This window comes from Pan troglodytes, chromosome 18 (assembly GCF_028858775.2).
Source record: "Pan troglodytes isolate AG18354 chromosome 18, NHGRI_mPanTro3-v2.0_pri, whole genome shotgun sequence".
Lineage (NCBI taxonomy): Eukaryota > Metazoa > Chordata > Mammalia > Primates > Hominidae > Pan > Pan troglodytes.
Window position 1 is genome coordinate 84,648,210 of NC_072416.2, and position 51,003 is coordinate 84,699,212.

At 53.2% G+C, this 51,003-nt stretch overlaps 2 protein-coding genes across 22 annotated transcripts; one reads left to right on the plus strand and one right to left on the minus strand.

Moving 5' to 3' along the window:
- Positions 1-1,301: 1,301 nt before the first annotated feature.
- LOC101059267 (uncharacterized) lies at positions 1,302-35,823 on the minus strand. Of its 20 annotated transcripts, none has more exons than XR_010152660.1 (9): positions 35,429-35,655; positions 17,527-17,763; positions 17,026-17,441; positions 6,158-6,223; positions 5,497-5,548; positions 4,952-5,010; positions 4,664-4,829; positions 3,434-3,977; positions 1,302-2,802 (listed from the first exon to the last, which is right to left on the minus strand). XR_010152660.1 is itself a non-coding variant. In XM_063797907.1 (9 exons), exons 1-2 carry the CDS (start codon positions 35,703-35,705, stop codon positions 17,747-17,749), a joined length of 294 nt encoding a protein of 97 aa, XP_063653977.1. In that variant the 5' UTR covers positions 35,706-35,817; the 3' UTR covers positions 1,302-2,802; positions 3,434-3,977; positions 4,664-4,829; positions 4,952-5,010; positions 5,497-5,548; positions 6,158-6,223; positions 17,026-17,275; positions 17,613-17,746. The 20 variants fall into 20 exon arrangements, 3 of the variants coding, with proteins under 3 accessions (XP_063653977.1, XP_063653976.1, XP_063653978.1); XR_010152661.1 differs by having other exon boundaries at positions 17,613-17,763; positions 35,429-35,654; XR_010152667.1 differs by having other exon boundaries at positions 17,026-17,275; positions 17,613-17,817; positions 35,429-35,653.
- Positions 35,824-36,386: 563 nt separating this feature from the next.
- Positions 36,387-41,245, plus strand: FOXF1 (forkhead box F1). 2 transcript variants are annotated; one of them, XR_675098.5, is made up of 3 exons: positions 36,387-38,330; positions 39,708-39,951; positions 40,345-41,245. XR_675098.5 is itself a non-coding variant. In XM_523449.8 (2 exons), exons 1-2 carry the CDS (start codon positions 37,190-37,192, stop codon positions 39,866-39,868), a joined length of 1,302 nt encoding a protein of 433 aa, XP_523449.6. In that variant the 5' UTR covers positions 36,387-37,189; the 3' UTR covers positions 39,869-41,245. The 2 variants fall into 2 exon arrangements, 1 of the variants encoding a protein (XP_523449.6); XM_523449.8 differs by having other exon boundaries at positions 39,708-41,245.
- The last annotated feature ends 9,758 nt before the right edge of the window (positions 41,246-51,003 follow it).

Consider the following 51,003-nt stretch of genomic DNA (forward strand, 5'->3'; position numbering starts at 1 on the left):
CTGCCCAGTAGCTGGGATTGCAGGCACCTGCCACCACACCTGGCTAATTTTTGTATTTTTAGTAGAAATGGGGTTTCACCATGTTGGCCAGGCTGGTCTCGAACTCCCGACCTCAAGTATCCACCAGCCTCGGCCTCCCAAAGTGCTGGGATTATAGACGTGAGCCACCATGCCTGGCCTAGACTTCTGACTTTAAAGACTAGTAAAAACCTGATTCTATGCTCTTTGAAAATCTGCACCTGCAGAAATTCATCACTGTCATTTTGGCCTTGGAGAGACGCTTCTCAGCTGGGTTCAGGGCTGGATGACTTGTCCTGTCTTCCTGCCCTGGTGGTTGACATCCTCAGCCAGATGTTAAGCCCCCTCCTCTCCTTAGGTTCAGACTCTCCCCTTTCAGAATGCCAGCAAGTCCCGAAAGAACAGATGAAGGCGAGGGGCCAGGACAAGACCATCCCATGGCGGGCTGGGTGTTGGGCTGGACGGCTGCCCCCATCCAGTGACATAGGGCAAGGAAGTCCTGGCCAGATGCCAAAGGAGCACCAGCAACTCCAAATTCTTATCCTGTGCGTGGCTCTGGGGAATCATTTTATCAGATCAGCCTTCATACAAATAAATGAATCCATTGCCTCAGAGGGTCCCATTGTTGTCAAACGGAATCAACATGCCTCTGTATTTATTTCTGTGTAAATAACATCTGCTTCCAGAATTACTAGAATTTGTAGTAATAAGTGCACACATAAAGAGCTTAAATTTCTACATTGTTATTCTTCATTCATTTCTTCATTCGTTTGTTCTGTGAGATTGTCTGCCTTTTGATTTCTCTCTCTCTCTATTTTTCTGAGGCAAATTCCCTAAGAGAAGCCTAAATTATTGGAAGTGGATCTAGGTCCCGAGAGGGGCACAGGGCACTGTTAGTGTCAGTTTCTTGGCCTGGGTGCTGGATACAGAAATGTATCCAGTGGGTGATTGTTGAAAAAGCTGTTCATTTGTATCTATGAAATTTTCTGCTTGTGTGTTATTCTTCAATAAGATGTTTATTAGATTAAAACAATGAGCTACCTCTACACACCTATGAAATGGCTAAAATCCAAAACAATGACAACACCAAATGCTGGTGAGGATGTGGAGCAACCGGAACTCTCATTCATTGACGGTGGGAATGCAAAATGGTGCAGCCACTTTGGAAGACAGTTTGGCAGTTTCTCATAAAACTAAACACACACATATCATATGATCCAGCAATAGTGCTCTATAGTCCAAATGAGTTAAAAACTGACATCTAGAAAAAAAAAACCTGCACACAATGTTTATAGCAGTTTTATTTATAATTGCCCAAACTTGGAAGCAACCAAGATGTCCTTTAGTAGGTGAATGGATAAACAAAATGTGGTACTTTCAGACAATGGAATATTATTTAGCAATAAAAAGGAATGAGCTATCAACCCTTGAAAAGACATAGAGGCACCTTCAATGCACATTGCTCAGTGAAAGAAGCCCATCTGCAAAGGCTACATAGCGTATGATTCCAACAATATGACATTCTGGGAAAGGCAAAACCATGGAGATGGTAAAAAGATCAGTGGTTGCTGGGGTTGAAGAGAGGGATGAATAGGAAGAGCACAGGGTATTTTAGGGCAGTGGAAGCACTCTGTATGATACTGTGATGGGGACACATGTCTTCTTTTTTTTTGTTGAGACAGAATCTCACTCTGTTGCCCAGGCTGGAGTGCAGTGGCGCGATCTTGGCTCACTGCAACCTCCGCCTCCCAGGTTGAAGTAACTCTCCTGCCTCAGCCTCTGGACTCTGCAGTAGGCTGTATCATATGGTAATTCTATGACTAAAGCTTCTAGCATTTTTAAAACTGCTTACATGATGGTAAAGTCAGCATGAAACAGAGCCATAGGTCACTGAGCGCGTGCAGCCTATGCAGGGAGCAGGCTAAGGGTTTCATGATCAGAATTCTGTTTAACGATCCCACCAACACCATGAGGTAGGTGATACTCTTGTCTCCATTTTACAGATGGAAAAACAGTCCCACAGCTGCTTTCAGAGGTGGAATCTAGCCCACTCTGAGGCCAAAACCTCTACTTGGACCTGTGGTGTTAGAATTCTATGAAGCTCTGTGGATGTAAAACTGAGAATGATCATGGCAGTAGATATTGGACACTGATCCTTGCAACCAATGAGGATGTGTGGCTGTGGATTCTCCACCAGGGACACTTGCTTGTCTACAAAGTGCATCATGGGACATGGGGTTGGATAATGCAGAGAGGATAATGCTCTCTGACTCAAATCATGCCTCTCCACATGGGATAGGAAGGAGAGTGGATTTTGCTATTCTTGCCACCAGGATATAATCAAACACGAGAATAGACCAGATATAGAAAGGACCCAACAGATATTCGCAGTCCGGGCAGGTGGTTAGTGCCCAGCATTAGGGCGCCAATGCCTCCTGCCAGCTTTATCTGCTCACTGCATGAGTTTTGCCACTCACAGAATAAGAACAACCTTGCATTTAGAACTTCACTCGTATATTCTATTGTCCCATCATGTGCTCTGATTATTAGCAGGTAATAAAGCTCCGTACTTGTAAGACCATTATAAGACAGTCAATCGCTTGCCTGAAGATGCTTAAATACTCATAGGAGTCTGGTCAGTGTGGTGTGACAGGAGCTGTCTGCAGGATGCCCTCTGGCCACAGTTGATCACATGACGAGTCTCTCTAGTCAAGGCAGGATTCAGTGCTGTCGATAAGCAAAAACTCCTGGCTGTGTTCAGTCCACCTCAAATGCATTTTCCATCTGTGGATTATTAAATTACATGCATATTTAACTGAAAATGATTATCTCCTCACTGGTTTCAGTGGACCTAATTAGGGGAGGTATTTCAGTTCTGTCGTCGTTTTAAAATTAAAAATCAAAACATCAATTTCCATGTGCATGTTGATTCTTCCTCAGAAATACACACCGGGGTGTGTTACAATCATTTCTCAACCATTTGAGCTTTCGATGTACTTGTAGGTATGTTTATTTGGCCTCTGGCTGCGTTTTTCACTTAAAAATCAGGATCACATGTCTAATCTCAAAGGGTAGGATAATCCCGGCTCGCATGTGCGTTTGGCAAACGTTCGCATTGGTTTAGCATCAAGAAATGGCTTCCACGGGAGGATCTGCAATTTTATACTTTGCAAAAGACAGCTTTCTGTTGCATCCCCCATATTGTTATGAACAAACTCTTTTCTTATTTGAAGAAAAGAACCTGCCCTTTTATGGGAAAACTAGTTCAGCTCTGTGTATATTATGCCACATGAAAGCAGTTTTGCCTTCATTTGTGGCTGCCTGATTACAAAGACAAGATCTTTAATTAAAATTGGTTTGGTTATGTGTATTTCTTTCAAAGAAAACCATCGAAATAGCATTTGTGACTCATTACCTTCTTAACAGTGATGTTCTCCTTCTTGCCTCAGCATTGGGTCCATTTTGATGGAGATGCTGACCTTGAATGATCAGGGGACTGTGCCAACAAGGAGCTTTGTCTTCATCCTCAGGTTGGCTTTCTGGTGCTGTGACTTTGACCTGGGCAGTGAGTTTTTGTCTGAACAATTGTTTTGAGGGCATGGAAACCTCAGTCTTACCTGAGTCCAGGAGGGCACGGTTGAGGCCTCTGCAGGCCAGCTAGCATCCTCTGGGTGGGCCCCGGGCTGAAGCACCAGGGGATGCCCCCATTCACTTGGCTGGAAGGCCAGGGAAGGCCGGAGCTGATTTTCTCATTATCCCCATATGTCCAGGGTGGATTTGGAATCACATGGCTGGCAGGAACTCTTTCCAGCTGAGGAACAAGATTGCCTAGATCCGAAGGCTGTCTAACATGTTAGCAAAATTAGTGCTTAGCAATATTTTTGAGGATCTGTGGTTGGGCATTTTGTGTTTTTTCTTCTGCCAAAACAAGCTTGCTAACTTCTTTGCTTCTCTGTTTCCTGCAAAGAAAAGCAAGGGAGGGGGGACGCCAAATCATTTGCACATTTCACGTTGACGGAGCCCTGTGCTAGCACGATCGGAGGTCAGACGGGAAGCCAGGCTTCTCGGGCGGGGCTTGTAATAACAGGGTGACCCGGGCTCACTCACCCCACCCAGCACTTCCCACCTGATCCCAGCAGGAGCTGCTCTTAGCTGCTCTCCCTCCTCCTCTTCCATGAATCCAGAGCTTTCAAAAATTTGGCAGAGTAATTTGGAATCTTAGACTTTTCTAAGTGTGGGTTGTATTTTTCAGTTGTCCTTCCTCCCCACCTAGGCAAGACCAGCCATATCCCAATTCCTTAGGCAAGTCATGATGACAAGAGCTAAGCTTTAATGAGCACCTGCTGTGTACTGGGTCCAAGTGCTTTCTGCTCACTGATACCTTTAACCCTCATAATAACCTAGATCTGGATTGCTAAGATTGAGTCTTAGTTCTGCTGAGCAGTGTGACCTTGCACAAGTTACTTAACCTCTCTGTGACTCAGAAAGACACAGTGGAGAAAGTATGTGACTGACCTCAAAATGTTGTTTTAAGCAAATAAGGCTAAATAGGCAACGCTCTTAAGAGTAGTTCTGGGTACATGATAAGCACCTCCCTCCCAGTGTTAGCTGTTACTGTCCCATTGTCCTGAAGCCAGGCGATTACCTAAGAGCACACAGTGCACTGCTGGCAGAGCTGGGCTTCGGGCTTTTGACGAGTAGGCTGCAGTGCCTTGGACAGAAGCAGCAGCTGCAAGATACCATCACTGTGTCGGGGTATGTGCAGAGAAGAGCTCCTTATGCGAGCATTCTTCAGTGGCTGCAGGCCATAGCTGCATGCAGGCAAACGCAATGCCAAGGCATGTGTGTGTGAAAGAAGGAAAATGTCAAGTGAGGACTGTTCACCACCATCCTCTTGCCCCACCTTCTAAAAGAGAAAGGGTACTCCCTTTACCTGGCTGGTTCCTGGGCTGGAGTGTGGTGTGGGGACAAGGGAAGCAGGGTGGAGGCGATCTAGAAGATGGGACAGAGAGAGGCCACATGATGTAACAGCCAGTGTGTGTGACCAGCCAAATGTCCAACAATGGAGCTTGGTTAAATAAATGGTAGTAGACTAAATATCACACAGCTGCCACCAAGATGGAGGAAGCTCTTTGGGGGCTGACAGGGAAGGAGCACCAAGGTATATTGTTAGGGGGAGAGCCAAACTGCAAAATGGTGTGTATGACGCACTAACTTTTGTGTAGGAGGAATAATATATACACACTCATTCCTTGCTATACTCGGAGACTTGGTTCCAGGACCCCTCAATATATCAAATCTGTGCATATTCTAGTCCTGCAGCCAGCCCTGTGGAACCCACGATACCAACAGTCAGCCCTCTGTGTGTGCAGGTTTCACATCCACGAACATGGTATTTCCATCCTTGTTTGGTTGAAAAAAATTCACATATAAATGGATACGTGGACTCAAACCCGTGTTGAACCAGTTGATACCCACGTTGTTCAGGGTCCACTGTAGTTGCGTTTTCTTTTATGTGCATGAAGTAATCCTAGAAGAATAAAACTGGTTATCCAGGAAGGGTGCAGAGAGGAGGAGATGCTAAAAACTGAGCAAATGGGGCACAGAGAGGGGAGCAAGCTCTCTCTACATGTGTGTCTGTGTACTGTATGTACATATATTATATATTGTATATATATGGTGTATACATAATTTCATCCACATATACATTATTAATTAATATTAATTAATAAAACATTAATATTTATTAATGTCATAATTAATATATTATTATATATTTCTATTTATATTATATACTTGTATAATTATATATTATAATGTTATAATTAATACATTAAAATTACACATTAATTAATAAAACATTAATATTTGTTAATGTTATAATTAATAAATACATGTGTATGTATATTAACCCATGTGAATAGTTAAATGTGTATATACTTAATAACAGAGCTTGAAAATATCATAAAGCAAAATTTTATAGTAAAAAAGCAGAAACCAAGAAATCAACCATCATAATTGGAGATGTTAAAATCCTCTCAGTAGTTGACCGAAGTAGGCAAAAGAAATCAGTAAAAATATAAAAGATTGGAACAACACTAGCGACCACTTGACCTAATAGAACATATAGAATACTCACTCAGCAAGTGTAGAAAAGTCACTCTTTGTGATTGTATGTGAAACGTTCGTCAAGACAGACCATATGCTGGAACATAAAACAAGTTGTAATACATTGCAAAAGACTAAATGTCCAGAATATGTTCCCCGACCACAATAGAATTAAGTTAGAAATCAACAAGAAAATATCTGGAAAAAATCCCGAGAGACTTGGAAATTATGGAACACTCTTCCAAATAACCCATGGGTCACAGAAGAAACCGCAGAGGAGCGGTGGATCAAAGAGCAGGGACACTCACGCCTCCAGCAATAAAAGACTGGCTCAGCTGAGCATGTGTGTCCTTGGATGACGCAGAACACAGTGGCCCCATCAGTCCAGAGAACCCGGAGCTGCCATGCTGTCTCTGGCCGAGGCGGTGGCAGAGGTTCCTGGAGTTTTGAACTCCCCTCCCAGCACCCACTAGAAGCCCAGCCTTCTGGGATTGCCAGCTGGAGGGAGCCGCATGCTGAGGTGGGCAGGGAAGGTGATCCTTCATCCTGGTCTGGGAATCATTTTGTATGGTGAAAATAGAAGCAGCACTTTTATCCAAGGAGAGAGGCATAATCACCAAATGCACATGAAATTGCTTAAACTCTGGGAGCCGACAGCCCCCTTGGTTTAATTACACAGCGGGGCCGTATTCTGCTGAAACCATTACATTTTAGATCTTCTCTCTCACACACATCCAGGCACACACACACACACACACCCTGCCCAGCCTCCGGGGGCAGCCAGCAGGACTTCCCATCCCCACCCGCCCTCCCTCTCTGAGATGGGAGTATATATTTAGCCTTTTGCAAGGTGAGGATATTTTTGAATTAGATATTTGTTCACATAGTCCAATATGCCTAAGTCCACAGGGACAGAGTATAAGTTTCTTCCCCTCCTGTCCCTTCTGCATACTACCCAGCTACCCAGATACAACCAGCGCCATCAATCTCTTGCAAATCCTTCTGAAAATCATTCCCACCACAAGCCCATCTATCCCTCCACAGCCCTTATTCCGGAAGGGATATGTGAATTTTTGTATCATCTGTTTGCAGTAAGTCGCCAACCACTTCTCTTCCCAGCAAACAAGCTGGCCTCCTTCAGGATAGCTCCCTGTTAGAAGTCAAATAAAGGGTTTGTCTCCAAGGAGGGCCCGTTCCAGGTAGCGGTAGCTCGAGCCACAGCCACTGTGCCCAGAGCTGGTTAACAAGCCGGCCTTGAGGTCCCCACCCTCCCCAGTTGCAGCCGTGAAAGGCCCCCTTTGTGACAGGGGAGGGCTCCAATGGGACACAATGCTCTCTTGTCGGAAAGGCCTCCTGGAGCTGTCCAGGAGCAGCTGAGAAGGAAGGGAGCAATTTTTTAGCCGTTCCCGCAGGCTGGTGGAATCTGTGGAGACTCATGTTTCCAGGCTCGAGCTGGCACGTGGGCTCCTTCCCCAGGCAGACCTGACCTCTGCCTCGAGAAGGCCAGGGTGCAGGGTACAGAGCCTCAATGTCACCCTTCTCCAAGACAGGCTAGCCCTGGGGTGGGGGCCATAGGGGAGCGGCACCGGGCTTCGGCCACCCCTCTTGGCCACCAGAGGAGCAAGGCTCCTGGGAGGGTACGATGGCCAGAATGAAACTCAAATCTGTAGTTCCAGGTGATTCCATTCTTCCTGTTATTCTAAAACTAAGTGCTTCACACGTTTGGGAAGTATTATTAAATACGGGTCTGTCTGATGGTCTGTAGTCAGAGCTAATTTCTTCCAGTTTGCAGAGTCTAGTTACCAGACCCCTCCAGAGGAGCTGTCAGAATTGTTTTGACTGCAAATGCCACTTGCAAAGTTTCTGCTGGCTCTGAGGCCTGGGCCCTGTGGAAGAGACCTGTGCCTTCGCAGCATTTCTTTAGAATTCTCTCCAAGATCGCAGTTCCCTCCTGGTTGGAATTTGAATGTAAAATCCAAGGCAATTGCGTGATCGCTGAAAACCTAACGGAGTAATTATTTTCCTTCACTCCAGTGGGATGAAAGTTTGAGATTTTATGTTGTCTTAGGGTTACCCCAAAGGCAAACCTATAATTGATTTTTTTGAAAAAAGGATCTGGCATTTTAAACATTCTTTTCACATTTTTCCAAAGCATTTGACAGACACAAATTCTCCCAACATTCCAGAGAAAAGAGATGGGGATTATGTTCTGCTCTGGATTAGAAGATGCATCGGCAAGAGTGGAATGAGGTTTCCATTTGCCAAAAGAGGAATTCAGAGTTGAGGCTGACTCCTGGGTGTGCGTCCTGCTCCCAGCTGTCAGCCCCAAGGTTGACGTAGGGACAGACAGTGACATCTGATCAAGAGAACAGAGTGTAGATAGAGCCAGAGGGCCTGTGTTCAAATCCTGACCCTCCTTGTTCTAGCCATGAAAACCTGAGCAAGTTGCCTGACCTTTGGAGGCCTTAGTTTCCTCATCTGTAAAATGGGTGTAACAATATAATAGTATCTAACTGTATAATTAAAGAAGTTAATACTCAGAAGAGGGTTATAGGCCCTTGGTGCACAAAAAATGCTCATTGTTGCTGTTCTCATCTTCTCTTCCTGCCCTTCCTTCACCCATGGCAAGGTGGCACTCTCTGGAGGGGGCTGTCCAACTGTGGGCTTGCCAGGTGGCTGAAAGGCCAGCAAAGGGCCGAGGCTCTGACTTTTTGTCCCATTGATAAGCTCAGAAGTGGAGAATGACAAAAACCTTAAAGTGTCAGTCAGCACCTCAGTATAATCCTAAGTGGTGGTGCTACAAGGCTGGGCCCAACGTGAGACACAGGCAGAGCCTGGGCCTGCAGGGAAGAGGGACCCAGTCAGGGACAGTGTGATCTGACCTTGGCCCCTGCCACGGGCAGGTTTATGCATCAGTGTGGCCAGGCTGTAGTGCCCAGAGATTCAAACACTCATCTAAATGTTGCTGCAAAGGTATGTGGTGGATGTGTTTAACCTCTACCATCAGCCGGCTTTAAGAGAAGCAGATTACCCGTGACAGCGAGGGTGGGCCTCATCCAATCAGGTGAAGGCCTTATGAACCAAATCCGAGGTTTTCCTGGGATGGAGGAATTCTGCTTGAAGAACACAGCATCAGCTCCTGCCTGGGTTTCCAGCCTGCTGGCCTGCCCTGTGGATTTCAGACTTACCAGCCTCCACAGCCATGTAAACCTCTCTGTGTGTGTGTGTGTGTGTGTGTGTGTGTGTGTGTGTCTGTGCGTGCGTGGTGGGGGGTGTTCTGTTGTGTGTGTATGCGTGTGCGTGTGTGTGTGTGTTCTTTTTCTCTGGAAACCCTGATTGCTAATACCACTCCTATGACTAAGCTGGTTGGGAGGTGTGAGGGGAGGGATGTCTTCTCATCACTGCTGGAATGATAAGGTTCTATGCCACTTCTTGAGTGCTAGCTGGTTGCTGGGCAGAGTGCTGAGGGGTTCCACTGTCTCACTTAAGCCAACCTGTCACCTCCTTTCATTTCTCAAAACTTTCAAATAAGACACTGCTGTATCACAGGATTCATGCATTTAAAATTATAAGGTTATTTCTAAATTACTTAACCAAAGAGTTCAGCTGCTGATACTCCCACCAATAATAGATTTAATCCAGTGGGTGAAAAATGTTACTTTATTTTGTTTCTCCATTCATCTATCAGTGGATACTTGGGTTGCCACCACCTCTTGGCTGTTGTGAACAGTGCTGCTGTGAATATAAGTGTGCAAATATCTCTTTGAGATCCAGTTGCTGGTTTTTTTTTTTTTTTTGCTTCTTGTTTTTTTAAGCGATGGGTTAGCTCTATCGCCCAGGCTGGAATGAAGTGGTGTGATCATAGCTCACTACAGCAATGAACTCCTGGGCTCAAAAGATCCTCACTCCTCCACCTCCTGAGTGGGTGAGACTACAGGTGCGAGCCACCAAGCTCAGCCCCATTTTCAGTTCCTTTAGATATATACCCAGAAGTAGGTATCTAGGGGATTAGTATTCACATTTCCTGAACAGTTCTAGTGAGACTGGACCTATTTCCATATCCTTATTGGCCAATTCACATTACTTTAGCATAACAGTTTAGCATGATATCATCGTGTCTGTGTCTGTCTATCCATAAAATCACACACTGCTTAGCTGCAGAGATGATGCCTGGTGCTTTTAGCACATGGTCTGGCCCTTAGAATGTACTCTTATTTGCTGAATAAATGAATGACTGCTGAAAAAGTAAATGAATGAGTAGGTTAGAGCAGGTCCACTTTCTATTGCCATTGAGCCACAAAGAGAACAGGACAGGGGGCGTGCTTGGTTTGGGATCTGGCAGGAGGCTTTGAAACACACAATGCAAGTAGGATATTGCCAAGGAAAGGCGGTGGTTTTGCCTTCCTATGGCTGGTAACCTCACACAGCCTGCTGGGCAACATAGCACCCCAGAGCCAACTCATGCTGGGGGCTGCCCCCAGGTCCCCAAAGGCCTTGAGCAGGCTACTCTGGGGGATTGTTTACATCCTATTTTGCAGAGGGCAGTTTGCCAGAGAGTTCCTGCAGCTTCTCAAACAGCAATAATTCATGGAGAAATGCTTGCTACAGTACCTAGCACCAAAGTGTATAATCAATGCATTTCTCTTCACCTATACGGGCAGAGAGTGGGCTATCATCTCAAAGGACAGAAAGCTGAACCCTTGTCATGCTGGGGCAGTGGGCATCAGCTGGTGTAAAAACAAGCAGTGAAGCCAGCAATGTCCCATAACTGCTATCCTCAAGGAACCAGGCCACCATAAGATCTAGGGCTTTTCCAGGTAAAGACCCATCAGCCTTTCTCCAGCAATCTCCCAGTCAGTGGAAGAGCCAGGAGATGCTGAGCCTGGCCCCAGAAAGCCAGACCCCTCCTTTGCAGAGAATGTTAGCTATCACCCAGTTATCCATTTCCCCAATATCCATTATTAGAATTTTCTGCCAGGCAAAAGGCCATCTCCAAAAAAGAATACATTTCCCAGACTCCCTTGCAGCTAGCTGTGGTCACAGGACCAAATACTGGCCAATAGGGTGTGAGTGGAAGAGGAAAAGACGGGTATAACTTCTGGGTCATGCCTTCAAGGGGAGGGATATACCAGGGGTGGCAGCCCAAACATTGAACAACCAATAGAGTACAGGCAGTTAGGATACACAGCACCAGGAGGAGGCTCTCAGCCATGACAACGTGCACCAACCTCACCATTAGTCGTGGACAGCCCTCCCCTTGGCCAGAAAGAGGACTTGGAGGTGAGCCATGCAGATGGGTACAGCAGCCTATGGTTGGCAGAGGAACCAGCAAGAGATTCCGGATCTCTGGCACAGGGGACTACCACTCAGCCCCGCACACTACACACCTGGAGTGCAGTGAATGAGCAAGACTTAATTTCCCTCTCATTCAGACCTGTGCTATTCTGGATCTGCACTGCAGCAGCCAAGCCCATACTCCAGACACATCTCCTACTCTCTCCTCCCCTCTTCCTGCATTAGTTTTGCTTTCCAGGAAAAGAAAATGGAAGAATTTCCTACAACAACTTCTGTCATCTCAGTGCAGCTGCAGGGCATGGAATGGCTACTGCTGGGTGTAGTGGGCTGAATGGTAGCCCTCACTACTCTTCACCAAGAAGAGATGGTCACATCCTAACCCCTGAGCCTGTGAATGAGGTCTTCTTTGCAAAAGGGGTCTTTGTAGATATTATCAGTTAGGCATCTCAACATGAGATCATCCTGTTTGGAGAGGTTCCTGAGTCCTATGACAGTGCCCTTATAAGAGATAGAAGAGGAAGACACAGAGACAGAGATTGGAGTGAAGTTGCCCAAGCCCAGGAGTGCCTGGAGCCACCAGGAGCTGGCAGAGGCAGGAAGGAGCTGCCCCTGGAGCCTCCGGGGAAAACAGAGCCCTGCTGACAGCTTGATTTCAGGCTCTGGCCCCCAGGATTATGAGAAAATAACTTTCCGTTGTTTTAAGTCACCAAGTTTGTGGTGGTAATTTTCTTTGGCAGCCTCAGGGCACTCCCACACCAGGGTGACTATTTTTCTCTGCCATCTCGGAAATTTTTGTCTCCTTCCTGCAGAAGAGAGTGTGGCTCTATCTGAAAATCATGGACGAGTAGTCCAGGGTAGTTGCTTGGAGGTCCCACAGTCCTCAGACCTCCTGGGTTCTGATTGCATCTACCCCATGAGGTTTAACCCTGAGAACACCAGCCTCACCCCACCCAGCCACACCCACCCAGCCTCGCCTCGCTCCTCTCAGCCTTCCCTTCTGAAGGATTCCCATTGCAGATGCAGGCAGGGGTTCCTCTACTTGTGGGTTCTGTGAAACTCCACAACCTGTTTCAGAGATCTTGACTCCTGCTATAGAAAGGGCAGGTGGTCATAATGCAGGACTTTCTCGTCAAGACATCAGGGCTACTGGGATGACACAGACTCAAATAGCCTGTTTTGGAAATCAAAAGCTTTCTCTCTGCATTCCAACCATAACATCATAATCCTTCCTGGGGTGAACTCCTGCCTCTCAAGGAAATGCAAAAGGAGCCAGACATTCAAGCGTATGTTAGTTACCAAGCACGTACAGCTGCTGTAGGAGAGACTTGACCACAGTGGCTTAAAAAAATAGGGCCCTAGTGTCCCATGCACACATGCTCACCAGAGGCCCTAGAGAGATGGCTCAGGGATGCTGTGGAAGCTCCGTAGAGCCCTTGAATGGGGCTCTTCATTCCTCTGCCCTGCTGCTGTCCTGTTCTTGCAGGCTGAGGCAGGGGCAGAACCCACTTCCCTCTCATGGGGTGTCCTGCTTGGATGGCCTTGCCTTTGTGGGGTGATTTCATGCCTGTCGCCTCATTTCTGGAGCCTCTGTCTAAACCTCCAGATGGCGAGACCCTGGGCATCCAGCATCCTGGTCTCATGGCTATTGACTCCTAACAAAAAGAGTAACTGTTCCCTTGGAATTTCCTTAAGTCTTCCCAGCCCTCAGACCAGGCTGCAGCCTGGGACTCAGGAGTCAGGGGTGCCTGGCTCTCAATTCACCTGTTGCTGCGTGACCTGGGCCAGGTGACTTGGCCTCTTCTTACATCAAAATGGGGCAACTGTCTTGTTCCCATCGAGGGTTAAACATGATGTGCCGGGCACTCCACACGTGGATATAAATGTCAGAGGCTGAGGTCAGGGCCCCAGCCCCCCGTGTCTCCATCAGCACTGTGTGCTCGGTCCACGAGGATGCAGACCCAGGAGTTGGGAGCCAGCACTCCGCTAAGTGCTGGGGAGGCAACGACCTCCAGGAACAAGAGAGAATATTCCCTGCCCGCGGGACCCTGACAAAAGCAGGATAACTTCAGACAGTGACAAGTAAGGTACCACGAAGAGAGCAAACTGGGGAGGACTGAGTTGGGGGAGGGTGCCTTGGTGTGGGGATGGCCCCTCTGAGGAGGTGGCCCTTGAACTGAGACCCAGGAAGATAGAAAGGGGAAACGGAGCCAGCCAAGGACAGGTGAAGGTGAAGCCAAGGGTGAGTTCCGTGGGGCGCCCCCTTTCCATGCAGCTAAGCCCCCTTCCTCCTTCAGCTGGATGGTGGAGCTCTGGGGTTCTAGTCCTGTTGTCCTACAGTGGGAAAGTGACTTTAACCTCTCTGTGCCTCAGTTTCCCCTGTAGAATGAGGATGATGATAATAGTCTGGCATCCAAGTAGATGAGCACAGAGAGTACTGAGAACAATGTTCCCAAATGCTGCAGGTGTGCTGGGAACACTGGGGAATTTCAAAGGCATGAGTGCTGTTTGCTTGACACAGAAGGGTTGCAGTTTCTGGTTGGTGTGTCCTGAGACTCAGGGACAGATGGGATCTCAGGAGTGGAATCCTTTTCCGAAGGGTCGAGGCTCCTGCCTGTAACAAAGCTGCCCCCAAACCCAGATTGCACCATGAGCCAGTAAGCAGGGAGCCAGCACTGTGGCCCAGGAACTCGCTCCTGGGTGTGCATTTCTCGGAAAGGCTTCTATTCCCATCCCTCAAAGTAAGCAAAACCCCAAACCCCACAGATGCACACCACACACATCACTGTCTGCAAGCCCAGCCCTGTTTCCACGCTGGTGGGGATGGTTGATCATTTAAGTGCATTGAACCCTTTCTGTTTGTTTCATGAAAAAATAATTTCTGTTTGCTTTAGCCACATTGTTTGTTGTTTAAAAGAATAAAATAATTAAAATAAGAGGAACCCTATGTAGTCTTGGATTTTTCTCTTTGCCAGCACATAAAAATGTGTGGGTGATATCTATCGTTTTTTTTAACCAACACAATTTAATGAGTTGTAACGTTGTCCATCGAGTTATCATGCTTTATCTTTTATTTAACAAATACACATGCACATCTATATATGCAAATTAGATGTCTAAATCTATATTCGTTTTCTGTGGCAACCATAACAAATGACCACCAGCTGGATGGCCTCCAACAGCAGAAACATTTTCTTGCCCAGTTCTGGAGGCCAGAAATCCGAAAGGTGATGAAGGGCCAGTTCCTTCTGGAGACTCTGAGGGAGGGCGTGTTCCAGGTTCTTCCCACTCCCAGGGTTGCCAGCATCCTTTGCATTCGCCGGCTTGCAAAGGCATTTCTCCAATGTCTACCTCCACCATCACTTGGCCTTCTGTTTGTGCCTCCCTCAGTGCCCTTTCTCTGTGCCCATCTCTACCATTTTCTAAATTATTTTCTTTGCCCTTCTTTGTCTAAGCTGGATAAAAAGCCAGTACAACAGGCATCTTTTCTTTCCTAGAATGTGTGGTCACCCTAGCTCTGCTGTCCCCCTGGGTTTCAGTTATTTATCACTAGCCAGCAGCTCTGGCGTATTCACGGCAGCTGGTACTCGGCCTTCTAATTGGACCCTTCCCTCTTCCACCTGTTTTTGGGGACTACACTTTGCAAAGGAGAGTGGCAACCATCCATGTGGCAAGCCCCAAGCCCCCTTTCCTGACTACTTAACTTTGAGGATGTAAACACAGAGGTCAGGTGACTCGGGGGAGTCGTGGTCACTTGGCGAGGGGGCTTGGATTTGAACCTGGGCATTTACCTTCAGAATCTGAGTTTGTATCTATGGTGCTCTAGTGCCTCTACCCTAGTTCTAAATGCCCTGTGTTTAGAATGTGTTCAGGCTGCTCTGATCAGATTAAGAGCGCTGCTGAACACACTTTTCCTTCAATGCTTTTCACTGCTGTAGGGCTCTTACCTACTCCCCTGGAGAGGACCACCTAGGTTGTCTCCAGTGCTAGGCTTCCCAAACCCCATGCTGACGAGTATCCTCATACACAGGACCTCCAGGGAAACACCCCAGGTGCACAGGCTCAGAGCAGCAGGTTGCAGGATATTCCTATGATTAACTTCTCCAACCACAAAGTGTGTTCCTTCTGTGAATTCCTGAAGCCGTGCAGGCTCCTACTTCTAAGCTACACAACTGCAAACCAAAAGGTGCTTCGAGGAGCTGTCATCGTGATGTGACCGGCTGACGGGACTGTGTACTGGAAAGGAATCTGCAAACGGTTTCATGCTGGACAAATGTGTGGGCCACTCACATTGTTGCTGAACAGCAGGATCTGTCTTTAGGGTGAAGTGTGGGCAATTTCCATTGAGGGGATGTACTTGCCACCGTCTGGTTTGTGGAGGAGAGAGTGCCCCTGGAATCCAACCCACAGGCAGCAGCCTAGGACCAAAATCAAGCAAGCTCTTGTGGCCTGTTAGAATGCAGGTCGAGGGAGGGGCCTTGATTCACAATGGCTCAGTGCTCTCACCACCGGGCCCTAATGCACAGGCTGAGGCAAGGGCAGCAGGGCTCGGATTCTTAAATCCTTGTGGACTCTGTGCACACAATCCACTCTCCACAAGCAAGCATAGTGGACTTCCTCAGGTAGAAAGCAGCCCAGCAATTTACTCCTTGGCACACAGCTCCAAAGATGATCCCCAACAATGCTACCCCTACCCCCAGCATATGCCACCCATTCCTGCCCAAGATGGAAAAATTACTGGGCAGGCCTGTAAATGCTCCGGTCAATACAGTGACAGTCTGGGACATCTGAATCCTGGTCTTAAGAAGGCTGAACACTTCTAATTCCCGCCTCTTGGAATCCAGCCTCTGTATTGTTAGAAGCCTGAGCCACAGGGCAAGGATACAAAGAGGTGAGCTGAGGAGCTCTGGACAGAAGTCCAGTGGAGCTCCCAACACCAGCCAGCACCACTGATGGCCACGTGAGCAAGAAACCTTGCACGTTCAGCCCAGTTGAGCCTCTGAATGACTGCAGCCCCAGTACCATCACATGGAACAGAAGAACTGCCCAACTGAGCCCATCCCATGCACCAAATCCTGAGGAAGAAGAAAATGGTAATTGTTTCAAGGACTCAATTTGAGGGTGGTCTGTTATACGTTAAGAGATACCTGAAACAACCTCCAACAGAAATGCATGCAGAAGGTAGCCAAGAGACATATACCAGTCTCCAGCTGGAAATAACTATGTGTCCCTCAACAGTAGAAGGAGTAAATAGCCTGTGTCCCATCAACAGTAGAATACTCTATGGTGGTGAAAATGAACAAACGATGGCTTCCATGCAGCAATCTGGGTGATGCTCATAAACACAGCCCAGAGTGAAAGAAGCCAAGCCCATTCTGTATGATTCCATTTGTACCACGTTCAGAATTAGGCAGGACTATGTCTGTGGCTGCAAGTCAGGAGACGGGTGACCTGTGAGTGGCGGTAACAGGAGGGGGCTTCTGGAGGATGGAGTTGATGTGTCTGGATGTGCACACTGCTCAGAGAATGTGTTTCCTTTGAGAAAGCTCATCGAGCCAATTTGTGGACGTCTCTGTGTGTATGTGATGTTTCAATAAAAAAGTTTACCTTAAAATGTAAATCCGATGTTTTCTGGTTATCTATGACTGCATAACAAATCATGCCAAAATGCAGTGGCTTTAAACAGCAGTCTTTCATTACTTCTTGCACTTCCTGTAGGTCAGAAATTCGAGAGGAGCAGGGCTGGGTGGCTGTGGCTCAGGATCTCTCATGTGCTCAGTCCTCATGGAGGGCTAGGTTGGGGTCAGTTGTGCCAAACTGGGTAAACCACTCACCCTCTCTGGTCTTCAGTTTCTCACTGTCAGTTGAGAGAAGGAGACAAGACCATATCAAGTTTCTTTGTGGCTTTAAATGCCCAGGATTCCCTTCTCTTCTCGGTGTTCGTGGAGTTCTTTTGTAATTAATCCTTTTGACCAAGGAACTCTGCAGAGCTTCCTGCCTCATGCCACAACCCACATTGGCCCCTGTGAGGTCACGACAGGTGATTTTAATTTGTTTTATTACAGAAAAAATAAAATATATGAAAGCAAAGACAATAGGATAACCAACCCCTATCTGCCCAGTACTCAGCAACAACCATTTATCAGCTCCTGTCCAGTCCTATTCCACCTCCGTCCCTTCCCATGGCCTCTTGCCTTGGTTTTTCAGATGTAAATCCCATCTACACATATTTCACTTGGTATCTTCGGAAGACACGGGCAGAGCTGGTTTTGACAGTGATGCAATTGCTGGCAAATCCGTTTGCATCCAACATTGTCTGAAATTTGGGTCACCTCTTCACAAATCCTGTTTGGAAAAGTGCTCTTATGAGGAACAGATGCTCCAGATGAGTCACAAGCCCTAAAACACACATACAAACAGACACGCCCGTCCTTTCTTTTGTTTGGAAAGCAATTGTTAGAACTTCAAGAGTGATTCTAGGGTGCTTTGCAGTCAACTGCTTACCACAAATGGGATGTGTATAAATTTAATGATTTCATTTAACACTGCCCAGTCCAGGCCTCAATCCCCTGCACTACTGTCGATGCTCCTTCATCCTGCACACGTGCCCTGCATCTCATGTTCAACGTCAGTGGTGGCAATGAGCACATGCCAGGTGTCCTGCAACCTTGGGCTCTGGAACCAAATGCCTGTGTGAGACCTGGCTCCACCACTCACTAATGTGTGCCCTCAGGTGAGTCAGAACCTCTCCTTCCCTCCATGTCCACATCTGAAGCATCCTTCATTATACTGCTTCGGGGATTGAGTGAGATCATAGACTCAGCACTCTGCGTGGTGCCTGGCACGCAGGGAGTGCCTCATAAACATCGGGCACTGCCTTGCAAACTGAGCAAGGGTTCCCCGTGGCCAGCTGCTGGCTGGCGGTGCGCAGTGTCTGTCTCTCTATAGGTCAGCTATAAGCGTCTGTGTTAAATCCAAAGAACAAGCCAAAGTATGATCCCCAAAGGGAAAAGATTGCCTGAGCGAGCCTAATCCTCCTGCATCTTCCCTCACTGCCTCCACTGCTTGATTAAGCCTGACACAAGGAAAGCATTCAATCTCACTTTTGGAGGCGAAGAAGCACAGAGAAAACCTTTCTCACAGCAAGAACCGAGTTTGTGTAAGAACTGCAATTTTGAGGTCCTGCAGGACACAATCGGGGTATTGTACTTGTGGCTTCTCGTCAGAGCAGCCAGCTCGCCGGACAGTAAACAAGCTTCCAATGAAATAAAGGCTTTGCATGGCAGATTCTCTTGCTGTGACTAATAGATCATGTACTTCCAAGAGTATATGTCACATTTGTCATCTCAGATGGGGGACCCTCCCAGCCACAAAACAACCTGAACAGTAGCAAGGAAGCCAGTGCCAGGCAGTGATGCCTGTTTCGGACATGGCCCCCTCTTGGTCTGAGCTGGAGCTTTTAGACGTACCTGCGGGTAAGGAAGATGAGTGGAGCCACCCAGCAGTCTGTCCAGCCCTTGGCTGCCTGCAGCCTATCTTCCCTCCTTGGAGTTCCCGGGGAATAAAGGATGCAACCCAAAGAAACGTTACATCTTGCAGCATTGTTTAATAGAAACTCTAAGTTAAACGGTGGATCTACATAATTAAACTTGTTGCATTTCCCCTGAACCCCTGCCCTAGCCATGGGTGCCAGGGTCACTAGAACAAATCCCACACAGATCCCTGATCACCTATCAATGAGCACAAATGATGCAGAGAGGTAACACGTGTGGCATCCCTCACTAGCTGTGTGTCCCTGGGTAGTTACTCAACCTCTCTGAACCTCAATTCCCTCACTTGGAAAATGGGGATAATACCCCCTGCCTTGGAGAGGTGTGATGATTAAATGCTTGTGAAGCAACTGGTGTGTGCTTCATGAAGGTGACAGTGGTGGTGATGAAGGTGACACTGCAGAGACAAAATGATTAAACTAAAAAGGATGGCACGATCAAATGCTACAGGCAGAAGACCTGGTCTCCAGAGGGTTAACAGAGAATCCCCATTTCCCAGAAGAAGAAACAGAGGGCCAGAGATGGAGCAGGACGTGGCCACGGTCACACAGCACTGCCACCCAGTGCCTCCCTCTCAGAGTGGCAGGAAACTCCAGGAAGAGCCATGGGCATCCCTCTCCTTGCCAGGACTGAAATTCAGAAAGCTGCCCAGGACTTGCTGCTGACTCTGTATTCCGATGGATATGAGGAGGCTGCCCTAAGAAGATAGTGTCAGGGGACTTGTTGGGTGTGTGTGTCTGTGTGTGTCCACAGGATGTGTCTGCAGACTCTGTTCTTGTCCCAGCACAGCCTGCAACTATCTGGCAGGAGCTCCCAGAATCTCTAAGCAGGACATACATAGGGAAGGGATGGAAGGTCTGGTGTCTTGCTCATCTTGGAAGCCAAGAAAGTTGGGCCTTGGCCAGTGGGGGTGGGCGACATGGCCACTTTCCTCTAGGACACAACTGCCCTGCCTGGGGGGCCCATTAACCTTATAATTAATCTGCCCCCTTGGAGGCCTTGGGCAAACATTTAGATTGGGGACTCCCTCATCTGGTTCGCCCAAATATTTGTAGCTTGTGGGTCACCCGGCCACTTCCTGAGAGGCTAAATCTGGGGATGTCCCTGTCCACACAATTTCCATCTCCCCGGCACTGCCAGGATGAAGCTGAGCATTGTTGGTGTGTCTGGAGACTTCTGGTTCCACCTGGGGCCACCTGGACATCCAGGATGTTGGCGGGGGTTGGGAGGACGGGCAGCAGGGAACAGGATCATGTGTGAGCAACTCCTCTTATGGCGAGCACCGCTGATCACCGGAGAACATGATCTCAGCAAATCACGGCAACTCTGAACAGGCTGCCAGGGCAGGTACTGCCCGGGGTGATGGTCTGCCCCCCCACCCACCAAAGCTGCGACTGTCCAACCCTGCAGGCAGGTGGGGATCCTGCACAAGGGAAAAAAGTTACCCTAGCTGGTGGGCACGGCTGGTGATGGTCTGGGCCCCACCGAAACCTAAGACTGTCCAATCCTGGACTCCAAATCACTCACAGCCCCTTACATGAGTGGTTTCATTCATGCATTCATATCAGCAGCCCAAAGACTTATTTTTATGCACTTCCTCGTGATTTGTCCTTTGGTCACCATGAACTAAACTTCTCTGCACCCGGCACTGGGCTATACAGGCTTCACATTAACGTCGGATTAAATTCTCCTAAGCTTTCCGGGAGAAGGCATGGCCTTTCCCCCACTTTACACATGAGGTCACTGAAGTCAAGAGAGGTTAACTAACCTACCCATGGCAGCCAGAAGCAGAGCCTCCCTAGAAGCCTGATATACCGACTCTACCAAGCTCCAGATAGTTCCACAGCAAGCCACGGCTGGCACACCACCGTCTTACGATCCTGCCAAAGGCTTTCCCACTACAGACCAGGCGAGTGGGCTGCAGGGAGCTCTGAATTTGGGAACTGAGACAGAACACCATCCATAAGCGCCCTAATCCACAAGGATGTTGTTCCCCCGCGACCAGAGCGGCTCCTTCTGGGATGCACCAAGCGGCGTGGAGGCAGCGCGCCGGTGCCAGGCCTGTGGCGGGGGCGCAGGCACAGCCGGAAAGGGCCTGGAGGAGCAGCTGATCCTGCTGGGGTCGCTTAGAAGACTGAGCCTGTACTTAGCTCTCCGTGGTAAATAACAGCTCTGGTTTCTGCTAAAAGGATTCATTCCCAGAACACAATAATTTTCATCTCCTCCTCACTACAACCCATATTTTATGGCTAAATATACGCCATAATGAGCCACTGGCCTGATAGCGTCGTTAAGGAGATATTTGACCTCGGGTTTAATTGCAGGATGGAATAAATGGCTGGGACGCGCAGAAGGGGCCCTACCAGCTCGCAGGCGAGTTCAGGGCTCAGCATCTGGCATTTGCCAGCCCCAGAGAAAGTGGCGCGGGTGGAGAAAGCGGCTCCCGCAGCGTCCGGGGCGCTGAGACGCTCGAGGGCGCAGGCGCCCTAGAACAGCCGGGTGCAGTCTTTGGCCAGGGCTGCCCCTGGAACACCCCGGTGTGGCCGCATTAGGGAGCCCCCTACCCCTGGGGAGCGGCCCTTTCTATCTCGCTCCCTCTTTAGCTTGCCGCCCTTCCTTTCAAAGCACCGGGAGAAAAGGCCAACCCCACCCCTGTGAGCCAGCGCGAGGCCGGCTACCTGGGCGCATGCCTGGCTACCCATCACGACAGATTAAACATCGGTGTGAAGCGTTCCTGTGTCTATCCCTCCGCCGAGGGCGCGGAGGGAGCGGGGATGAGGACCAGCCCCGGCACCTGCTGAAGGTTATTCAGAGAATGGAACCCTCGCTGGCGGACAAATTGCAGCGCACAGCTGAGCAGGGCGGCTGGCCCAGCAGGAGGGGCTCCGCGGAGCAATTGCACCCGGCCTCCCACCCCTGGGTGTGCAACTCCAGAGCTTCGGTTCGGAAAACACAGGCCAGCCGGGGCCTGTGACCTCCACGGCCCGAAGAAGAGGGGCGGATTCAGGCCTGTGGCAGCGCGGGCCTTTCGCGCTCCCGCCCCTGTCTGTTCTCAGATTTTTCCCTCGGCTGCTCAACGTCAAGGCTACACAACCCGTCAAGGGAGTGTCAGCGGTGCGCACGGGTTTGACAAATCATAGTTCGCTGAAAGAACGAGGTGCCCGATAACTGTGACTTAGGCGCACTTTATTCTGTCTTGGTCGTTTTTATTTGGGAGGGAGATGTGTTAGGGACTTGCTGTATCTGGTGGAAACTGTGATGCTGCTATTCTCAAAAATGCACCTACACACCTAGTTTGCACCTTCCACTTCAATATCCTTTGATCTGGAGATAAAAACACAGCCTTTCGCCTTCCCCATGCTTGACCCACTCTGTTACCCAAGGCCCTGGAAGCAGCCCCCAGGCTGATCCTTGATGGGGGGCAGCAACCTCCCAGCCCCCAATCAAGGGGTCTGCTGCTCTCCTCTGTGGTGGCAGAGGAGAGAAAGTGGGACAAAGTCCTCAAAGAAATGCCTCATCCCCAAGTAACTCACTCCCTGTGCTGTGCGCATTATCGCTACGTCAACTTTGGAGGAGATGGAAGGAACCACCCTCAGAACAACTCTCCTTCCATGGGGGAGAAAGTTTACAAGCAAAACTTTAATTTGGTCCAGTAATTATCTATCTCTCGATGTCTCCTCTTCCTTGTGAAGTGTTGTTTCCTGGGATCGACTGACTTCTTTACCGCCGGGGTGTTAATCTGATTACCAGGCTGGTGAGCACCGCCTTCAAAGCGTGTTTGAAGCAGTGTCGGTCTTCTTTGTAGTAACGGGGAAAGCAGAGATTCAGAACAGGGCTTGGGGGATGGCGCCCCAGCGGTGCCAGGAGGTCCATCTCTCCAGGTGGAAAACCCAGGCCGGGTGTTCTCTGGGCCCTGCCTTCCACCTGCAGGCGGGCGGGGGTCCAATGAACCCACACCCAGGCTGAACTGGCCAGAAAGGGAGGGAACAGCATCTACACAAGCAGACTATGGCGACCACCAGAGAAAACAGGGCGGACAACCCAAATCTCCCCAGTCAAAGTTCCTCTAGGAAAAGATTAGACACGGCTCTGAAAGTTCCACTGGGCTAGACACCCGCCGAGTCTCCGTTTCACCTTGTCTGTGGAGACGCAGCTATGCGGTGTCTGATAATTGGACCGGACCTAGAAGCGCCGGGCTGTGGTCGCCCAAAGGCGTGGTGCCCGCATCAGCCTGGCTGCCCTGACCCAGGAAACACCGACCCTGTCCCAGGGCCCCAGCCACGGCCCAGGTCACCCAGCCGCGTGGGTCAGTCTCGCTCCCGCTGCTGCAAGTCGGGCTGTCTCTCCTGCTGGCCGTTCTCCTCTAACCAAAGCAAAGGAGGGCAGCACCGCCAGGGTCCTTGCCTATCCACGGAGGAAAAGACGGCAGTGGGTTCCGGAAAAGGGGGCGAGGAAAAAAAGTTCTCTCGGGATGGAAGGACTTGGTAGGGCCTTTAGAAAATCTAATTGCTTAGCCCCAGAAAAAAAAAAAAAGGCAGCTGCCCAGGAAATAATGTCAAAATCCGGGCTAATTATATTATTAAAAACAAAGAAAAAAACGAAAATGAAAAGGAGCAGAGCGGTGAAGGGGATAAGGGAGGCTGAGTTCTAGCCGCATCCGTGTGTCCCGGAAGCGTTATCTGAGTGCTCCTTAAAAAAAAAAAGGAGCTGCGGGACTTAAATTAGGGTTTTTCTTATCCACAAACCTGATTGCGCTACCGAGGGTTGGTGGGGGGAACGAGGTGAGGGGGCTGATTGCAAACAGAGGGTTCTCGATTTGGAGAAAGTTAGAGAGGCGGGCAGGACAATTTCACCCAGTTAGAGGAGGTGGGGAGGGGGGAGAAGGTTTCTGCTGGAGGTCCCAGAGCGGCCCAGAGCGCGCTCCCTTTGATTGGGCCTGGGACGAGAGCGCGGCGAGTCTCCGGCGGCCGCGGCGCGATCGGCTGGCTGTTTGTAATTCCATCCTTTTTTCATTAACATAAACACCACTTGAACAAAAATATACACGGCCACCTACTTCGTCGGGAAAGACAGTCCAGCGCCCACCGGCCCGTGCTCGCCCGCCTGCCGAGCCCCGAGTCCCGGCAACGCGCCCCGGGTGCTCCGGTCCACTCGGCACACGCCGCGCGCGGGGCTCGGCCGAGGTGGCTTCGGGTGGCTCTGAAGCCTCGGTCTTCCCGGCTCCCAGGACGCCCCCCGCCCCCGCCCCTCCATTCAGCCTGTCATCTCGGCCCTCCGCCGCCGCCGGAGCCCCGACGGAGGTGCTGAGTTGTCAACGCACATTCCTAGTTAAGCCACTTGTTGATAAACCCTCTAGGCAAATTGGTTCCGTCTTTACCTGCCCGCCCCGCCCCCGCCCCCGGCCCCAGCCGGCGCGCCCCTAATTGCTGGAGGAGCTCGACGCCGGCGGCGGCCTCTGCAGCGAGCTAATTGAGTTGGAACCCGAGCGGTCTTCGTTAAGCCGGACGCAAGGCGGGGACGGGGGAAGGGGGCGGGAGGTGAGACGCAGCCTGGGACCTCCGGCCTGGGGTTGGAGGCCCACGCTTGCTGGGGTGGGCTTTTGGTGGAGGAAGAGCAATCATGCGGAGGGCTCTGCCGCCGGGTTAAGTGGACGCAGCGACTATCTGGCGGTTCTCGGGGGTCTGCGTTCCCTGGTTCACAACCACCCCACCCCCACGCGCCTGTGCACATGTCCCTCCCGCCGCGCAGGGTCTCCGCGGGCGCGCCCCGCCCCAAATAGAGCTTACTACAGTAACCCGGGAGTCTCACATCTGAGCGTCCCCCACCCGCCCACCCCCGCACCGCCTGTACCCCAATTTCGGCCCGCACCCGACCAAATTTTTAAAATTGGGAGGGTTTGGGGGACTGCAATGGAAAATCAGCTGGCCCCGGCCCCAGACTCCGTCTACACTGGCACAGACAGGTGGAGTACAAAGCCGGTTTCCTGGATGATTCAGCCCCCAAATCGTAGGTAGAAATGTGCAAGTAATGGACCTTCGATCTGCTTTCCCTCCCTGAGCACATAATCCGTAGTATTCGCTGTTTCCCGTTGCCCCTATAGACACGCCCCAACCAATCTCGCACTGTAAGTGCATTTCTTGGGTTTTCCGGGGAAAAGCACGGTTCCAGCACCCCAGATTCGTCTACCTCGGATTCCGACCCAGGCGTCAGCCTCTAGCGGCAATCTCAGTTGCATCCAGAGAACAGCGCCGAGGCCTCCCACTCCCAACCCTCTCCCCTACTGGCTGGGGCGGGCAGGGGTTGGGGTTTGAGTAAGATCATGATACCCGGGGCCTGGGCAGTTTTACCACCGCCCAAGGGGCAGTCCCGGCGGGAGACGCGCGGGGCCTGGGTTTCCAGAAGGTGCCTCCCCAAGGGGGCGGGCCCCAGGTGCACCCCGGTGCCCCGAGGCCCCCCAGCCTGAAAGCAGGCCGAATCCGCCCTTGACCAAGTCAAGGCCAAGCGAGTGCGAAAAAGGCGTGTATGAGGGGGCCCCAAGACCTTTTCCCAGCCTGAAAAATTTTCGGCGTTGCAGCTCTGGCGTTCCTGGACCCCGGGCGCTCAGGCGCGCACCCCTCCCCTGGGCTGGTGAAGGTATAATAAACACGGCGTTCACGCCGGCAGGACCCATCATTAACCCAAACCGCGGTGGAAAGGAGCGCTCGGTTGCAGAGCTAGAACAGCAGTTACCAGCCGGGGCTGCCTGGCACCCTCCCGCCGCCGGCGGCGCCTTCATGGCCGCCGAGCTGCCTCGCAGCCAGGTCCCAATGCCGACCCCAAGGGGTGCCGCCCCTGGAACCCGCGGGGGTCCCAGGTCCACGCCAAAAGAAACGCGCTCTGCTTCTCCCGGGCGTCAGATGCACCGCCTCGGCCGAACGCCAGCCCTGGACAAATTTTTCCGGGAAGGCGACGTAAAGAATGTCAGACTTGCAAAACCAGAGTGCGCCTCGGCTGCTTAAAAAGGAGAGAGAGAGAGAGAGAGAGAGAAGTCAGGGGCAGGTGGGCAGCGGTGGAGGGGCGGCTGCCCTGGAGTCACGGACTTCAGCAGAGGCGGCTTAGCAAAAAACGCAGAAAAACGTGGGGGCGGCAGCGGAGGGAGTGTTGGACGCTTACCGCTGGTCTCACAAAAGAATGAATTTGATTCCTAATTAAGTTAGTTTTCATGGTGCATTAAATGGATCTCAGCTCAATTTTGGGAAAAAAAACAACGACCCCACTGAGAGAAAGCTTCGCCTGCAGCTGCCAGTGGGAACGAAGTGGTTTTCAAACCCTAAGGGAGGTGGGAGGAGAGGCCAGATAAAAGGATCAATGCTGACCTTGGGTATATAACAAAATATTTAAAATATGTTGAGGTTTATGCTTTTTTAAATAGCGGGTCTTATACATCTACCCATGTCAGGGATAGAATTTTTGCAGGTAATTAATTGCTAACTATTAGGAAAAAATCCCCAGGATGAGAATTAATTGGCACTGGGGTAGACAAATGCAGAGCACATATGAAAACCAAGTGAACCACGGAAATTACTTTTAAAAACGAATAGGCGCTAGGATCTCTGTGTGATCAAATTGGTTAAAGATTTGCTGTATTGCAAACATTGAGAAAATACGTTTCAAAATAAAAGGACTAGAAAGTTTGAGTGGTTACTTTATGTTTTCGCCTCCATTTGATTTTTAAATTCTAGAGGGTAGAAAGCTTGCTGGCTGGTAACAAGGTGAGCACTGAGTGGCAAGGTGAGAGGCAAAAATAATCATCGTTAAGACGGGGATAACGCGCTTGTTATTTACATTGCTAGGAGCGCTCCAACCCTTAGGCTGAGGAGCAGAGGAGCAGTCTCTATGACACCCCAGGTAGAGACAGTGCCTGGGCCAGTCAGGGCCCCCTACTCCAAGGAATTCTCCCGGGAGGTCTGCTTTGCAGAATGGGGGACAGGGGCCCCTCTGACCTCCAAGGAGCTAAGTCCAAGCGGCTCTAAGGGCCCCGCTTTGCTCGAAGTCCTCCTGCTCCAATTCCTTGACTTGAAAAGAGCCTTCAATAAGGATTCTCCCTGAACACCCAGGGAGGGGCAAAGGGCGAATGAGCGCCTCCCCCAACCCCGCAGCAAAACAGCAACAGACAGTGCTGACGTTGAGGGCATGTTCAGGACAAAACCCCCACCCCTCACCCTCCCTGTCATTTCTCAGAAACTGGACTGTAGGGGGGTGAAGGCTGGGAAGTGGGGGTGGGAGCTGGTGGGGCCTCCCCGGGAGGCCTCAGATTTCCCCTGCTTTCCCCGGGGAGGTGGTCCCAGGCAGGACCCCAGGCTAGAAGCTGTTATTTTGTTATTAGGTGTTGTGGGAAGCTGGGGAAGGGGGATGCAAGGGCTTTCAAACTGCCTTAACGTTGCCAGAGCCTCCAAGTAGATGACGACATTTCCCCTCCCCGCTTCCAGCCTCCCCGCTTCCAGCCTCCCCGCTTCCAGCCTCCCCGCCAACCCCGTGCTTTTCCTGGGCTTGCTAATGGCAGCCCAGAGTCCAGATGCCACAGGGGTCTGCACTGTCGACTTTGGGAGAAGGGAGGGAAGTGCCTTAAAATCGATCCAGCATTTATTGGGCCCTTACTGTTTGCCTCTGTGCTGCACCTTGCTTTCCTGTCTGTGAAATGGGCTTCAGAACAGCAACTGCGCAAATAACAGCAATGCCTCAGCACAGTGCTTGCACACTGCGGGTGCTCAGTGGTTCTCTAATTATAACAGCATTATCTTTCCATTTAGTCTTCATGGCTGCCCTAGGGCACAGGGACTGTTATTCTTGCCATCCTGCAAAAGAGAAAGGGGGCTCAGAGAGGTCAAGAAGCTGCCCAGGGGCCACACAGCAGATGGGGCAGCGAGGTGGGATTCTGACCCAGTTCTGGGGCAGCCACTACAATGTGGTGGGGACCCCTTAATGAGGGGCTCTGTTGACTGCAGAGGGTGACTGGGGACCAAGCCCAGCCATGAGAGGATGGGGGCTACATCTGAGACTGTGTCACCGTCTTGGTGATGAGAAGTCTTTCTGAGTTCTCCAAGGGCTCAAGGAGGCCGCTAGCTGACCCCCAGGCTCCTCCCAGAGCCCAGAGGGGAAGGTGCTCATTCACCAGCACGCAAGAGCTTAGACTCCCCACTACTGCTCATGCCTGGCCCTGACCCTAAACTGCCAGGCTTGAAGGGGCTCTGCACCCCCAACAATAACAACCACAGCTAACGAATTTAATCAGCTCAGCCACCCAGAAAGGAGGTGCTGTCATTGTTCTTGTTTTGCAGATGAGGAAAACCAAGCACAGAGAGACAAAGCCACCAGCCCATGTCCCCATGTCACACAGCAGTGGAGCGGAGTCTTAGCCAGGTGGGACCCACACTCCCAATCACTAATGGCTATATTTGTTTGTTTAACAATTCGGCCATGGTTTGAGATTACGGTGCCCATCCCCCCACCCCCACCCCTGCCAGACCCTGCAGGACGCACTTCAGGTGTTCCTTGCCTGGTCCTCATGTCAGCTCTGTGGATGGGGACTGAGGCACCGAGAGATTAAATCATTTGCTCAAGGCCAGAGCTAGTGCCAGGGTCAGGACGGAACCCTTCTCCACCTCTGGGACCCTTCCTGCATTAGCGGGGTTTTAAACCCAGAGCTGAGAATGGGGGTCTCTGGAGTGGGGCTCTGGCCACCCCAAACCCCGCTTCTTCCTCCGGGTACTCCCCTGCAGCCAACCAAGGAAATCCATCCATGTGAATGGAATCTGTGTATGCGTGTGCTTGTATTGTGCGCTCTCTGTGTGTGCATTTGTGTGTTCTCTGTGTGTGCCTGTGTGTGCATTTGTGTGTCCTGTGTGTGTTCTGTGTGTGCCTGTGTGTGTATTTGTTTTCTGTGTGTATTTGTGTGCTCTGTGTGAGGTGTGTGTGTGCACGTGTTGTGTGTATGTGCCTGTGCATGTGTGTGTGTTGCTGTCTCCCTGCACGTCTTTGCCTTCCATCCACACCTCCCTCACTGTGCTGAGTCCCCGATTCTCCCACAATCTTTGTATATGTCTCTTGGGGCCTCGCCCCTGTCCCTGAGCCTCTAGATGTCTCTGAATTCTGATGAGGGAATATCCTCGGTCTCTCTCTGGGGTGGGCAGGGGTTCCTCTGTCTCCCTGTGCCTCTGTTCTGCGTGCACCCCACCTGGCTCCCACCCTGAACTTTTCTTCTTTACTGACTTGCCAGGGGCTGTGTTACCTTTGCCCATGCCAGGCACACAGGATCTGGCTCTCCAATCGATTTTGCAAAAAAAACAAACAAAACAGGCCGGTGGGTCTGTGCATGTCTGCACACGTCCAAGTGTAAATCCTTGAAGGGGTTCCTGGAGTGGCTGAACTACAACCCGGCTGGGACAAAAAGGACCCAAACTAGCCTTGGAGGAGGGTGTGAGACGAGGGAGGCGCGTTCATTTTCTCAGGGAACCCTGGATTGTGGGCAACATCCTTGAGCCAGTAAAGCCCCTTCCTCCCTTCCCAAGCCTGGCATCACTTGGTTGAGTGGATTTTGTTTTCTCCCTTAAAACAAAACAAAACAAAACAAAAACTTGTTTGCATCATTTTCAACATCCTCTAAGCGAGAATAGACAGGGCATTACGAGCCATAAATGGAGACCAATGGGTACATGTTGAGTGTCCACATTAGCAGGTTTCTGGGAGCCAATTGCTACCTTTGATTAAGAAACAAACCTGAACGCGTTCCCCTTTCACCTCTGTTTCCATGGTCCCCATTTCCAGGAGTCTCCCTGGCTTCTGATTCCCTCTTCCCTGTGGGGTGAACATGCACGCCTATCGCACCTCTCTCTTTCAAATCTGAAACTACACAACACCTGCCCAGTGAAATTTAATTTGTTTTCCTTTTGGTTGGTCTTTTAGAAACCGATTCACGTTCCCATCTCTTTTCTCTTTGTTGCCTTGCTCCCTCCCGGTCTCGGAAGGACTTATAATTCCACAGAGAGCAACTGAGTCACAGGCCTGCTCCCTGTCTTTCTCTGCTGCCCCTTTTTGGCATCAATTTCCTTTAATGTGGACACTTTGCTCAGAAACAAATTCTGGGAGCCCCTTCAACACCCCCCCCCCAACTTACATGCCCCATACGCACACATTCATGCTGTAAGGAAAATAGTATCACCATCTTTCCAGGCAGAACTGTCCATGCAGCAGAGATTAAAAATCTATCGGGTTGCCTCAGGCACTGCCCCTGTGGGAAGACAGAGCTGCAGATGGGCCGGGCGTCCAGCAAGGGAGCACCGGGAAGCTCACTGTCTCAGGCGCTTTCTGTTTCTGAGAGCCACGTGTACTGCAGATGCAAGAAATCTTCTGAAAATCTCACCGGGAAGAGGGCTGGAGATTCCTGGGCTGCAATGTTGTCAAATATTTCCTTGAAGAACATCATGGAAAATGCGTACATTTGGGTAAAAGGGCCGGTGGAAGGGGCGAGCTCGGGCTGCGGCAGCACAAGCACCAGACTTTTTTCTTTTACATTTTTCCTTTTATTTTTTCATTTTTTCCTTTTATTTTCTTTTTTCCTTTTATTTTCTTTTCTCTTTCTTTCTATCCTTTTTCTTTTTTTTTCTTTTATTTTTTCCTTTTTTTTTTTCATGACCAAACTAATGAACGTCTCTATATTGTTCAGCTAAGGGGAGATTCACTGCCAGGGCCTGGGACCAGGGATCGCCCTCGTCATAGCTGCTCCCCAAAGTTGGCCTTGATGGTCCCCACAGGTGGGTTCCCAGTCCCATCTGTGCTAAGTGGGTGTGACAGGGCTGGGTAGACCAGCGCGTGCCACCTTTCTCTCCTCCTCACCTTGTGGTACCTTCATGAAGAGTCTGGGGAGGAGCCCAGAGCCTGGCTTGCTACTTGCTCCTGACTGAGTACCTTGGTTTGAGATTGATCAGGCAGCAGCAGGCACAAGTGAAGACAGCACCCCTAATATGTGTGGCTTGGGTCAGGAGCTCTCCTGATAGTGCCATCGCCCCCAGACACTGGGGGACCCCGGGATTTGGGGCCTCTTCTGCTGCAGGTTCCGCAGGTCTCGCCTGCGCCGGCGTCTTCCCTCTGCCCACTGCAGATAGGTGGCTCCGTGCCCTGGGCACACAGCCTCTCACAGGCCCACTGGGAACCCGACACACATGTCCCCGCATCTCCACACCACACCAAGAGCTGCCACCACACCCCTCCCAGAGCCACAAAGCCGGTAAATGTCACTCGATGGCTACAAAAATAAAGTCAGAGCGTCATTTCGCTTCCCTGGCACCTGAGATCAAAAGAGAATCAGCATTACAGTGGGATTTTGTGAGCTGGTGATGACCTTGAGGCGCCTAGCCAGGGCACAGGCAGGGTTCCGAAACCGATCGCTGTGTGGTCACTGCATTATTGCCTTCTTACTATGACTGCGTGTCAGGCGGCGTGGAAACCCTGGGACGGTCTTCCCTTCGCATAGCCATGCGCTACTGTACACACATGGCCTGACGCTTGGGCGGAGAGAGTACTGGTCACCACGTGGACCCTGTCCTTGCAACGTGCTGTAGCCAGAATTCATTTTGCATCCACTGGTCTCCCACGGAGTTCTGTTTCCTCAGGCACTGCACTGTATACAACTCTAAATGCACCCTGCATGGAACCCATTGCAGGGCACACGCAGTCTACATGTATCCTAGGTTTTATGCTCACAGAACCTGCAATACTCCGTGTCTGGAATACGTTATTTGCTGCACGCCTCCCAGAGGAACATGTAACGTCTGTGTAACATGCTATCCTGCACACATCTGAAAGAATCTGTGTACATAACACTATTATGCTGTGCACACATTTCCTCATATTCTGTGTAGAGAGCACCTCATTTTGTACTCAAATATTCGGCTTCCATAACAAGTTACATTGCTCACATCTTAAAATATTCATTACACGTGAAACCACCGCATGGTACCGACATCCTTCTGGAATGTCCCGCACAGAGGCTGATATATGTGCACAGTTCTCACTGTTCTGCGTGCCCAGCCCCTCACACTGGACGCCCACCTCACACTCTTCTGCCAAGGGAGACTTTGGTTCTCCCCTTCCCTGTGCTGGCTGTACGGGCCACAGTCCTCTGCACGCCAGCAGCATGACGCGTGCACAATTAGAGCGTGCGAGAAGTATCTCAGGTATCTGTACACAGACCTTCTTATAATCCACCCGCTGGGCCTGATATTTCCCCACAGTCCCCTAGTCCCCAGGGCTGCGCTTTCACCCACAAATATCCCTCCCGCGCTCCTCCGCCAGCCGTGAAGTTTCGTTTCCCCCGGCCGGGTCCTCCTTCCCTCCCTTCCGAAGCCCCGAGGACAGGCCGCTTCCCTCCCGCCCAGCTCCCGCGTCGGGTCCTGGCTGGCCGCCCTACCTTGAGGCGTCGTTTGAACCTCGCCTCGCAGGGGGTTGGAGGGAGCGGGGGCGGGCGAGGAGGGCGCGGGCCCGGCGTTAATGCCGAGCGCGGGCGGCGGTGGCCGGCGGGGCGGCTGCCCTCGCGGTGGGTGGTCGGCGGCCCCCTGCCCCGCCCGCGCGGCCGGCCTGGGCTCCCTCGGAGCGGGATCTGGTTCCCCGCTCGGGTTACGGCGCGCTCTCGGCCCGGGCGGCTTCGCTTAAGCAATTAGCTAGTAAAAATACCTTGGGCCTGGGGAGTGGGAGACGTTGCAGTCGTGTCCGTTTTTACACACCCCCCACCCTGCTCGGCCAATTTCAGGATTCTTGGGGCCAGAGATGGGGCGCAGATTTGTTTTGGGGTGGGAGGGGGCCGGTCTTCATGGATTTTAATCCAAGAGCAAAAGGCTGCCCGCGATCTCTGTCCCTGTCTGCATTTTCTCCTCCATCCCTGGAGCTGAGTCCCTGGGGTTTTTGTTTCTGTTTGTACAACCTAAGCCTTCCCTGCATGGTCTTGTCCAACCCTCCGTACGACTCCAAGAAATAGGAACCATGATGAGTTCCATTTTTCAGATAAAGAAACTAAGGTGCAAAGAGCTTATGCATCATCCTTACATGGTGGGGCGAGTTCAAATTCCCCTGCCTTTGGGGTTCGCGGCAGCGGGGCCCCTCTGCCCTGAGCACCGCTGAGCCTCACCCCGTGGTCAGGACACTTAACGCCCTGGTTCTGCAATCAGGCCAGGTTTGGATACTGGCTTTGCAGGGTGACCCAGGACCTGGAGTGACCTCGCAGAGCTCCATCTGTGAATGAGGAGGGAAATTATACTGACTTGGTAGGGGCATCGGTGAATATTACACAAGTCTCTTAGGGACACTTAACCAGGGTCCTGAGTTCATGGTTGGTGCCTCACAGGTTCACAGATGGGCTCCAGACATTTGGTGAAACCTTCAAAATCATTCTACGAATGTCACAAATATGCACCTTCTGGGGGCGGGGGCAGGTCGGACTAGTTTTCAAAGGATTGACAGCCAAGAGGAAGGTTAGGAGCAGACAAGGGCAGTTCATCGAGTGAGGAGCAGCGCCTGGTGCCTGGGCAGCAGTGGATGAGCCTGTTATTATCTAGTATTCGTAGTTGTCATTGCTATTTTATCACCATCAGTTCCCCAATGGGGGCTCTCTGTCCCCTTGGCCCTGGGAAGCCAGGGCTGTGTAATGATGGCAGAGGCATTTCTAAGCCCCATTCTCTCCACTCCCCGCCTACACAGAGGCACATGGGAGAGTGAAACGCCAGGAAATTTTGTCCTTGGACGTAGAGAGGGGAGACGGAGAGTGTTCACCTCTCAGTGCTGGCTGATAAGAGAGCCAAGTCCATGCTGAGCCTCAGTTTCTCCACCCTAAAAATGTAGGATCAAGGGAGACCTCTCAGGGACATTGTAAGAGCTGAGAATGCAGTCTCTGAGCATGAAGGAAAGCCCTTCTTGCTACGGCTGTGGTTTTCCCCAGAATTCAGGGGGTCCTCTCCAAATTACAGAGCTGGGAGCTCATTCGCCTCCTCTCTCACGCCCCCACTTCTACACACACCCAGCAGTAGAGATGAGCAGTTGGGGAGAGCCTCCATCTTTGGCCTTCCTGAGACTCCCAGGCCTACTGGGCCGGCTCTTTCGCTGGGCTCCGTGACTGGCTGTTCTGTAAGGTCTGGTTTGCTGTCAGAGCCGGTGAATGGGCAGAAAGAAGGGTGGAAAGGAGGGAAAAATGGATCTCCGGGTTAGCCAAAGATGGGACCTGCTGCTTCCCTTCCCCAACTGAAGAGGGCCCAAGAGTGAAGGAGTCTGCTGGGAAAGGGCTCCCCAACTTCATGCTCTAGAGACCCCCTCACTTTGAAGGCGCCCCATGAGTGGGGGAGGGGCGAGGGGAAGGGAGATGCTATTTCCACTTTCAGAGAGCCGCAGCGTGCGCCCTGCACCCCTAGCTGGCTTAAGAGCTGTGCAGCCTTCTCTGCTCACCTCTGCTAAGGGCCAGATGTGCTCTGGCAGTCGGCAGTAGCGACCCCTTCCTGGGAACAGAACTTTCCTCCGGAGGCCAGTGTCTCCTTATCTGCAACTGCCATTTGCCACACACACACACACACACACACACAAGTTGGGAGAGAATGTGAGAATGCTTGTGTTCGTGGACGCGTGCGCACGTATGGAGCGGCGGTACCTATGATTATTTGCGCGTGGCGCCTGGCTATGCGTGGGCGAACGCGCAGTGGAGAACATGTGGGCGTGCATGAGGTGTGCACTTAAACCAAAGTGTGCCCTCCCCGTTGGGCAGGCCTGTGTGTTGGTCCAAGGGTTGGGAGCGCCTGAGCTGTGTGAGGGTCGCTGGGAAGGGTGTTTGAGGCCGTGGGCGGTGCGGTGCGTGTCTGTGTGCGCGGAGGCTGAGCTGCTTGTGTGAAGTGGTAGCGGGTCTGCCAGAGAGCGTTTACCTGCGTGAATGCACAACCACACACTACGGGTCACGTCCCACACTCATTCTTTCCCTAGGCGGGCCAGGCTGTCTGCGCGCGGAGACCCAGAGAGGCCAGCGGAGGGGCAACGCGGGAAGGCGGCTCTCTTCTCCCGCGAGCGCAGATCTGGCGGAGGAGGCGGCGACTGCCCGGCAGGCTGCGCCGGCGAGCCCCCCAGCTCCTCTCACCGACGTGCCAGGCGCCCCGAAGGCGACAGGCGTCTCCCGCCGAAAATGAAGGCGTCCGAGCAAGGAAGGTGGGGGCGGGTAGTTAGCGGGAGACAAGGAGTCCGGAGAAAACCGAGAAGCGGGTGGGCTTTGAACGCGCCGCGCCGCGGGCCGTGCTGCGAGCCCGGCACACGCCTCTCGCCCCAGCTCGCGCTGGGGCTTGGCCTCTAGGCTCTTCGCGATGACCCGCGAAAACACCCCTCGCCCCCCTCTTCCCAACCCGGAACCCTGGAGGGAGAGGCCGGGCCCGGCCAGCAGTCGGTGCGAGAGCAGCACTCACCTGGGTCTGTGCGCGCCGCGTTGCGCCAGGGCTCCTGCGCTGTCCTGCGCTCCGCTCTCGGCACCACCTTTCCTGGCTCCACCGCCCCCAGCCCGCACCCGAGCGCTGAGGTGGCAAGGGCAGGTCTGCGTGCGAGCACCCCGCCGGCTGGCAGCCAGGCGCGCGAGGGCCGCCCTTGCCGGCGCTCCCAGCCCGCGCTGTCTGCTCTCAGGAACCTGGCCTGGCGCGCAGTGTCAGAGGCCCCCGCGGCGGCGGCAGGCCGAGCCCACAGGGGCATTAGGCCAACTCCCCCCTCCCGCCCTGCGCACGCGGAATTCTCTATTATTATTATTAAAGAATCCCCCAGAACTTGTTTACGTTAAACCCTGTAAACTTCCTGCCAGGGCCTTTGCCATCTCTCGGGAAATCGGAACCTGCGCTTTGAAAATGGGGCCGCGGGGCCAAATAGGCGGGTTTTCAGTGTGTGTTGGGGGTGGGGGAGGGCAACTGAACTACGTGTGAGTTCAGATCCGAGCGTGGCGTGTGTACGCGTGAGTGGGAGTGAGTGCGAACTTAAGCTCCTGTGGGCCTTAAGCTTCCGTGTCAGCGAGTGCATTAGTGGGTGCGCACAAGCCTGAGCGCCCTCTGCACATGAGTGTGCACACACGCATGGGTGTGTTTACACGTCTGTTTGCGTAATTTACCGGGTTTGCATGTGCATCAAGACATGTATGTGTGTGCTAATGTGTGGACAAGAGCGCGAGGGTGTGCGCGCACGGGTGAGTGACTGAGCACGCCGCTTGTTCCCGGGCCTGTGCGATCTGGGTCGCCTCTGGGCCAGCGGGTTCTCACTCGCCCCTGTCAGGCCCGCGGCGCCCGAGACAAAGCGGCCGCGACTCGTGCTGCGCTTTCGTTTTCCGCCTGCGCTCTGCCCCGGCGGCTGCCCGCCCGCTCGCAAGCTGCTGGGCGAGTCCGAAAAATCCCGGGCGCGGCGCAGTTCTTCCCGGGGCGGGGAGAGTGGGTAGGCGGTCCCTCGCGGGAACTTACGCCGGCCGGCCGCGAGGACCGGAGTCGAGCCGGCTGTGCCTGCGATGGTCACGACCGGGAGGCCGCCGCACTTGCGATTTGCTACAGAGCTGTGCGCGTCGGGGAAGGCCCCGGCCCAGGGCGCGTTTCCCGCCGCGCCGCCCGGGCGGGGAAGGCGGGGTCCAGCGCGCACCGGGGCTGAACCGCGGGCGGAGGGCGCATTAACACTTGCTCGCCAGGTTGGTGGAGGCGGGGCGGATTCTGCTGGCGGCCGCGGGGCGGCGAGAGTGGGGGCTCTTTAAGCGCCCACCAACGCGGGGGCCCGAGGGGGGCAGGGACGGAGGGAGGGAACTCCGGGAGGGTCTTAGGCCGACCCGCGAGAGGCAGCCGAGCGGAGATGGAGTGAAGGCTGCCTCGCCCGGAATCTCGGAGCCGAGCGCCGCGGGCGGCGGGGACTCAGGGCTGCTCCCGGCTGGGGCGCACGGCCGTAAGCCCTGGAGGTGGTGCCTCCCCCCAAAAAATACCGGCGGGGGTAGCTTCCTCACGGCCTCCGCCCGGGCTGCCCTCGGCCTCAGCTCGGCTCCTTTCCTTGTGGGAGGGCGAGAGAGAAAGAGGGAGGAGAGAGGTGGGGGAGGCGGGAGTTGGAGAGAGAGGGGCTCTGAGCCAACCGCCGGCGGATCCAGCAGCTCCTCGGGGAGGGCGGGCGGGAGCGCGGGGGCGGGCGCGCCGCGGCTCGCTCGGGAGAAGTGGCCGCCGATGACGGCAGAGGTGCAGCCAGCCCCGCGCGCGCAGCCCCCTCCCCCTCGCCCTCCTCCCCCCCCTCGTCCTCTTCCTCCTCCTCCTCCTCCTCCTCCCGGCCCGTCCGCGGCGCAGAGCAGCGGCGGCAGCGGCGGCGGCGGCAGCAGCCACCCGATGTCTTCGGCGCCCGAGAAGCAGCAGCCACCGCACGGCGGCGGCGGCGGCGGCGGCGGCGGCGGGGGAGGCGGCGCGGCCATGGACCCCGCGTCGTCCGGCCCGTCCAAGGCCAAGAAGACCAACGCCGGCATCCGGCGCCCGGAGAAGCCGCCCTATTCCTACATCGCGCTCATCGTCATGGCCATCCAGAGTTCACCCACCAAGCGCCTGACGCTGAGCGAGATCTACCAGTTCCTGCAGAGCCGCTTCCCCTTCTTCCGCGGCTCCTACCAGGGCTGGAAGAACTCCGTGCGCCACAACCTCTCGCTCAACGAGTGCTTCATCAAGCTACCCAAGGGCCTTGGGCGGCCCGGCAAGGGCCACTACTGGACCATCGACCCGGCCAGCGAGTTCATGTTCGAGGAGGGCTCCTTTCGGCGGCGGCCGCGCGGCTTCCGAAGGAAATGCCAGGCGCTCAAGCCCATGTACAGCATGATGAACGGGCTCGGCTTCAACCACCTCCCGGACACCTACGGCTTCCAGGGCTCGGCCGGCGGCCTCTCGTGCCCGCCCAACAGCCTGGCGCTGGAGGGCGGCCTGGGCATGATGAACGGCCACTTGCCGGGCAACGTGGACGGCATGGCCCTGCCCAGCCACTCGGTGCCCCACCTGCCTTCCAACGGCGGCCACTCGTACATGGGCAGCTGCGGCGGCGCGGCGGCCGGCGAGTACCCGCACCACGACAGCTCGGTGCCCGCCTCCCCGCTGCTGCCCACCGGCGCCGGCGGGGTCATGGAGCCGCACGCCGTCTACTCGGGCTCGGCGGCGGCCTGGCCGCCCTCGGCGTCCGCGGCGCTCAACAGCGGCGCCTCTTACATCAAGCAGCAGCCCCTGTCCCCCTGTAACCCCGCGGCCAACCCCCTGTCCGGCAGCCTCTCCACGCACTCCCTGGAGCAGCCGTATCTGCACCAGAACAGCCACAACGCCCCAGCCGAGCTGCAAGGTGAGTGGGGAGGCCGAGGGCGCCCTGGTCCCCGGGAAGTCGAGTCTGAGTGGCAGCGGGACCCAGCCAGGGGCGAGCCCCTCCACTTCTGTGGTCGGAACCCCAAGGTTGAGGGGAGGCACCAGCTCCCCAAGGTGTCTCTTGGCCCCACCTCTCCCCCTTCGAAGAGTGACTACCGCTCTTGACCCTAGTTTGGGCCAATCTGTTTCTCTTTCTGTTCGAACTCCAGCTGCCAGCTGCTCCAGGCCTGACCAGGTAGGCCGGTCCTTAGCCAGATGTCCCAGACCGCAGTGCCCTAAGTCCTTTTGTGTCCCTTAAGTCCCCTCACAGCTCGGAAAGATCCTGGGATGGACCCAAGGCTCCCAGCCCTGGCCAGATGGCTGTCCCTCCCTGGTGGTGGCCCTCAGGCTGCCTGGAGAGCTGCCTCTGCCTGGGGCTGGGCGGAACGGAAGAGTTAGGCCCAAAGCCGCTGGGCCAGCGCTCAGAGGCTCAGCCCCGGCCTTTCAGGGAACCAGACCTGGCAGAGCCACAGCTGAGTCCAGGGGCATTTTGTGATGACTGAGGCAGGAGGGTGCCGTGGCCAGGCCCCGGAGGGTCAGAGCTGCAGACCGGGCCATGGGGGCTCCTTGTTTTTTAGGATCCAAGTTTTCAGGTCCCCACACCCCCAACACCCCTGATACCCCAATACCCCGAACATGCAGAAGCATCTGCCAAGGGAGATGCGGCAGCCTCGCCTCCTGATTCTGCCCCAGGCCCCCCGCAGTCTGCAGGCCCAGCTCTGGAAAAAGCTGGAGTGAGCTTGCCAGGGCCAGTCCAGGGTCAGCTGTCAGCAGCCCCAGGAGGCAGGAGCCAGGCCTGGAGGCCTTAGGCAGCCTCTCTGCGGGCGGACTCCCCGGCTCCGGGGCCTGTTCTCTGGAGAAGCTTCTTCTCACCCCTGCTGCTGGCCTGGCGCTGGCCCTGCACTGGCCTCTCCTTCGACCCCGCCGGCAGTCGTAGCCTCTGAGGTTGGGGGTGGTGGTGGCTGCCCTGGCGGTGACGGCCATGGGCGTTAGGGGCCCTCCACTTAGCCTCCCTCACCACTTCCCCTATGGCTCTGGAAGCCCTGGGCCCCTGCACGGTGTCCGAGGCTGGACAGGCACGCAGCAGGCAGGCAGGCAGGCAGGCAGGCAGGCCGTGGCAAGTGTTCTGGAGTCTTTTCCTTGGGTGCGCAGCCGGAAGGCCGGGACTCGGGGAGGAGGGCGGGGAGGCGGCCGTGCTCTGGAGCCAGGCTGGCAGGCCCTGTGCGCCCCACGGGAGCACTGCTCCTCTGCCTGAACTCTGAGCCACCGTGGCTAACTCTTCTGCTCCCCCAACCCCTCCTGTCGCCTCGCCTTGCAGGCATCCCGCGGTATCACTCGCAGTCGCCCAGCATGTGTGACCGAAAGGAATTTGTCTTCTCTTTCAATGCCATGGCGTCCTCTTCCATGCACTCGGCCGGCGGGGGCTCCTACTACCACCAGCAGGTCACCTACCAAGACATCAAGCCTTGCGTGATGTGAGGCTGCCGCCGCAGGCCCTCCTGGTGCAGGCAGGCGGGTCACAGGGACCCTGGACCGGCACAAGAAACTGCTTTATTCTCGAGGTATAACCGTCGGCAGAAGGAAAGGGTTCCACCTCTCCCCAACCGGAGTTTTTGGCAAGGAGTCCCCAATGCAAAGACACAGCGCTGCGGTTGGCACCTCCTTCCTCACTCCCTCAAAATTGTTAAGAAATGGTAGTGGTGGGTCTGATCTGACTGCAGCCATCGGTAAATAAAAGTTTTTGATCCTGTTGAACCCGCCTGAGACGGTGCTGTGCAGGGGAAAGCCTTCCGCATCCACACAGGAATTCTGCTGAGGTCCCCCCTCCTTCCGGCCAATGGCAGAAGTGGGGGAAAATTTTTAGAAGAAAAGCAAACATGTGAGACCAATCATTATCAAATACTTTTATTTTTTGGTTGAGTATTTATCTTTTTATTTTTTATTTTTTTTGAAAGAATGTCTTGGAATGCGCAAGTCTCCCTTTAGAGCCGTCTTTTGCGGGGAGCGGGAAGTGACAAGAGCTCAGATCTCCCTCCCGATCTCCCTCCCCACCTCCGAAGTCTCCTCCGTGGACCACAGGTGGATCTTTGTGCGAACAACTTGCATTTCGGAAGCCACTGTCCGTCTTTAAACAGAAAGTCGAAGGAGCCACGAAGCAAGCGGCCGTCCGGGCATCCGCCTCCGTCCCCTTCCATGTTCCTCCTCTTCCTTCGCTTCAGCCTCTTCTGTTATGTTTTGTCTTGAATTTTATTTAGACTTTTTCAGTGGGTATTTTTCTGTCTCCCAACCTCTACTGTAAACTTTCTGGTCCGAGAACGAGCCGAACACAGCGCGACGCAGGGACTAGGACGGCCCGGTGACCGCGCGGATTCAGGATTGCGGGGACGCAGAAAGGTTAAGGCACTTTTAAAAACTATAGCAAGGCTCCTGTTTATTTATTCTACTTTCTTTCCCTAATAATCAAAACACCGCGTAGGCTCCTCCGTTTATCAGTATTAATGGTGTAACTTTGTTGGCAATATTTGCCGTGTAGAATTTTTTTTAGATATCCATTGTAAATTTGAAACAAAGACCGATCTGTGTAAAAACAAATTTCCATATGTTTTATATAAATATATATATAATATGAAGGACTACCCTCCTTTTTTTTTTTGTATTTTGGCTGCTAGAGTGCAGCATTTGTGACACGTATTTGAAATTTGAAATTTCCTTCTGCACTGTATAAAAGGACCATTTGAGGATGTTTTGCCTTTTGTGTATTTTTTCCTAAAAAAAGAACAAAAATAAAAATGTATAACATTTGTACATGGCCTTTAAAATTGTATCAACTAGAAATAAAATTGCATGAGTATTTTATTGGGACTGAGATTGTAGAATACCTTCCAGACTCCCAAAGATAGAGGGGGGAAAAAAGAAAAAACAGGCTTTGGATCTCTAGACGTTTAAAAATTTACAATCTGGGTGATTCTGAGTACTTTTTTCTTTTTTGGCAAATCCTCCTCTTTTCACTCTTCATTCCACTTTGAAGTAAACGCTGGACAAGAGGAACTATTTTTCTTGGCTTCTGTTTTTTAAGAAGAGCCCTTTGCCCCTCTAAATGTCATTGATCGTTTTAAAGAAATAAACTTTTAAAGAACACTATAGACCTCCTTCCCCTAGGGAACACCAATTAAACCATATATGTGCACATATATGTGTATATACATATATATGTATATACATATATGTACATATATGTATACGTGTCCATGTACATAATATATGTTTTTTTGCCACTACAAGACCAATGAGAGTTTTACTTTGGGTTTCCGACTTTCTTGTTCTCTTGCCGTAGCTGTTATAAATCGTGAATCAACTTTAAGGTTTTTTTGTAGTTGTTGGTTTGTCTTGTTTTGTTTTGGCTTTTTGGTGCCTTGTTCTTGGTTTTCCCCGATAGAAAATCAAGCAAAATCTAAATGAGGCAAAAGGGCGCTTGGTGGGCCAGGTGACAGGCACCTTTCCAATCCTGTAACATTTATCTCCTAAGTCACAGTTCGTCCTCTCTGGGGGAAAAATATTTTTTAACACTTGTATCTTCCACTGACCACCCTCTTTCTATTCCAGCTCCCGGCTACCGAGAAAAACAAACACAGTAAGTCACATTGTTGGTGCGGTCCTTCCAGACCCACCGCAGTTTCTTGCATCGTGGGGTCGTGAGTCTCTGAACCTGGTTCTTCTCAGAGTTGACATTTTGGACGTGGGGGTAATTTCTCCGGTGCTCTGTTACATCAAAATTATCAATAAACTCGCCTGGGCAATTAATGTCCCCAACTAACAGCTGTCTATAAAATCGAGATAAAGGGGACAGGAAAAGGCCGGCGACTCCATCCCTTGGGGTCTCCGGCGGGCCGAAGCGTCAGGCCAGGCTCTGCCGGGCGCACGCGCCTGGCCCTGCGCTCCGAGAGCAGGTTCGCAGCAGGCGGAGAAGGCGGTCCTCCTGGGGCGAAGGGTCTTCTCTGCACCCTCCGCCTCCCACCAGAGCCCGGAAAACCAGTCCTGAGAAGAACCCCCAGGCCTCCTAGCGCGGGAACGCTGCGCTCGCGTCCGGTCAGCCTCTGCAGGCCAGAGGAGCTGGGAGCCCCTCCTCTCTCCCGCAGAGGCTGTGGCCCAGTTAGGGCAGAGGCTCCGGGGAAGAGGGGCTGATTAGGAGAAACCCAACTGCGCGCTCCCAGGTTTTCTTCTGCGGAGTCTCCAGCCCCTGCACCCACTCACTTGGCGCCCTGGCGGGCCAGAGGCCCCCGTGCGCCGTGGTTGTGCGTGGCTTTGGCGCCGCTGGACTAGCGTCCAGGGCGGCGGCAAAGCCCGGTTTCCTGTTCATCTCCTTGCCTTCGCTTCAGCGGGATCTCCCAGCGCACCCATGTCCAGGTCTAGCGGGGCGGGAGGCACCCAGGGGGGCTTGTGCAGGAAAACCGCTCCGGATTGCCCGAGGACGGTGACCGGCCTCGGTCTTCCGGCCTGACTTGCGGCCTGGGAATGAGAGGGAAAGTCCAGCCTTCCCGCAAGGAGATCCTGGCTCCAGGCAAGCCCGGAAGGGCCAGATAACGCAGCGAAACTGCCTCTGCGCCCGCGTCCGAGATTTCGCGCTGCCGCTGCTGCAGCGCCGAGACTGCGCTCGGCTGGGCTGTGTCTTCCTCGGGGTCCATTGCGTCCTGGGCTCGCACAGGGGTCGCGAGTGAAGCTCCCACGGCTGCGGGACGCCGCAAAAGCGCGCCCAGCATGTGCAAGTCACAAGCTTAAAACGCAAAGGGCTCCTGAGTCTGGTGCGAAATTATGCGCCCTGCGTGCATGAAGGACCCCTAGGATCAGCTAACACAGAGGCGTCCTAGGTAGAATTAATTCATAATCGCTCCGATTATCTTAGGGGTTTTTGTCCTGGAATAACGTAGAATTAATTCACAATGTCTTCATCTATTTTAAGGATTTTGCGCTGGAACAGGGAAGTCAAGATGCCCCTTGACATGAAATCCTCCCTGTAATAAAGCCCCGGAGCAGGGGCAGGAGCTGCTTGGAGCAGGAGCTGCTTGGAGCAGGGCTTCTGCGTGTGGATTACACATCAGCGGACGCCGCGATTCTCCGCGCGGGGCCGACGCCTTGGACGCACCCGAGCCTCAGCGGCTTTCTAGTTGCAGCCCCGGGCAGCAGAAGCGCCTGGGCGCGGCCTCCGAGCTCCTCAGCCCCAGGCAAGGGGGACTTCGCCGCCTGGAGCTCACCCGCAGGGCCCGTCCAGGCCAGCAGCGCCAGTCGCCCGGCCGGAAGGCGCCTGGGGTGTGGGCTTCTGATGGGAAGGCGCCTGGGCCACAGAGGTGTGCTCTTTCTGTTCTCTTTTCTCTTTGGGGCTGGAGGGGGTTGGTGGTCACAAAGGCATGGCTCCAGACCTTCCAGCCACCCACCAGCAGGCAGCTTTCGCTCAAAGGAGCTCAAAAGGAGCTAGGGTTCCTCCTCTGCGGCCACCCCAGCCCGAGCAAGACAAGTCACCTCTGAGCCTTGGTTTCCTCATCTCTAATAGTACAGTCCTGGTGGACCTTTTGGGGGCCGTGGTTAATGAGGCAGATGCTTCTAAGGAGTAAAGGGGTGGCCTGGTTCCTTGGTACCCAGACAGGAGTGGCCAAGTCAGACCTGGCTTTTCTCGCTGCGACATTTAGTGGGGCCAGTGTGGAGTGGTGGTGGTGTGTGTGTCTCCTTGTGGGGGGTGTGGGAACCATAAGAGGTGCAAATATCCATATTTTACAAGGCCCTCTGCTCAGGGACTTCTGGTCCCAGTGTGGGGACAGCTAAATTCCCATCTTCACAGACTTTCCCTCTCTTCCCAGGGATAAGGAAGATGGCTCACATAGCTGGAGAGAGACTTTTCACAGTGGGTTAGGGCTTGGGATGCCAACATACACCAGCCACCAGAATCTCCCCCAACCTCACTGACCCCTCCTAGGCATCCGAGTCCTGCGGATGACCCCATGGGGAAGTGGGAGATCAGAAGCCCCCTGAGCCCAGTGGCTTCACCTCTGATGGTAACTATCAGAGTCCAGCCTCATCAGAAATATTTGGGGTGTCAGTTTAAACAGCAGATTCGAGGGGTCCCTGACAGCTATTGGTTAGAATCTCTGGAGGGGGGACCCAGAAGTCCACGGTGTTCAAGGATAAGCTGGGTGGTCCTGGGTGAGCGCTAGTTTGGGTCTGTTCTCCCACGCTGGTCAAGGCTGCTCTGAGCGGCCTCTGCTGCCCCCTCCTGCCCGCCTGCTGGATCAGGCCCACGTGTCTGTAGCAGCAGCTGGTTGAGAGAACTTGGAGGCCAGGCAAACAGGCACCATGGCCACATTTGCAGGCATACCATGTGAACGCCGGGCCGGGGCAGGCCTTCTTCCCACATGGGCATCCCAGTCCACCCCAGCTCACCCTCGCTTGCTCCTGCCCCAGCTCTGTCCTTGTTACTCTACTTGTTTTGGAGGCAGACCCTGAGCTCAGGGAGGGTCAGTGACTGCTCCCGACATGATCGGTAAGATGTGGAATTTGGACTCAGACCCAGTACTTTCTGACCCTGAATCCTGTGTCACTTGCCATTACACCACAAGGCTCCTGGACACCCGTTTGCCTCCATCCACAGGGCCTAGTGGTAAAAGGAAAGTTGACGTGGGATCCATGATCTAGCCTCTGCTGGCTTCCGGCCTCCAGAGGAGAGCTGGCAATGGGCAGGACCACAGGGAGTCGGGGTCTCCAAACACATGCTCTCAGACCCCCTCTTACCTTCCAGCTGAGCTAGGAGGGCGCTTGCAGGTGGGGCGGGAGCTGGCCTAGCAGCCAGTGCAGCTCAGACCCTGACCTTCACCCCTCTCCGGGTTCCGAGTATGATTCACGGGTTCCACCATGGCCTGCCATGGAAGCTTCCTTTGCTTCCTGGGGTCCCCTTAGACCAGCTGAGAAAAACTTCAGATGAAAGTGGGTGCTCAGACGCGGCTGCCTGCACAGCACTGTGGCCACCTCCACACTCTATGGAAACTTCTGGGCACCAATACGTCAGAGTTCTGGGCTCTGTCTTAAGGAGGAAGGCCCTTTTCCGGCGTCTTCTGCAGCGGAGCCCAGGGGCAGTGTCCTGGGCCACGTGGCCAGCAGGGTGGGACAACAAGGGAGGGGGTCGCATCCATCCATGAAGGGACGCTGACTTGTTGTGGGGCCGAGAGGAATCCCAGGCCTTTGACAATTCTGTCTTCGTGTGCTTTGGGGGTGCGCAGGGGCAGAGGAACGCCTGCTGTCTGCAAGCATAAAACATCGTGGGAGTTGGGGGTCTCCGAGCTGATTCTGGCTGGAAGGCTGTCCAATTTGCAGACTGTTCATTGCTCAATTAAACTCTTAAAATAAAACATTGCCAGCATGAAATGACAGATGGACAGAGGGGAACCGTCGCGGAACTATCTGCTCCACACGGGGCCCTGGCTACGTGTCCACCGCTGCACTAGATTTGCGATGGACATGTTGACGCACACCTGTCGTCACAGACGGACCACCCAGTGCCGTGTTGTCCCAGCCCAATGGCAAGGGAGCAAGCGTGTGGTGGTCGCACAGCAGCTAGCATTGAGGTGGGAAGGTGGCGGTCCCCACTGGAGCAGATGCCCAGGCCATGCACTGCCCAGCAGCTGAATACACAGGGCCATGTCCTGCAGTACCACCCAGCTGCTTCCAGCATCAGGACACCTAGGGTCATGTGGACACTCTGAAGAAACAACGACACCAAGGGCAGGATGACCACAAATGTCCTTAGCAGAGGGAGAAAGCTGCCCAGATGCAGTGTCTGCATGGTCCCTATGGTGGTCTTTCTCCCATCCCACAGTGCAGGATGTTTGCTGGGGACACAACCAAGAGGAAGCCTGGCAGAGCAGGGGCAGAGGGTCGCTGGGACCAGGTGCAGGCATCCTTTCTGAGTTATTTTGGACAATGTTCTATGTCTGTGGGGTGGCAGCCTAGGGAGGAGCAATGCCACACGCAGGGCCCTTGAGAGTGCTGTCGTGCTGTGACCAGCCGCCGCAGGCATTTTATGGAAACTGCCGCCAGCACTCCAGGGAGCAGGCACGGACGCCGTGTTCCCCCCACCCCATGTTCCCCGGCAGGTCTGGGGTCTGGGCCACGGGGAAGCGTGCTGAGTCTACAAATGTCCCTGGAAGAGGAGAGCAACATTTCTGTTCTGGACACTTCCCCCCAAACAGGCTGTGATCTATCAGTGCATGGCGTTTCTGTGAGGCAGGAAGCACTGGCCAACCCTGGCTTTCTGCTGTGACTCCTCGGCAGGGTCGCCAGCCTGATTGAGCAGAGAGGACTGCGCCGCCTCTGTCCAGGTGCAGGAGGTGGGCCAGCAAAGAGGGCAGGGCAAGGGGAGGCAGCCAGGGGAGGCTGGGCGAGGCCACAGCAAATGTAGGTCATGAGGACAGGAGGGACAGGAGGGCAGCTGTCCCGGCTCACTTCCCAGGGGCCTTCGCTGCGATGCCCGCCCCAGGGAGAGAGCTCAGGGTCAGGAAACCTCTTGGGAAACAAAAGAGGACCCAGGGCACCAGGGTCCTTCTTACAGGGCAGCCTCTGACCCACCCTGGGGATTTCTCACTCGGCTGTTTCTCTACAAGGCGGCAGCGCCACCTGCTGTCCACTTCGTGCAGATGCTATTGGGCCCTTAAAATCCGTCCCATCAGGAAAATTGATCTCCCCAGGCTGGGCAGCCGCGGATGCGAGGAATGAACCTGATTGCTGCTCTATTTCAGACCCTTTGACCTTTGTCAAGGCGTAGCTGGCTTTTTATTTTATTTTATTTGGTCAGGGGGTCAGTTAATGTAGTGTTTTTCTAATTACACAAACGACGTGGCTTATTCCAAATTAAAAGAAAAAACTTTAGAAAAGTGAAACGAAGAAAGTAAAAATGACTTCCAACCCCATTCCTGAGTGAGGCAGCTGTGCTCCGTTGGCCACAGGAGACATCTCCCTGCACCCTCAGGGACCCCACCGTTCTAGGAGGAGCAGATAAGGGATGTAGCGGGTCAGAGCACTGGAGTCACAGGGCCTGGGTTCGAGTCCCGACTCCCTCTCTTCTCAACTTCGTGAGCCTGCACAGGTGTCTCTCTTCTGCTCACCTCGGCTTCCCCATCGTTACAGTGGGGATGATGATAAGAGCAGGGCTCCCACAGCATTGCTGTGAGGCTTAAATAAATAATAATCTGTGAAAGGCTTACAGTGAATAAACCAGGCACAGAGAGGGCAAGCACTTAGAGGCCACACAGCCAGGACACGGTGCAAACCCTGGTGTGCCTGGCTCCAGCACGGCACTCTTCGACCATTAAATGGTCTCTCTGTTCCGACAAGCTGCGGTGGCTTCGTGACCCCTGAGGCCCTGCTTGTGGTCAAGAGATGAGCACGTGGTGTTTCTCCGGGGGACAGCCTTCTCCCGCCCAGCAGGGAGGGGCTTGACGCTGTGGCCGACTCTGCTATGAGACCGCAGGGAGTCACAGAGCCCTTCTGAGCCACATCTGTCTTATCTGGAAAAGGGAAACAGTAGTACGTGCTTCCTGGGACTCTTCTAAGGCTTAAGTGAGCTAATTCACCCTCCAAGGTGGGTAGGGATGTTTAATTTGCTCACAATTCAGCACTCAGGGCCTGAGCTCATTGCTTCCAAACCATCCAGAGTGCAAAACGCCCAAACCGCATGGTCACACGTCAGCTCCATTCCGACCTCTGCGATTTATGGACATCAAAAAGAAAAGGTTCCATTCACAGGAAGAAGTGCTGCCGTGTTCGCGGGAATGGGAGTGTGGGTTCCCTAAGCGTCTCTGCTTGCTTGAATAAGTGCCCAGATGGTCTCTGGTAAAAACACGGGATGATCACTGACATTGGCAAAGTCATGGGGACTTGCTGGGGCGGTGGGTGGCTGGGAGAGGGAGACAGAAGAGGGGCTCCCAGATCCCCCGAACCTGCGGCTCTGCAATGCACCAGGAAACAAGCCGCCAATACTCTATGCCTCAGTTTCTCCATCTACAAATGCAATCAAATATGGGGCTATTTCCAGCAACAGGACCAGGGTTGTGTGGGGCTGTCGCATGATGGGCTGGCCGCAGGTCACGGGGTGGTGATGTGCGGATCAGAGTTGAAGGGTTCAGGACGTGCAAGATAGGGACTCCTGCTGGCTTCTGTCGGAACAGCCCTGGGCCCCAACGCGCCTCTGCACTGTGCGCCGTGTGATCGGGTAGAAGCCCCCCACCGTTCCACAGGGCACTGCTTTTCTCTTCCAGGAAACACCCCTGGCTTTGTCTGCCTCTTCCTACCTCAGGTGGCAAGTAGGGGACAATCCCCAGCGAAGGAAGGCACAGTGGGATTGATGGCTCAACCTGTGGTCAGCTGCCGCTGCAATCGCGGCTTCACTCCCTGCCCACAGGGGCACGGTGGGCAAACTGACTCCTCTGCATTTCAGTAACCTCGGCTGTGAAATAGGAGGCCTCTCAAAAGTGACCGCAAGGACTACGTGAAATGATATAAATGTGTGTATCTATGTATATAGTTAATATTTACTCTTTAATATATTTTATACATATACAGCATGTATTTTATAAATCTATAAAGGGAACGGGACGGAGGGAAGTGGGCTTAGCAAGCCTCGATTGGTTATTTTTGCTGGGGGGGAGGGGATGTGAGAATTAAAATTTTGGAAACTGAGTCGGCTGCAAGCCAGGTGCTTCCTGGGGGCCTGCGAGACAGGGGGAGGATACTGCCCAGCCCTTCCCAGGAGGACAGGAAGAGGGGAGGGGAGGGAATCCTCATTTTTGCTCCTTTGGTAAAAAGGCAGAAAGCTTCACATCTCCTGTCCATATCAGCAGGTCCTGGGGCTGAACATGCTGCAGAAGGTACTTCGGATCAGCCAGCAAGAGCACAGGGATCATTACTGATGTCTGTGGTGGGTGCCAGAGGGGCCCATATGTTTACCCTAAATTTACCACCATTCCTACACCTGGTTACTGATTCCTGTTCTAAATGCTGTTCTCATCTGACATTTCATCCTCTCCACCATCACTTTGCTAAAATGTAACTCTTTGTGGTGGTCTCTGCACTGGCCCTTTCTTCGTAATTCTGTTCTGCCGCTGTTCTCAGCCTTTCTGATTTCTCGGTGATTCTGTTCCGCCGCTGTTCTCAGCCTTTCTGATTTCTCGGTGATTCTGTTCCGCCGCTGTTCTCGGCCTTTCTGATTTCTCGGTGATTCTGTTCCGCTGCTGTTCTCGGCCTTTCTGATTTCTCGGTGATTCTGTTCCGCCGCTGTTCTCGCCCTTTCTGATTTGCTGTCTTGTGTCTCCATCCATTTCCTTCTCTACATGGGTATCTGGGGTGAGGTATGTCGGGGTCACTGGCTGACAGCTGGGCCGGGGGCAAAAATGCCCAGAGGACACTTCCTCTGAGTGCAAGGGGCAGCTTCTGCCAGAGCTGAGGGACTGCAGTGGGTTGGGAGGACAGGCGCCAGTCTTGCCCATCTGGCTGGTTGAGAAAGAAGTAATGAAAGAGGCAGGCACAGCTCTGGGGGCAGAGAGACTGGGGCCCAAGTCTTGGCTTTACCCTGGCCTAGGTCTGGGACCCTGGCCCTAAGTCCCTTAGGCCTTCTAAGCGAAGCCTTTTCCTTTTGCCACAGTCACGGAATCCTTCTCCAAAGGCTGAGCAGGCCGTGCCTGGGATGTGTGGCCCTGTCAGCAATAAGAATGGCAGAGGCAGCTGGGCACTGGCTTGGGGAGGTTACCTTTACTGGCTTAGCTCTGCCAGAACTGGCTGTGGGACCAGGCAGGGGGAAAGTCACTTCCTCCTTTGGGACCTCAGTCTTTTCACTGGCAAAACTGGGGAGAGGATTTTTTCCTCCTTACAGAGTTGGGAGTGTGTGCCGGGGGCCGGCCCCCGGGGCAACCTGGGTGCTGATCCAACCTGTGCAGCCAGACTCAAGAACAGACACATTTGCCTGTGTAAGTGGAACACCAAGCCTTTGCCCTGTGCATTCTAGAAATTGCTTTTAGGAGTAGACAGATGTTATACAAGGTTTTTATCCTATTGTTCCAAAAATGATTTAATACTAAAAAAAAAAATTAAATTAAAAAAAATCACCTGTGCACAATGACAAGCCGGAGAAAAGAGCCCGTGGAAATCCCAGCGGTGCTTTAGTTAAGGGGGCATGACGATTCTTCTGCTGCTGTCCTCTGGCCAGCCCACACTGCTGGCTTTTGGAGTCCCACTGCACCTTCGCCTGCCTGCGGTCATCCTGCAGCATGGAGGGCACCCTGTGCAAACATCAGTTTCAACAAACTGCAGAACTAGACTTGTCAAACACTTTGAATGAAGAGCAGAAGGTTTCCGAGGTGCTTCTTCCCGCACCCATCACTGCTCTTCTCTGTTATCTTACTGAAAAATAATTAGGAACTATTTACATCCTCAGACCTGACTTCACATAGAAACCGTATGTGAAAAAACCCTGTGAATGTCAATACAGACTCCGGGAACGCCGGCACCTGTGTCACAGCCCTGCCGCTCAGCTGAGGGTGCAGAGCCATGGTAAGAACATGCCAGGGGCCAGCAGCCAGGTG

Bases quoted from the DNA above. Each gene is read 5' to 3' on its own strand.
- FOXF1 (XM_523449.8), top strand. From the start codon at position 37,190: ATGACGGCAGAGGTGCAGCCAGCCCCGCGCGCGCAGCCCCCTCCCCCT. The intron at 38,331-39,707 runs GTGAGTGGGGAG...CTCGCCTTGCAG, and splicing joins CGCCCCAGCCGAGCTGCAAG to GCATCCCGCGGTATCACTCG.
- LOC101059267 (XM_063797906.1), bottom strand. From the start codon at position 35,705: ATGCCCCTGTGGGCTCGGCCTGCCGCCGCCGCGGGGGCCTCTGACACT. The intron at 5,011-35,428 runs GTGAGTGCTGCT...CCCATCTTCTAG, and splicing joins CGCGGCGCGCACAGACCCAG to ATCGCCTCCACCCTGCTTCC. The intron at 4,830-4,951 runs GTAAAGGGAGTA...GCCTGCATGCAG, and splicing joins CCAGCCCAGGAACCAGCCAG to CTATGGCCTGCAGCCACTGA.